This window comes from Dama dama, chromosome X, assembly GCF_033118175.1.
Source record: "Dama dama isolate Ldn47 chromosome X, ASM3311817v1, whole genome shotgun sequence".
NCBI lineage: Eukaryota > Metazoa > Chordata > Mammalia > Artiodactyla > Cervidae > Dama > Dama dama.
Window position 1 is genome coordinate 40,071,518 of NC_083714.1, and position 72,089 is coordinate 40,143,606.

At 43.5% G+C, this 72,089-nt stretch overlaps 2 protein-coding genes across 2 annotated transcripts; one reads left to right on the plus strand and one right to left on the minus strand.

The window, feature by feature from the left end:
• The first annotated feature begins 17,988 nt into the window (after window positions 1-17,988).
• On the plus strand, window positions 17,989-42,491 carry VGLL1 (vestigial like family member 1). The gene is made up of 5 exons (XM_061136783.1): window positions 17,989-19,474; window positions 23,768-23,986; window positions 34,522-34,941; window positions 36,643-36,702; window positions 41,888-42,491. Exons 2-5 carry the CDS (start codon window positions 23,785-23,787, stop codon window positions 41,929-41,931), a joined length of 726 nt encoding a protein of 241 aa, XP_060992766.1. The 5' UTR covers window positions 17,989-19,474; window positions 23,768-23,784; the 3' UTR covers window positions 41,932-42,491.
• Window positions 42,492-50,316: 7,825 nt separating this feature from the next.
• LOC133053018 (adenylosuccinate lyase-like) lies at window positions 50,317-51,773 on the minus strand. The gene is given in 2 exon segments (XM_061137791.1): window positions 50,317-51,023; window positions 51,025-51,773. Coding segments are annotated over 2 exon segments (1,377 nt in total). The 5' UTR covers window positions 51,708-51,773; the 3' UTR covers window positions 50,317-50,329.
• Window positions 51,774-72,089: the final 20,316 nt, after the last annotated feature.

The following is a 72,089-nucleotide window of genomic DNA, read 5'->3' on the forward strand; positions in this document are numbered from 1 at the left end:
CAACTTTCTGAGAATTTTTTTGTTCATGTCTGGGATCTGTTAAAAATCTTCAGCCTTTTCACCAGGGACAAATCAGTGAAAGAGGTGAAGAAAGTTAAACAAAAATTGCAAACCAAAATAGTGTTCCTTTTAAAGATAAGCCAGGAAAAAAAAAAAGATAAGCCAGAAGCATTTAAACACTTTATTGTGTTTTACTACAGTTTATAGTAATTTGGTGGAGAATTGTTTTTCTAAACAAAAAGGAAAGAATGCTTTCTTTTCTGTACACAATGGAACACATAACTACAACATACTTTAGCTCTAAGACTGTTAGAAGGAGGCCATTTTCATTCTAACTTCTTTCCCCTGCTCATTAATTTGGTTTATATCAAATACTCATACTCTTTCACATAAACATCCTGGAAGCAAAATTCACCAACAGCTGCAAAATGGTAAATAATTTATGAGGTGATACTGGTGAGCAGACATTAAGAGTCATGAAGCACCCACCTGTTTTCCAAGTAATCAGGTTTTAACAGTCCTGAAAATGGAATTTATTGTTAAGCAGCAGTACATCCTGTTATTAAAAGAAAATTAAAATGTAAGGGTGGGTGATAAGCACAGCAATGCTCAACAATTCCCTGACAATTTCTAAGGAGTAGTGCTTCTTAAAACTGTATATATAAGTATCATAATGTATTCAACTCTGAGTGCACAAACCAAAAGTTGCTTCAGGAGTGCCTTTGAAAGGCTTGAACACCATGCCCTCTGAGTCTACAAGTACTTTACATAGGAACAAACTTGAAAATTCATGTTAGAAGGTAAGAATATTACTGATCTTGCCAATATCAATGAAATCACTGAAATCATTACTACTTTTTTACTAAAGAGACCTAACAGCAAAACTGGAGTAATTTGTTCAAAGGATCTCTTCCTTCTCAAGTAACTGGGCTTTTTCTCAAGCCATAAGTGCCCAAATCTGGCCAGTTTGGAAGCCACCACCTTCTTCCTTTGTAGAATGGAATCTGTTTTCCTGATGTAAATTATTTGGAGACGCTGAGGCTTGGAGAGAAGGTGGCAGTTAGCTAATCTGAATACACCTTTCTCAAATAGTGTCCAGAAGTGCTGCTCGAAGTCCTCTGGTGGCCTAGTGGTGAGGATTTGGTGCTGTCGCTGCTGTGGCCTGGGTTGGGGAACTGAGATCCCATAAGACATGAGCTGTAGCCAGAAACGAAAAGTGCTGTTAACTACTTTGAACAGTGCCGTGGCTTGAACAACAGCAGAAGGCTTATACATGTGCCCTTTGTGAGTCTTTGTTAGTATTCTTAAATGTTACTTTTTCCTTGTTGGGCCTCAGATTTGCACACTGCATGCCTGTTTTTAGACACTTCTGGGCATTTTAATTTTTATTTGGAGCCAAGAGGATACTGGTGCTAGATATATTACACTCAAATAACGTCAGCACATTGGCTGCTGTTAGTTATCCGTGGCATATCTGTGCTGTTACCAGTGATGCACCAGTGGTCCTAGGCTAGATAAAGAAAGCTCAGACAATTTTTAGTTTAATTAAAAAATGAAAAATAATAAAAACAAAGTTTAGCAACACAAAGGTGGCTTTTCTGCTGCCAGCATTCTACTTTTTGCACCCTCTGTAACATTTCTACTAAAATAGCAATGATAATGTTAGAAGAGTAAAGCTCTAAGAATAAAACATTTTTTGATTTGCCATTTCCTGCTCTTTTATAGAAATGGCTTTAGTAATAATAATGATACACCTGCAACATCTTATTTTTTTCCTGCAACATCTTAATGTAAAATTTTGTAGGGACTTCTGTGAATAAAACATTTTTTGATTTGCCATTTCCTGATTTTTTTAATAGAAATGGATTTAATAATAATAATGATACACCTGCAACATCTTTTTTTTTTCCTGCAACATCTGAATGTAAATTTTTGTAGGGACTTCTGTGGCAGCCCAGTGGCTAAGGCTTTGAGCTCGCAATACTGGGGTTCCAGTTTCAATCCCTGGTCAGGGAGCTAGATCCCACATGCTGCAGTTAAAGAGTTCAAGTACCACAACTAAGACCCGGCACGGCCAAAGAAATATTATTTTAAAATTTGAGGGACTTGCCTGTGCCGTGTTGGTGGGACAGTGGTGAGCATAGGTGCCTTCCTGGTGCTTCACTGACTGGAGGTCCACCTGCCAGTGCAGGGAATATGGGTTTGATCCCGGGTCTAGGAGAATCCCACATGCCTCAGTGATTAAACCAAAGTGCTCTTATTGCTGAGCATACCCACTGAAAACCTGTGCTCCATTCACAACAAGAGAAGCCACTGAAATGAGAAGGCCACACACCGCAACTAGAGAGTAGCCCCACTGGCCGCAAGTAAAGAAAGCCCACGCATAGCAACAAAGACACCGTTCAGTCAAAAATAAATTCTAAAATATTTCTTTATACTCAACTATGTGTCTAAAGCTTGAAATATATCTTGAGCTCTTTTTAAATGATTTTAAAACTATATATATATATTTTTTTTTTTACAAAAAAATTTTTTTTTGTTTGGCCATGGCATACCATGTGGCTTATGGGATCTTAGTTCCCCAACCAGGGATTGAACTTGGGTCATCAACAGTGGAAGCATGGACTCCTAAGCATTGGATCGCCAGGGAACTCACAAAACTATCTTTTAAATAAACAAGATGGGAGAGGGTGGGATGAATTGGGAGCGTAACACTGACATATACATATTGGCACCTGTAAAATAGATAGCTAGTGGAAAGCTGCTATATAGCACAGGGAACTGAGCTCAATGCTCTGTGATGACCTAGAGAGGTGGGTTGGGGGTGGGGTGTGAGGGAGGTTTAAGAGAGAGAAAATATATATACGTGTAACATTCACTTTGTTGTACAGCTGAAACTAACATAATATTGTAAAACAATTATACTCCAATAAAATAAGCTTTGGTTTTCAGAAGATTCTTAAGAAATTATATAGATTAGAGTAATAAAAATGTGTATATCATTTTAATGCTTTTTACTAGGGATATATTGTTTACCATATTAAGATACAAGTAGTTTAGACTGTTGGTCTGGTGTATTTTCACTCACTGTAGCATCTATTTCATTTGATTCAGTCCATTAATAAGTATAGATTGGGCCAATGTGTATCTATTAATATACTAGATGAAGCGGGACAGAAGGGGCAATGAGAATAAAGGCAGCAGTAGGCATGAACCCTCCTCAATAGGCAGCTGTAATCTATGTTAAGATAAGACAGTAAAAGAAAATGTGACAGTCAGGACTTCCCTGGTGGCCTAGTGGTTAAGACTCAGCTCCAAATGCAGGGGACACAGGTTTGATCTCTGGTTGAGGGGACTAAGATCCCACATGCCCTGCGGTGTGGAGGAGAAAAGCAAATATGGCAGTGATCCATCAGTACCATTTCTAGAGCCTTGCACAGTTGTTTAGTCACTTAAGTGATGTCTGACTCTTTTGCTCCTCTGTCCATGGGATTTTTCCAGGCAAGAATACTGGAGTGGGTTGTCATTTCCTTCTCCAGGGGATCTTCTGACCCAGGGATCAAACCCACATCTCCTGCATTGGCAGGTGGATTCTTTTACTGCTGAGACACTAGGGAAGCCCATGCTAGCACAGTGCCTTGCCCTTAATAAGGGCTCAAATAAATATTTGTTGAATGAATGAATTTATTCTATGGATACACTTGCACACTCTCATTGATTCATTTGAAGAGGTTTGTTGGCTTTACCACTACCTCATCATCATTCTTGTTGATTTTCAATATCAAATTATCCTGTTCTCCCCCTGGTCCTCCCACCTCAGCAGCCCAACTCTCCAAATTCCACATCTAGGAATCATCTTTGCTTTCTCTCTCCACCTCCCAAATCCAAGCCATGTTGGCTCTAACTCCAAATATACCCAACATTTGAACACTTCATCCCATGTCTATTTCCACCACATTTACTGCCCACAGTGCCCTGATGGGTCTCTATTAAAGTGCTCCAGTCACAAAATAAAATAAAACGCTCCAGTAACACTTAGAATAAAGTTCAAACTGCTTACTTTGGCCTGCAAACAAAGCTCTGAGTGATCTTATCCTCTCCAGACTCATCGCATTCACACTGCCATCACCTTGGGTTCTTATTCCTATCACAGGACCTCTGCACATGCCTCAGCCTGGGATGTTCTCTCCCCAGCCAATTTGGGTCTCATCCTTCAGGCTGTCTAAGTATTGTTGTTCAGTCCCTCAGTCACGTCTAACTCTTTGTGACCCTGTGGACTGCAGCACATCAGGCTTCCCTGCCCTTCACTGTCTCCTGGAGTTTGCTCAGACTTATGTCCATTGAGTCAATGATGCCATCCAACCATCTCATCCTCTGTTGCCTCCTTCTCCTTTTGCCATTGATCTTTCCCAGCATCAGGGTCTTTCCCAGTGAGTTTGCCCTTCCCATCAGGTATCACCTGCTTAGAAATCCTGACCCTCTGTAACCCACCCTCCTGTCTCCCTTGATACTATTGTTGCTGAACCCCTTTCATAGCAACAGATTATTTTATTTGTTTATTTGCCTTCCCTATCCCCCTCCTCCCATCTACCACCCCCCCCCCCCAAACCCAGCTGCCTACACACTCAGTAACAGCCACAGCTTTCTCCCACATAATAGACAATCAAATATTCTTTCAGGGCTGGGAATCATAATCAAGAATGTTGTGTTCTGTGAGAATATCCACATTTTTAGAAAAATGTGAAGAACTTCAAGTAGGGCAACAGTTATCTGTAATGTAACACCAGTGAGATAAGATTTTGAAAACACAAGGTTCATGGTTAGAGTTAATCTCTATTGGGGAACATGAAAAATTTCATTATTACAGTTTTATCATATTGTTTTTCTTCATCTTCATACAAAACTGGATTTGAATTATAGCAAAAGGCCTTGCTAAGATAGGTTAAGCATTCTGACCTCTCACTGGGGAGCTTATGGAATCCTCATTTCTGGAAATCTTACTGGGTATAAAGTGTCTTTTGCAAATGAACAGTGGAATATTTCCATTGTAAAATCCCTTTCATGTCATTCTCTGACTTCCTGACACTTTTCTTCCCTGTCATTTTATTCTCTCTACCAGCCCTGCAGACAGCTGGAAACTTTACCAAAATGTTGTTCTTTACAGACTAGGTCTCTTCCAATCTGACTACGCCCATCATCACTAAGCAGGAGAAGTAGCTCCATCTTTAATGAAAATGAAGAAACAAGAGCCAGATTCAAATGCAAAGGCCAGTATCACTGCAAGAAAGCAGGGGTTTGGGCAAGTTGGTGGGAAGACTCTATTTCATTTCCATATATACCAATATCTCTGTTACAAACTCACTGCCTTAATACCAAGATACTGAGCTTCATTTCCACTTCAGTGTTGAAATCGCCCGGAATGATGACAGGGACAATAGTGAAGTCAAGGAACCTCTTCAAATGAATGAGTAGGAGAGTTCAAGGATATCCATGGAATACAAGAACAGGTCTGTAAAGCTTAGAACTTTTTATGTCTGAGTCACAGGTAATCAGGAGTTTGCTTATACAACTTTCAAAAGTACTAGTTAATCTGTTCATTCAGTGGATAGAGACTATGGCCCAAGCATTGTTTTAGGTCTGAGAATACAGGAGCAAACAAGGGGAATCTGGAGGGTCGATAGACAATGCATGTATTTTTAAAAGATGAATTCAGATGGTAGATACTGGGAGCAAGTAAAACCAAGATGATGTGCTAGAGTTGATTTGGTGGGGAGAAAATTCTTTAGTGTGGTAAAGAGGGAAGGTCACTGGAAAGACGACATCTAAGCCAGGACCTGAATGATAAGAAAGGGCCTGCCAGATGAAGAGTTGGAGAAGACAGTTCCAGGAAGAGGGAGTAACAAACAGAAAGACTCTAAGCGTGGTTTGAGAGCCAAGGAAAGGGAATGGGTTTTATTTGGAATATAATGGGAGGCCATTAGAGAGTTGATGTTTTCTTTTACTTTTTTTGGACTTGGTTTTGATTTAGGTATAGTGAATTTACAATACTGCGTTAGTTTCAGGTATAGAGCAAAGTGATTGGTTCTACATATATATGTATATTCTTTTCTCCTTTTCTATTATAGTTTATTACAAGATATTGAATATAGTTCCCTTGTACTATGCAGTAGGTCCTTGTTGGTTATCTATTTTATATACGATGTTGTACATCTGTTAATCCCATACTCCTAATTTATCCCCCCTCCCCCCACACAGAGAGTTGATTTTTAAACAGAGCGTTGGTGCCACCTGATTTGTGTTTTAAAGGGATCTCTTCAGAGACCTCTACTGCATAGAGAATGAATTAGAAGGAAGAGAGAAGAAAGGAGCCTATTTCAGTAGTCTGGGGAAGCAAAGATGGTGGTTTGGACTGGGTCGTAGCTGTGGAAGAGGTGAGAAGTGATTGGATTCAGGACATGTTTTGGAGGTAGATCTAACATGGGGGATGAAGATGGTAAGAAGTTTTGATTATATAAATACAGATGTTTCTATTAATGTTATAACAATGCTTCTGAAAAACTTCACATTCTGCAGAAAATGTGTGCTAAAAATAATAGGGCCGATACTTTGGCCACCAGATGGAAAGAGCTGACTCGTTAGAAAAGACCCTGATGCTGGGAAAGATTGAAGGAAGGAGGAGAAGGGGACAACAGAGGATGAGATGGTTGGTTGACATCACCAACTCAATGAATTTGAGTTTGAGCAAACTCCAGGAGATGGTGAAGGACTGGGAGGTCCAGCGTGCTGCAGTCCATGGGTCACAGAATAGGATATGACTGAGCGACTGAACAATCAACAATGGGAAATGTAATGTTAGGGCAAACCACTCAAAACCCAAGGAATATGGTAACCAGAACATTAAAAAAGCAATACCAATTCTAATGGGCTTCCCTGGTGGCTAAGATGGTAAAGAATCTGCCTACAATGCGGGAGACTGGGGTTCGATCCCAGGGTCGGGAAGAGACTCTGGAGAAGGGAATAGCAATCCATTCCAATATTCTTGCCTAGAGAATTCCATGGACAGAGGAGCCTGGTGGGCTACAGTCCATGGGATTACAAACATTCGGACATGACTGAGTGACTAACACACAAAATTCCAATTGCAGTAATAGTAGAGTTATGCCTTGATGGAATTTATGCTCTGTAGCCCAGCCAGTTAATCCTTCACAGTCTTAATCCCTGAGTCAGCTTCCTTCTACAAGACATGAGTTCTTGAGGGCATTCACTTCTAAAAAAGACCATCCTCAGGTTTCCAGGTAGCTCTAGTGGTAAAGAATCCGCCTGCAATGCAGGAGACAAAGGAGACCCGGGTTCAATCCCTGGGTCAGGAAGATTCCCTGGAGAAGGAAATGGCAATCCATTCCAGTATTCTTGCCTGGAGACTCCCATGGACAGAAGAGCCTGGCAGGCTACAGTCCATGGGGCCAGAAAGAGTCAGACATAATTAAGCACACAGACACACAGTGAAATTAAATAAAATGAATCAGAACATAGTCTTCTTTGCTGTGCGTGGACTTTCTCTAGTTGCAATGAGTGGGGGCTACTCTATTGCAGTGTGCAGGCTTCTCTTGTTGCAGAGCATGGGCTCTAGATGCACAAGCTTCAGGAGTTGCAGCTCGTGGGCTCAATAGTTGTGGCACAGAGGCTTAGTTGCTCCACGGCATATAGGATCTTCCCAGACCAGGGTTCGAACCCATGTCTCCTGCACTGGCAGGCAGATTCCTATCCACTGTACCACTAGTGAAATCCAGGGCATAGCCTTTTTATTTGTCATTTTACCATGAGACAAATGCCTTTGCAGCATCTTCATCTGTATTCATTGCTTAGACAGATAGCTTACCACAGAAAAGACCACAGCCTCTATGGAGAGCTCTAAACCAGGTGCACTAGTACTCATAGAAAGTCTGTCTGTAGATTTCCTGCTTTTTGCTTAGGGTCTTTGTACATTGGCCAGGCCTTTGTAATAGTGAGGATGTTTGCCACAGATCACTTTAAAATGTTAACGCACTAGAAAAACGGTGTGTTAACCAGCACAATTTCTGTTATCCCAACATCAGTCCCTTATTACTTATTAAGTAATTTCCAACACACAAAGACACGCTGTCAGAAACAGGCTGTACAAAAGAAAGCTTTTGGAGCTTTTAAGCAAAGGAGTGATGTGATCTGATTCTGCTTCAGAAAGATCCTGCTGACTGCTGAGAGGACAAACAATGCCCCGAGAGGCTGTTGCACTGGTCCAGGTGAGAGGTGATGGTGGCTCCGATTAGGAGAATAGCAGTAAAGATGGTGAGAAATGATTGCATTCATTCTGGACATAATTCTCTGGGAGAGGTGATAGCATTTGCTGATAGAGTAGGGATTGAGAGCAAGAGAAGAATCAAGAATGACTTATCCAAAAGTGAAAAAGAAGTGAAGACCTTCTTAGACAAACAAAGATTGAAGGAATTGTGCTTTCACTTTGGGAAGATAATTTCACAGGCTATGGAATTCCAGGTTGGTAGAATTTTATTCTCAGCACTAAATATTTCACTCCACTTTCTTCTTGTTTGCATGGTTTCTGAGAAATCAGATATCATTCTTATCTTTGCACCTCTTGCAGGTAAGGTGTTTTTTTTCCCTCTGGCTTCTTTCAGGAATTTTTCTTTATCTTAGATTTTCTGTCCTTTGAAACTAATACACCTGGATGTAGTTTTGTCGGCATTTATCCTGCTTGGTGTTGTCTCAGCTTTCTGGATGCGTAGGTTGGTGTCTGACATTAATTTGGGGACATCATCATTGTTTCAAATAATTCTTCAGTTCCTTTGTTTCTCCTGATATTCTCATTATGTGTGTATTATTACACTTTTTGTAGGTGTCCCACAGTCCTTGGATATTCTGCTGGGTTGTTTTCCCACTCTTTTTTCCTGTTTTCTTTAGAGGTTTCTACTGAGATATCCTCAAGCTCAGAGGTTCTTTCCTTAGTTGTATTCAGTCTTTGGATAAGCCCACTAAAGGCATTCTTCATTTCTGTTACAGAACTTTTGATCTCTAGCATTTCTTTATGATTCTTTCTTAGAATTCTCATCTATCTGCTTACTGAGCCCATCTGTTCTGACACAATGTCTACTTTATCCATTAGAGCTCTTATCAACTTAGTCACAGTCACTTTAAATTCCTGGTTTGATAATTCCAACATCTGGTTCTGATGGTTGCTCTGTTTCTTCAAATTTGTATTTTGATGTATTATTTATTATTATGTCAGTGTTTTACAGATGCCCTTTATCAAATTAAGGGAGTTCTTTTCCATTCTGAGTTTCCTGCAGTTATAAAAGCTTCAGAATGAATGTGTATGAAGATGTGTTGAAATCTATTAAATTTTTTTCTGTACTGAAAGGATCATTTAAAAACAAAAATGTGTTTGGTCTTTTAGTATGCCTTGGAATTTTTTCATGAAATTTAGATACGATGTATGAGATGAAAGGAACTCTGATGCACAGAACTTTAGTGATATGCAGATAAGGTGTTGGGGAAGGGGGGGGCATTCTACAGTCCGAGGATTAGGTCTCAGACTTTTAGTGAACTTTTGCCTCTGGAATATGAACTCACAAGTGTTTCTCAGCTTTTTCTCCCTCCTTAGGTGGGATAGGAAGGCTAGAGGGGGCTAGAGTTGAGTATTACCCTTCTCTCAGGTCAGTTAGGCTCCACTAAAAACCTTAGTAGGTTAGGCTCTCGTTAACTAGTCTCTCTTGTCTCTCTTGTTTAAAAAAAAAAAACCAGAGTGCTCTGGTGTTTTTCAAAATGGTTCCTTTTCCCCTCCCCCTTTTGGAAGCACAAGGGAATTTTTCTCGAATATTTACTGTGAGAACCTGGTCGAATTCCTGGAGGTAAAACTCATAAAATGTGGACACTCACTGCTGACTAGGTCCCCTGGAGTATCTTATCTCTCAGACTTGTCCATACGGATCCTCCAGCAATTTGTTGATTACAGTTCAGGTTTTCCTGCCCCAGCACCACTCTCCTAAGTGGTTTCTGCTCCAGTAAATTGTGGTTCTCTGTATTCCCCTGTCAGTCTCTTCTATTTGGGGGCAGCAGTTTGCCCTGTGACCTCACTAGTCTTATGAATCTAAGAAGAGTTGTTGATTTTTAAGTTTGTAGCTTTTTACTTATTTTTAGGATGCAGTGGTGATTTTCAAATTTCTAACAGGTCAGACCAGATCTGGAAGTCTTTTTTTTTTTTTAATGAACATACACACACATAGTGTGTGTGACACTATGCAGATGGTATGCTGCAGAGAAATGGATGTGCAAGAGAGGAGGGGGTACTTACAGGTCGAAACACTTCAGTAGGATGTTTCAGTTGGAGAGAAGCAAGCAAGTTACCTTTGGCTGGGCAATTCAACTGCTAAATGCAAGTTATGGGGCAGATAACACGTTTAGCCTTATGTTGTGACCAGCAGTTACCCACGTCTAACTCCGCCAGGCCAAAGCACAGTTGTACTTTTGCTCACTTGAGGGGCTGAACTAGCTCTTAAGTGGATTGTGTAGAACTGTCGGCTTAAAAGATGCCTGTTGAGCTTCCCTAGTGGCTCAGCGGTAGAGAATCCGCCTGCCAATGCAGGAGACATGGGTTCAGTCCCTGGTCCGGGAAGATCCCACATACCTCAGAGCGACTAAGCCCATGCATCACAACTATTGAGCCTGTGCTCTAGAACCTCAGAGCTGCAACTCCTTAGACTAGGTGCCACAACTACTGAAGCCTACGTGCCCTACAGCTGGTGCTCCACAACGAGAGAAGCCACTACAGTGAGAATCCCATGCAGCACCACGAGAGAAGCCCCTATTTGCCGCCGCAAGCCCGCACAGCAGCAAAGACCCAGCACAGCCAAAAATAGATAAATCAAATTATTTTTTCAAAAAAGCTTCCTATTGAGCAGCAGTGGAGATCAGGCACAGCGGGGGTGAGCAGCCGTCCTGATCAACTCTGGTGCATGTGTGAACACACCCTAGGGACTCCCAGAAATATTTGGGGGGGGAGAAAGGAGCAGACCTGGAAAGGATCTGAGAGTCCCGCAAATGTGGGTAGCCAAGGGAGCTAGTGTCATTTGGGCAGTGACGTCAATGTGACTTCATTTGTACCCAGAGATTGATGAGGCTCTGGTCAAGTACCCCAGGTCAGTGCTTCTTAAACTTTAGTATGCAAAACCTGAAAAACTAGTTAAAACACTGGACCCCACCCCCAGAGAGTGTGATTCCCTAGGTCTGGGGTAGAGCCTGAGATTCTGCATTTCTAACAAGCTCCCAGGTGCTGCTGGTGCAGCCAGTCTTGATAGAAGGCTGGCCTGGAAGCAGTGGGGCCACAAATAAACCCTGATCCCGTCTCTGTGGTGGGGGAGGGGGCAGGAGTCAGGAAAAGCTTTGTAAGGAAAGTATATGCGCTGCAAGGATGCGTTAAGTCAGGCACACCAAGAACAGGAGAGTGAGGGCACTTCTTCTGGTGGCGTCAGGAGAAACTAGGTCACGTGGCGATCAACATTGATTGTTAACACAGCTGTACTGAACACATCCACTGTGCTGCCAAGCATTGCAATGAAACACTGATTTTAGATAATGCAGTCTTCATGAGGTGTTAGCTTTACTAAATAAATATGGTAGGAAGCGATTTGAATAACGACCATTTCTGAACTGTGAATTTAGATTATGGGAAGCAATTCACTTATTAAAGAGGAAAAGAGGGGTGACACAAATGTGTTTCATTTCCTACCATAAACTATAATAAATTTTTAAGAAATACTTTAGATACTATCCACTGTCTCCCCTCCCCCACACCTGCAGAATACCATTGCTTATCTAATAGCTACAGGCTCTACCCATCTGATAAAAAGGGAATTTTTACTGTACCTCTCTATAGATTGACATTCTTTAGTTTGCTTTAGTTTTGTTTTGTTTTTAAATTAAGCAAAGACCAACAGTTATTATCAGTCTCTCTGGAGGTTTACACAGATGAACAGTGTTCACATTCAAACGATCACAGTTGACCTGTAGTTATCTTGTAATAAATCAGAGCATTGTGTGAAATGCCAGTTGAGTTTTAAATATCTTTTAGTATTTCTTTAAAATATATTTCATAAAGGAGGGATGCTGCATCATAAATCATGTACATATTTTAAATTTTGCCAAATTGCTCTCCAAAAATGTTGAGCTCATACCACCACTCACTACAATGGTGTGTGAAAGTGTGCAGTTTCCCCATATTTTTGTTAATTACTACGTGTTGTTCATCTTTAAAATATTTGCCAATCTGATAGTTGAAAGTGGGATCTCATTTTAATCTGTATTTCCCTAATAACTAGGGAAGTGAAACATCTGTTCTCTCTTGTTGGCTCTTGACGTTTCTTCCTCTTGTATTTGCTTCTTCATATCCTTTGTCAAGTTTTCTATTGACTTGCTTGGCTTTTCTCAAAGATTTGTAGTTCTTTTTCTATTCTAAATAGTAGCCATTTGTGATATGTGCTGCAAGAAGTTTGTCTCTGTCCTTGGTCTTGGAACTCTATGTTTGTTTTAGGTATGCAGGAGTTTTCTGTGTGTCAGTGGAAAAATCTTTCCCTTTATACCTCCTGAGCTTTGTGGCATGCTTGAAAGACCTCCCCCATCTCAAACGATACTTACTGTAATATATCCCCTATATACGCTTCCACACATTCTTTTTGTAGTTTGTTTAATTTTTATGTTTCTATCTTTAACTCTTCCAGTATTTACTTTTCATAAAACATAAGAAACAATTGGAGCACAAGGAATTCAGAGCTCAGTTTTCAACATACGATGTTTGAAGTGCATATTAGAGGAGAGGTCTGGGCTAGGGATGTAAATTTGTGTCAGTTCAGTTCAGTTCAGTCGCTTAGTCATGTCCGACTCTTTGCGACCCCATGGACTACAGCATGCCAGGCTTCCCTGTCCATCACCAATTGCCGGAGCTTGCTCAAACTCATGTCCATTGACTCAGTGATGCCATCCAACTGTCTCATCCTCTGTCGTCCCCTTCTCCTCCTGCCTTCAATCTTTCCCAGCATCAGGGTCTTTTCCAGTCAGCTCTTTACATCAGGTGGCCAAAGTATTGGAGTTTCAGCTTCAGCATCAGTCCTTCCAATGAATATTCAGGACTGATTTCCTTTAGGATGGACTGGTCTGATCTCCTTGTAGTCCAAGGGACTCTCAAGAGTCTTCTCCAACACCACAGTTCAAAAGCATCGATTCCTCAGTGCCCAGCTTTCTTTATAGTCAAACTCTCACATCCATACATGACTACTGGAAAAACCATAGCTTTGACTAGATGGACCTTTGTTGGCAAAGTAATGTAATGTCATTGTTACATAGAAGATATTTATGACTCTGGAGGTGGGATTATCAAACAAGAGATTATAGAATCAAAGGAGAGAGCCCAAAACTAAGCAATCCCTGAGGCAACCCAAAGTTTAGAAGTTGAACAAAGGAGATTGGGAAAAAAGAGGCAGTGAAGTCAGAGGAAAACAAGAAAGAGTGGTGCCATGGAAACCCAGAAGAGGATGTTTGAAGAATGCAAGTGATCAACCCTGCTAAACACCTGTAAGAGATCAAGCAGGACAAGGACGGAGAGATGTCTCTGAATTTAGTGATGTTGAGATGATTGGTGGCCTCAACAAGAGCGGATATGTTGGAGTGGTAAGAATGGACACCCCCCTGGACTGAGTTTAGAAGGGAAAGGAAAGGTAAGAAGTAGAGATAGTGACTAATCATGGACCACAAGTCTAAGAAATGTTGCTTCAAAGGAGAACAAAAGAATGGAAATGGAGATGGGTGAGGTGTTAAAAATGGGAGATACATGGGCATATCTGAATAATGATGGAAATGATCCAATAGAGATCGAGAAACTCAAGTGGGAGAGAAAGGGGATAACTGAACTTTAAGATATGCCTCTAAGTTAATTTGTTTCCACATGAATAACCCGTTGTCTTGATACCATCCACTGATTCATCCATTTGTTCCCTGCTGATTTGGAACCTTAAAAAATATGAAATACTCCTTTGTATTCCATAGTCTGTCCTACTGTTCTTCCATGATTTGGCTTCCATGCCACTAAGACCATTTTCAAGTTATGCCCATTGTGATGGACCTGTTTTATCTCAGCTGTTGTTCTTAGCAGACTAATTTTGTTCTGGCAATGCAGTATTCTCTTGGACGTCTCTCAGGATGTAAGGTAGAATTTTTAAAACATTTTCCACATGAACTATCCCCTCAGAAGTCAATTGTTTTTTTGTTCATTCTAGTGTTTCTCCACTGTGCTGTTGGTTTTCCTGAAACGTCTACTGACAGGCCATTCATGTGAAGGACTGAGATGGCTACATTTTGATAAATTGATCTGTAGTCTTATGCAGTTGTGAATCACTCTTCACCGGACACATTTTCTCTCAGATGTGACAGAGCTGTGCGGGTGAACAGTTAGGATGTGCCAACAGGAGGATTCCTGTTTATGAGGCATGGATGGGGAACAGGTGGCAATCAGAGGTGGGGAAAGTGTCTTAGTGGATGTATCAGGGTTTAGAGGATTTAACTGCTATTCCAACATGTCCTTTGTTCTCCATCACCTTATGGTGGTCTACAAATTACCTGGACAATCCCCACTGATCTCTCCAACCACGGAGTCAATGCTGGGCTCCCTTTATATGCACAAGAAGGGCTTTATTTAGAAAGCTGCTCTCACTGGCCATGGCCAGGGCTAAACACTACAGCAAGACACTGTGCACAGAGTTGGAGAATGGCCCAGCCACTTTGGCAGACCTTTACCTATCTTCTCTACTTTCTGTTTCATGACTCACTCTAGCTCCTAAGCCCTGCGAATTCTGAGCTTTTCAGGGGCTCTATTTGGAAGATTCATAATCATTTCTCCAGTATCCTTCTTCCATTCCTGTGTAAGCAGGATGTGGGTTCCAGAGTATAATTTCCAGAAATTTCCTATTGTTTCTGAAAGGTCAGATAACAGTGATTTAGTGTACAGTCCTATAGAATCGGACTGCCTGGCTCCAACAAGCTCTTAACCTCTCTGTGGCTCTGTTTACTCATTTTGAAATTGCATAATAATAGTGCCAACCTTGCAGAATTATTTAAGTGGTTTAATGCACATGAATTGTTTCGTGCAGTAGCTGGCCCCCTGGAAGCACTGAATGTATGTGTGTGTGTGCTGTGCTCAGTCGTGTCTCTTTGTGACCCCATGGACTGTCACCTGCCAGGTTCCTCTGTCCATCGGATTTCCTAGGGAAAAATACTGGAGTGGGTTGTCAGTTCCTTCTCCAAGGGATCTTCCTGACCCCCATCGTTTGTGTCTCCTGCCTCGGCAGGTGGATTCTTTACCACTGTGCTATTTGAATTTCACATTCTCTTGATTTACTTAGAGTAAGTATAGTTGTAAGAAATCCTAGAGATCTTCTAATAGAGCACTCTCCTTTTAAAAATGAGACAAGTGCTCGGGCCTGGTGCACTGGGAAAACCCAGAAGGATCGGATAGAGAGGGAGGTAGGAGAGGGGATCGGGATGGGGAATACATGTAAATCCATGGCTGATTCATGTCAATGTATGACAAAAACCACTACAATATTGTAAAGTAATTAGCCTCCAACTAATAAAAATAAATGAAAAAAAAAAACAACAACAAAAAAACAAACTAAATAAATAAATAAATAAAAATGTGCAAAGAAAAAAAAATGGGCAAAGAAATAAGAACTTCTCCAAGGCTATAAGTCTATTTAGGGGAAGAACTTATACAAAAGTCAAGATCTCTTACATCTTAGTCCAATTCCTCTCTTACTGAAAATAACTAGATAAATACTTACCTTAGGTACCAAAGTTATAAACTATGTATGTCTGGGACCATTCTTTGTCCCTTTTCTCCTCTGAAAACAGAACAGTCCTTCCTTGTATTTAAAGCCCATCTTTCCACCTGGACTTTGATCCCATTCTCTCCTCCTGCTTTCTCTAATATTTTCTTATTAACAATACCTTCTTTTTGTGGTATATTCAATCTCTTTCTCTGAACTGGATCCTTTCCACTGGTCTTTGATCATGTTGAAATCTATCCCAAGTCATTCAAGCCCTGATGCTCCCACTCCTGGATTCTGCTTTATCTTTCCACTCTCTTTCACCTCCAAACTCCTGCAAACTCCTCTTCACATTGTGGGTACTTTCTTCTTCTCGCATCCCACTGGAGCCTGCCTCTGGCCTTATCACTCCAGCAAGCATCTCTCACTAAAATCACTTATGACTTCCAAGTTACTAAATCCAATTTTCAGGCATCAGATTCTCCCACATCTCAGCAGCTGGGACCCAGGTGATGGGTTCCACCATCTTGAAACATGGTCCTCTTTGGGCTGTAGGATCCTGACACTCCTGTGATGTTTATCCTCTCTCCTTTGCCATTCTTTCTCTGTAATGTATGTTCGTTCATCACTTCCACCTGACTGGTAAAGGTTGCAGTTACATGAACAGGTCTTGCTTCTTTTATTTTCCCTTAATTTTTTAGAGTGCTTTAGTTCTTTTCTATGTTTGAGTCTCTGCTCTTCCTGGGTGAGTTAGAGTCCAAGGCTTTAATGACGGTTTATATAACATTAGCTTCCATGTTTCTATCTCCAACTCAGACCTATCTGCCTATGGACTACTGTCATCCTTTCTTAGACAGCTCAAAAATTCCTCAAAATCAACATGTTCAAACAGAAATCTTTGATTTCCTCTCCTAAAGAAGACACACTAGCAATATTTCATAGCTCTGAAAGGCACACTAATCAATGAAGTTATGCACCCTCCAAACCTAGGAGTTATCATCTTTGAGACCCCCTCATTCCCTATATCCAATCCAGTATCAAATTTGTTTTCTAAATACATCTTGAATCCATCCACTTCTCTCTGCTTTCACCTCAACTCCCAGATGCAGCTACCATCCTCTCTACCCTAGACCACAAAGTGATCTCTTCACGGCCACGTGCTCTCTCCATTCTTTCTTGATATTGCAGTCGGACCAAGGTTTTCAAAATGCATGTCTGGGGACATCCCTGGCAGTCTAGTGGTTAGGACTCTGCACTTTCACTATTGGGGATGTGGGTTTGATTCACTTCTGACTCCCTCCCCTTCCCCATTCTCGACACACATCTCCATAAAACCATTTAATAGCTTCTTCTTCTTCTTAGGAAGGAGACAGTGTTCTTCCATAGGGCTCGCAAAGACCTGCTGCCTCTGGCTCCTGCTTACTTTTCCAGCTCACCTTGCGAGGCACTCCCTGCCACTGTCTCCCTACCTTTTTCCCTGTGATTCATATGTGCCAGGCCCCTCCCACCACAGGGCTGCTGAACATACTGTTTCCTCCGCTTGGACCAGTCATCTCTCCCCTCTTTGCGTGGTTAACTCCTTCTCAGCCTCTGGGATCTCAGCTTGAGCATTATTTGCACAGGGAATACGACTTGGCCTTCACTGATGAATTCAGGCATCCTTATCACAGCCTCGCCTGGCACCAGATACTGATTCATTACCATTGCGGTCGTCTATTTATTTGTGTGAATACCTGAATAATTTCTCTCTCCCCTCACTACTCACTCATTCACTCAGCAAATATATACTGAAATCCTAGTAATACATATACCAGGCATGATTTTAGAAGGGGCGACCAACTATAAACAAAGAGCTCTGCAATATGACATCCAGAGGTGAAAAGTACCCTGAAGAAATAGGAAGTGGGAGAAGAGGACAGAGAGTATGAGAGGCTGCTGGCTTGGATAGGATGGTGAGGGAAGGCTTCTTGGAGGCAGTGATGGAGCCCAGGTTTCATTGAAGAGGAGGGCAAGTCAGGAGGTGGCCTGGGGGATAAGCATCCCAGGTCAAGGACCAGTCAGCAGTGAGTGGGGCTGGAGTGGAGCAAGGTTTGGGCAAGGTCAGGAAAAAACTACCACTAGAAGCTTTTCAACAAGGAGTGACAGTGTTTAATGCACATCCTCAAATGATCACTGTGGCTGTCGTGGGGCGAAGAATGAAGAATTAGAAGGGCGAAAGGTGGAAGTACTGAGTTCTGAAGCTGTGGTCCTGCAGAGAAATGATGGGGGTTTTCAGGAGAGTGAGCAGGGCCGAGGTGGTGACAAAGGATGGAGGTGACCAAGAAAAGGACGGGATTGGAATGTGTTTTGATGCTCTATGTGTCAAGATTTGTTGATGGTTTCCTCCAACCTCTCCAACGGGTTTCCTTCTCACTTACAGGAAGAGTCCACAGCCTAAGCATGGCCGAGGAGGCTTTCTGTGCCATGGCCCCGTCTCTCCTCTCCCCTCCTCTCTGGCCATGCTGGCCTCCTCACCCTTCTGTGAACAGGTTGGCTGTGATCCCACCTTTTGTGTTAGATGTTCCCCCAGATATCAGGCAAGCAGGTATTGACATGCTTCCCCCACCCCGACCCGGGGTTCTGATCAAATGTCACCTCATCAGAACATTTTTTCATGAACATCCTAGATAAATGAGACACTTTCTATTCCCTGGCTGATTAATTTCTCTTTATAGTACTTACTGACACCTGACAAGTCCATATACCATAGGCAAATATAAAACATGTTACGTATTTATTATTCCCCGAAGGCAGGGATTTGGTCTGTTTTGTTCACTATGGAACAAAACTCCCGGAATGGTGCCTGGCATATAGTAAGTGTTTAATAAATATCTGTTAAATTAATATGGTTGAAACAGAGAATGGGAGAAGCAAAGAACGGCTCCCAGGCTTTGGGGTCTGAATGATGGTGCTATTGAAGATTTTTCAGAATGTGGATTGGGCCTCCTTTGCTATGAGCCTGAAGCTGGAGTCCTGAACTGCTTCACCTATTGCAGGCTTGGAGAAGTCCTCAATCCCTCTGGGCCCATGGAAGCCTGAGAAAGTCCAGAATCCTAGAGGGCTGGGCTCCCTTTCTCTTCCCACAGGAAAAGAGGAAGAAACTAGTGACCAGTCAAACTTTCTCTCCGTTCCGGAGACTGAAAGTCCCATCAGTTGGATTCCAGCCCCAGCACTGATGCTGAAGACGCTACTACTCTGGGTTTGGTTTCCAGGCAAACAATTGGCTGCCCACTTTAAGAGACAATATCACTAAGCGCTTTTTTTTTTTAATGCAAAAAGAAAGAAATAAAAAAAGAACTACCTATTTTCCTCATTCCTGCAGGTGCCCAACCCGATTGACTTGTTGGAGTACATTTTCTGCATTCTTAATAGATAGCTAGCAGGAAATGCTTCGTATAGGCTCAGCTAGAGGGGTAGAAAGTTAGCGAGGGGAGGGCACAAGATCGCCAGGCCCTGCTCGGACCAGAGCTGAGCTGCTCTAAAGCAGGCCAGGCAGCGCCGGCCAGCAAAACACACCTTCGCCCGGCCATAGCGTCTTGCTGTGTCTCCGCCGCCGATGGTTGAGAATTAAGGTGAGAGAAGGTGGGAACTCTGGGGGAGGCAGGAGGGATGGGAATTCAACTGAGAAGGAACTGGGGCTGGGGGGAGGTGGTGGTGGTAGGGGGCATCACATGCTTTGCTTAAGGAGATGCCTTCCGGTGCCTTTGGGGCTTTGTTCCAAGTGATCACTGTGACAACTCAACCTCTCAGACTCCCCATCCCAACCCCAGGGGTGCTGGGTACCATTTCCCAGAAGGGTGGTAAGCGTGTGCAGGTAGGCATCCTGGTAGAATGGAGGCCAGACTGTTGCTCTTGCATTCCTCTTGGCCCAAAATATTTGGGCCGAAGACCAGGCAGTATTTCGATGCCTACTTGGTGTCTTAAATTTCTGAGCACTGGGGAATATTGTAATTACACTATTTGAACTGCACAGCTGGCAAAGCTTGGCCAAGGCCAAGGGTTTTGTCTGCAAGAGGCTTTCACTACAAAGCCAGGTGCCAATACAGCAGCATCTTGGCTAGGAAAGTCCTACCCTCGGTTCCAGCTTTGCGGCACCTCCTTCTAAGCCAGACCCACCCCACCAATTCACTTCCCCAGGAAAGAGAGCCTTCAAGGAGGGTTCGTGTGGGGATGAAACCACCCAAGTCACTCCAGAGGTTCAGTGAGATGCGATTGTGTAAAGGATTAAACCGGGTAACAACTCAGAGATTTGAATAGCCCTCGAATACAGACCCTCATCCCCTGAGGTCTGAGTACAGCCGGGGAACTGCTCATGAGCTGTGATCCAGAGATGTACTCCAGGGCTTTCCTTTAGAGTATGTGTCCATGTGTTTGGCAAGGAAAAGAGGGGCATGCATAGGACTTGAGATTTGTTCAGGATCTGCAGTTGTGTGAGGTCTGAGCTCCCCAGGTGAGGGGGACCAAGACAGCCTTCTCTGATCTGCTCTGTTTCCATGGAACTAGCCTGTGGTCTTTGCCCAGGGAGGTTAGGAGCGTGCTTCACGGCATTGATGTCTCAGGGGTCCGGCCAGCTGCTTCTCATGGCTTCAGGGAGACTTAGCAAAGAGAGGTGGCAGGCTGGGTCATACCTGAGGGCCACTGGCAAGAGGGTAAGAGGGCAAGACCCACAAAGGTGCTAAGCTGCCCTTGCAGGTGATGGCTTCCAGGAGACGCCCATGAGAATGTGCGGACAGACCTTCTGCCGGTCTGACTGGGAGCCAGAGGACTGGATCAGGATGAGAGTCCCATGGAGGGGAAGGGACTGTTTGCCCCGACAGGTAGAAAGGGATGGTGAGAAAAGGCCAGACACCGAAGTCATGGAGACTTGGGTTCAAACCTCAGTTCTGCCACCACCTAGCTGCATGGCCTGGGCCCTTGATTTCCTCTTTCTCTAAGCCCAGATTTGCTCATCTTTTAAATGGAGATAATAGCAGCTAGTCTGAGGGTTGTAAAGATTGGAGAAAATATATTTGGAGCTTCTGGGACAGAATAGGTCTTCTGTGAACTGCAGCTTTAGCAAAAAAGTCACGTCCATGCTTATCATTACTTGGTCATTCATAATACCATCGCTTTATTATTCATTTGATTTGCTATTTTTTGGAAATATATTTGATAGATGACATTGTGTAGATTTAACATGCACAACATGTTAATGTGATAAATTTATATATTGTCATACAATTACCATCGTGGCGGCCATAATTAACGCCTCTATCATGATGCATCATTACCCTTTCTTTTTATTGGTTCAAATAATTAAATTCTAGTCTTTTAGCAAGTTTGATGATTAGAATGCAGTATTGTCTAGATTCACTGCACTGTGTGGTAGATTTCTAGGGCTTGTTCACTGCACATTTATTCCCTTAAACAGCATTGGTTCTGTCCCCCCAGCCCTGGGAACAACCATTTTATTCTGTAGTTTGGCTCTTGAAAATTCCACAGATAAGTGAGATTATACTTTGGCTTATGTCATAACGTGCTCAAGGATTACACCTTTGCTTTATTGCTCCAAGTCCCAAGTATCTGAAGATATCATGTGCTTTTTCACTGAGGAATAATTTGCCTTCAGTGAAACTTGCAGATCTGAGCTGCACAATTTGATGAGTTTTGACACGTCTGCATCCATATGTAACCCTCACCCTCTTCAGGATGTAAGACATTTCCAGCACCCCTGTGAGTCCACTCTCACCCTTTTCCAAGCTCTACCTCAAGGCAACTGCTGTCCTGATTTTTATCACCATAGATTATTTGTGCCTGTTTCATGTAAGTGGAGTCATACAATATGCAGTCTTTCGTGTCTGGCTTTTGTCACTCAGGTTAATGTTTTTGTGATTCATCTATGCTGTTGGGTGGATGTAGTTTGTGCCTCTTTATGGCTGAAGAACATTCCATTGTATGAAAATGTCACAGTTCGTTTATTTGTTCTCCTGGTGATGGACATTTGGGCTGTTTTCACTTTTATAAACAAAGCCACTACGAACACTCATGTAGAAGTCTTTGTGCACACATCTGTTTTTGTTTCTCTTGGTTATATGTGGCCTAGAAGTGGGATTGCTGGGTCTTATGGTAAGCGTACGTTTAACTTTAGAAGACACCGCTGGATGGTTTTTCAAAGTGGTGGTTCCTATGTTTTTTGAAATAAGAATACAGTGGATTCATTTTTTTTTTAGGGTGGTGCCTGGTGATGCTTAACATGTCTATCACCCAGGGGGAAACAGATTGACATGCTGAATCAAAGGCTTCTAGAGACAACAGAATCCAGCTGTGACTGGGGCTAAGATTCTGAAAGGAGAACTTTTAAATAAGGGTCCTCTGCTTACTCCCAGATTCCCTCCTAATGGTCCCATGATAATCGACTGACACTTCTGGCAGAAAAATAAAATAGGCTGCAGAATTCCTATACCCCAACCTCTTCATTTTACCCTAGAGGAATCTGAAGGCCAGAGAGGCCCAGTTATTTCCCCAAAGGCACACACCCAATCAAGGGCAAGACCAGGTCCTCTGAGCCCTAATTGGTGTGATTTCCTTGCATTGTGCCTTCTCTGCACGAAATGGCATTTCATCACTCAGCCATTGTTTACTGAGTGTTAGGTGCTAGAGATAAAGAAATGAATAAGAAATGGCCCCCATCCTCCTGGATCTCAGAGACTAGACCAGGAGATGGGCTATTCAACTCTAGTCATTTGCATTATATGCATCAGAATGACTAGATTCAAAATTTCTTTAGCCAGAACTCTGGGCAAGTTGGATTGGATGGCCAGAGGTGACGAAGCCCCCAGACCTTTTATTTCCCTGGTAAAGGGAGGCCACGGCCTCTCTGCGGTGCCGTCTGCATGCCTGGTCCCTGCCTGGGTGCAAAAAAGGACAGCCTCTGCCCTCAAGGAGCTCACAGGTAGGACCCATTGAGGCCAAGTTGAAGGCAATTCAGCAAATGATTGTTGGATCATTTGCTCAATATTGAGCTAGGTGGCAGGCACTGCTCTGGGCGCACAGGAAGCCTGGTGAACAGAGTGCTCTTTCCCAACAGAGTATCGGTGTGAAAAATGTTAGCTGCATTGGGTGCCGAGTGTATCCATCTGGGGATTCCCTGGTGGCCTAGTAATTAGGACTCTGGGCTTTCACTGCCGTGGTCCGGGTTCAGTCCCTCATTGGGGAACTGAGGTCCTGCAAGCCACGCGGTGCAGCCGAAAGAGAAATAAAACAGAATATGGACCTGGATTTAAAGCTCTGACATTTTCTAAGTGATTCTGGGCAGAGTATGTCTGTCTGGAGGCCTTAGGACTGGTTGATTGTAATTGCTAATTCTACGATGGGGTGGGGGTGGGTGTAGGACCCCATCCCGCATGAATCACCATGTCAGGGAGAGCAGGAGAATTTGGTGGGTTTGGTGCTCCTGCATGGAAGTGGGCAAGGTAGAAATCAAGGCTTGCTAGGGCAACAAATTGTCAGTATCCACTGATTGCTTAGTCAAGGTCTACTGGAGTACTTGTGCATTTGTTCAGGGGAATCTAGTGGGAGGCAGGCACTTCCCCAGCTGGCAAATTACTGCAGTCTTTGGCTTCAGTGTCCTTTTTCTTTCCTTTTTTTTCATTTGCTGATGCTCTTCTAATCACGTTCCCAGACACTCTTTCACATTTATAAGAGAGGACCCCTTCAGCACTTTATCTTATTTCCTAAAGACTGCTCAGCAACTGCGCAGCTCCTGGGAATCCCAGTGAGAGAACCTGAACCTTAGGCGCAAATTGTCCTCAAGGAAGCCACTTATGCCAACTTAGCCAAACCGCTTGGAAAAAGAGTGCCAGTAACATTTTGCGTTTGCTCCGCAGCACTCCCCTGAGTCACCATGGAAGACGTGACGAAGACCACCGTCCTCACACAGAGCCCTATCAAAACTGAATGGAATTCCCGCTGTGTCCTTTTCACCTATTTCCAAGGGGACATTAGCAGTGTGGTGGATGAACACTTCTCCAGAGCTCTGGGCAATGTCAAGAGCCCCCAGGGACAGAACCCTTCCAGCCCTAGCGGAGATGTGCTGCTGAGGAATGGTGAGCATGTCGGGAGGGAGGGGCTGGAATTCCCTATCAGGCTATCATCAAAGGACAGTTCTGATGTTCTGAGATGTGTGTATATTTGCTAAAGGCACATCACGCTGTTTAGTGAGAAGCCACACCTCTTTCTCAGAAGTTTCGCTTGAAAATGGACACTATTTATGGAATTCCCTAGTGGGCTAGTGGTTAAGACACCACGCTTCTACAGCAGGGGGCACGGGTTCCATTCCTGGTTGGGGAACTAAGATTCCACAAGCCACATGGCATGGGCAAAAAAAAAGAAAAAAAAAAGGACACTTTAATCAAATTAATATACCGATTTCATTGTGTCCTCAATTATGTTAAATGCTGGGTTCACACTCAGTATGCGATGAGAGTTCCATTATTATTACTACCTTGGTCTGACAGGGCAAGAACACCAAAGGACTTGGGCATATGTGTCCCCTGTAGAAACACCCAGCCTTCTCTCCATTAATAGTGGGTGCTGTGGGGAGCTGGGGTCGGGCCAGAGGGAGGCGGATAAAATGAATGTCTCTCCGCATCCCTCTCCCCACCCTTAACAGCACTGGGGTGTCTATTGCACACACTATGGGGTGATTTTTTTTTTTTAAACAGCATTGTCTCATCTCAAAACACTTACTTCAAGACAGCTATGCCAAAAGGTGCCGAGCTTATGCGTTGAATACCCTGCTCCCGTTGGAGGATGGACATGCCTCCCAGGAGGGGGCCTCTGCCTGTGGGGGAAGAGCTCACTGGTTTTCAGAAGCCATCACTCTGACTGGTCAGACTCTGGGTCTGGATAGGGAGTTCGTGTTTAACCTCTTTAGCCTTTCAGAATTTGCTTCTCTCCTAGAAATAACTTTTCCAATCAGGTGACGTGTTTTTCTCAGAGACTCTTTGGAGTTCAGGAAACGTGGAAGGGGAGCATAGTAGAAGCAGGTACTAAAGCTAACTCTGGGGACCAGGGGCTGGGTGGAGAGCATGGAGGTGCTGTCTAAGGGTGTGCTGAGTACTTCAGAGCAGCTGCAGGAATGGCTGCTCTTGAGTCGTTTGGGGAATTGATGCATGGGTAAAAACCCACCCATGTGGTCAATGGGATTCAGAAGCTTTATCTGACTCCTAGGAAGGGTCAAAATCCTAGGCTCTTCAGCATAGCTAAGTCTGTCTACTTTGGCTATTTGACTCTGAGTTAATTCTAAACACATTGCCTTGAATATATGACAATCATTTCTTTGTCAGCACCAGCAATTTGTCTTCCCTCATTTTCTCTCTCCTGCTTGCCTGGTAAACAAACCTGAGATATAACCAATTCTTGGTTGCTTATTGTCCCATTTCTTGGTTTCATTTCGCAGCCAGACTCCTAAGAGGTGTCCACGCATGCTCTTTCCTCTTTCTCTCCTGCTCTCTCAGATCTGCTCCACTGAGGCTGTCATCCTCATCACTCTTTGAAACCACTCTTATCCAGGCTCGTGGGAGACTTTCACTTTCCAAAGCAAGTGGTCTGTCTCTGTCCTCATCTTAGCTGACCCATCAGCAGCATTTGCTGCACTTGATTGCTCCCTTCTCTTGGAAGTAACCTCCTTTACTTGGATTCCATAATATCATACTCATGGTTTTCCACCTGTCTCCCTGGTTACCCCTCCTTCTCAGTCTCCTTTGCTGAATGTCCTCTTCTCTTCAAGGCTTCATCTCTTAAACATTTGAGGGCCCTAGGACTTTGATCTTAATTTCTCTCTCTACATTCACGCCCTGGGGGATCTATTCTAGTCTCTTTGTCTTAAATACCATCTACATAAACACCCCCTATGTGCTGATGAAATATCGTATCTTTACCCAGACTGGATTTCAGACTTATCTACACAGCTGCCTAGTTGATAGCTTCACTTCACATAGCTAATAGGAATCTAAACCAAATAGGTCCCAAGCTGAATTTTTTTAAAGATTTTTTTTTAATGTGGACCATTTTTAAAGTCTATTGAATTTGTTACAGTATTGCTTCTGTTTTATGTTTTGGTTTTCGGACTGAGAAGCATGTGGGATCTGAGCTCTCCTTCCAGGGATTGAACCCGCACTCCCTGCATTGGAAGGACCACCAGGGACGTCCCCCAAGCTGAACCCTTGATCTTCCCCTCACAGTCTCAATAAATGGCAGCTGCATCCTTCCAATTAATTGCAGTCATCTTTAACTCCTTTCTTTATCTCATACCCCACATCCAACCCTTTGAACAATTCTGTAAGTTCTACCTTCAAAGTTTATCTGAGCTCTGAACATGTCTCTCCACCTCCACTGCTGTCCCCTTAGTCTGAAAAGCCATCCTCTCCCCACTGGATTTTTGCCTCCTCATCAGTCTGCTTCTACCGTTGCTCCCCTTCAGTCTGTTCTCAAAGTAGCGGTCAGAATAATACTATTAAAACGAAAGTTGTACCATATCACTTCTCTATTCGAAATCCTCCAGTAACTTCTCATCTTACTTGGAATCAAATCCAAGGTCTTTCAGGGGGCCCTCACTTGCCTGAGCCCCTGTCATCTTTCTGATCTCATTATCCTCCCACCTCCCTCACTCCAGCATAGCCTCCTTGTTCTTTGTAGCATGTGACAAGTACAGTCACAAAAGGCCTCAGGCCTTTTGCATTTCCTCTCTCCCCTCTTCCTGAAATGTTCTTTCCCAGGTAACTGCAAGACTTCCCCTTCATTGAAATCTATGTTAGAATGTCATCTTTCAGACAGGCCTTCCTGAACAATCTATTTAAAACATAGAAGTCCCCACCCTGTCACTGTCTTACTCTGTTTTATTTCTCTTAGCGTGCGTCACCCTGGGGCATATTGTGTATTTTATGGGTTTCTTATCTCCTCCTACCCCCTAGACGCTGTCGGTCTGTTAAGGGCTGTTTTCCAAGTACCAACCCTAATGTCCGACACATGGAAGGTACTCAATAAATATTTAGTGAATGAATGAAATTGTGTTTTGGATCACAGGGTGCTGATGTCTGTCGTTGATGGGGGTTACTGGAGAGAGACAGTATCATTTGGTATATGGCTTTAGACCCAGGCACCCTAAGGCAGAGTCAGCTTTACTGTTGTTTAACCATGTGACCTCAGGGCTCATCACTTCATCTCTCTGGGCCTCTGTTTCCTCATCTGTAAAACTGAGTATCATTGAACTAAAGGAGGAATCAGTGAGATTACGCATGTCAAGAGGCACATAGTATGTGCCATGCAGGTGGTAGTTAATTTTTGTGGTGTGTGAAGGCTCAAGGCATGTTTTTTGAATGTCTACAGTGGATGTGAGGGCCCACCTTCAAACCTTCAGGATTGCAAGGCAGCAGGACCCTCCCCTCAGCCTCCAAGTTGTCCACTGGCTTCTTCTGGGTGGCCACTGCCCTGTTTCTTAATTCTCCTGACTTCGCTTTGTATTCTATGAAGCCCCTTCCCACCAAGGGAGCTTGGACGCGGTCTTGTATCTGGCCCAAGATAGCCTTCTCTGGCCAAACAGAGGCGGTGTTCTTCTCTACCTGCCTCCTGTGTTGTCACATTTTCCGTGTGATAGTCTCACAGGTCCCCTGACTGTGAAGAGATCTCCCTTGCAGCATGTGTTGTGGGTTAGGCTGGTGTTTGTCCAGCTGACTGAACAAATGAAGGAGAAATCCTCTTTTCTTCAAGGCCTCTCTTATCACAGTTAGGAGTCAAATTTCTCTCATAAGCTCTGCTGCCTCCGGGGAGGGTCCCCCTGAAAGAAGATGTGTCCCCAGTGGTTCTCAACTGGAGGTGTTCTATGAACTGCACGCAGCTTCGAAAATGGTGGGAAGTCCATAAAGCGGCTCTTCATCACCAACACTTAGCATCCTCTCAGCCCCTGCAGGCCTGCCCCAGGCTGCCTGGCCTCAGCGAGGCCCCAGCTAAGCTGAGAACAGGCTCCCATTCATGGGCTCCCATGGCGGGCTCACCCACATTTTAAGGGTGCTCTGACAGGCCCATGTGGCTAGGAAATGCCATTGAATTTCCTGGCTGCTTTTTTCAAATCCAAGTTATTTTTTTTTATTTACTTGGGTATAATTTATACTGGCCCTACTTGTAGAAAAGAAAACACATGCTGAAAGTGAATTATTTCCCTTTTAAAAGGACAATGGTGACTTCAGAGTAGGTAACTTGGAGAAGCTTCATAAATTATCATTTCTGGGGGCTTGTCTTGGTGCACAACCCACCCTGTATTCTTCCTGTCCCAGCCACGAGCCCAGCCCCAGGGCTGGCTCCCTTCACTCAGGGGCTGCTGAGAGAAGGTATTTGTACAACCTGAGCCCTCTTAGGTCTTTTATAGCTAGTCTCCTCCTCTCCTCCAGAATCCAGGGAAGAAATGCTGGGTTTCTTTCTCTCTTTTTTATTTATTTTTTCAATTTTAAAAATTGAAGTATAGTTGATTTACAGTGTTGAGTTAGTTTTGGTGTACAGCAAAATGATTCAGTTATACATACATGAGTATATAATATGTATCTATTCTTTTTCAGATTCTTTTCCCTTCCAGGTTCTTCCAAGATACTGAATATAGTTCCCTGTGAGAGTCTATCTGTTAATCCCAAACTCACAATTTATATTTCCTCTTTCCCCTTCAGTAACCATAAGTTTATTTTCTGTGTCTGTGAGTCTGTGTTTTATAAATAAGTTCTTTTTGGGTTCCACATATAAGCAATATTATAATCATATTTGTCTTTCTCTGTCTGGCTTATTTCACTCAGTAGGACAATCTCTAGGTCACCCACACTGTTGCCCATTAGCACTCTCACTAATAATGTTTCTAATGGCCAACACTTACTGAGTGCTTCCTGTGTTCCAGGCCCTTTCCCAGGGGCTGGCACATGAATTATCTTAGTGAATCTTCACAGTAACCTTTTGGTTAACTCTCACCATGCTCATTTCCTGATAAGGAAACTGAAGCTCAGCGAATCAAGTAACTTGTTCAAGATCCCACAGCTCATAAGGGGCAGCTGTTCACAACCAGATCATTCAATTCTAGATACTGAGCTCTTACTGGGCTTTCCAGGTGGCTCAGTGGGAAGGAATCCACCTGCCAATGCAGGAGATCCAGGTTCGGTCCCTGGGTCAGGAAGATCCCTTGGAGGGGGAAATGTCAACCCACTCCAGTATTCTTACCTGGAAAATCCCATGAACAGGGGAGCCTGGCGAGCTACATACAGCCCATGGGGTGGCAAAAATGTTGGACATAATTGAACACGCATGTACAGAGCTCTTAGCCATTTTCAAAATACAAGCACATGTTCTGTATTTCATCTCCATTTTCAGTTGGGAAAGGAAACCTGGCTAATCAGCAAAGGACCTAGACAGGTGGCTGTGAAGGAGGGGGTGAGACTGAGTAGGAAACTCTCCCCCCCAACACACACTGGGTGCCCTGAAACAGAGCTGTCCCCCACAAGCTGTCTGTCTCTAGTGTTATTGTAACCTCAGCTAATACAAATAATATTTTCTTTGTTTCTGGAGTGAATAAATCAGAGACAAGTGCCACCAGCCAAAATGGCAGAGGGGAGTGTTAATGTGTGCACATCGGTCAGGCCAAAGTTGGGAACTTCATGGGGCAAGATGTGTGTGTGTGTGTGTTCAGAGGTTTCTCGGCTTCAACTTCATCATAAAGCAGCATTTATATTAAAGGTGGAGACAGAGGGGAAAAGGAAGGAAGGAAGGAAAGATAGATGGAAGGCAACCAGGCAATTATGCAGTGGCCTTTCACAGCTATGACTCAGGTTCACTCAAGTGGGTTCTTAAGTTTTTACTTTAAAACTAATTTTTTCGGGGGAAAAAAAAGCAAAACTAACTTTTTCTAATCACAATGATAATGTGTTAAGTTTTGAAACTTTACAAAACACAGAGAACCACTCAGGACACAAAACCACATGCACGTCTAGGCACCCATACTAAGTTTTACAACCTAACGTCACTTGGCTTTTTAACGGGTAATAAACCATATATATCTTTACTGCCATTTCATGTTCTACTAAGACATCATTTTATGCCTCAAGAGTATCCTTTTTTTATAGGTGTCTCAAATCTGTTAAAATTTTTGGACATTTAGATTGTTGCCAATCTTTCACTATATGTAAATATCACATTGAATATCCTTGCAGCTCAACTTTTGCATGCATCATTGATTATATTCTTAAAATATATTGTGGGTAGAATGACTACATCAAAAAGTCCACTCAGATTTTAGGGTTTTGATATCTGCAGATAAATTGCTGCCACAAATGTTATGCCCGTTATGCTCATCTGCCACCTTTCCAGCTGTGGGAGTGGGTGAAAGCGCCTGCTCACTGCATTCTCAAGATAATAGGAGGCAGAGCCGGCCAAGCGTGAAGCTGAAACTCAGCCAGCTCTCCACCTGCTAGTTCTGTGGCCTTAGGCGAGTTACATTAACCACTTTGATTCTCTCTTTTCTCATCTGGATGGCCGTGAAGCTCACCTGAGGTGCATCCAGAATGCTAGATAAAGAGCCTGACCCCGTAGTAAGTGCTTAGTAAACAAAAGCTCCTCTAGATTTACAATCTTTCCTGCCCACCTTTGATGGATTATTTCTGGGAATTGACACACACAGCAAAGGCTTCTGAAATCTCCCTTAATTTTTATTTTATTTATTTGGCTGCACCGGGTCTTAGGTGACACACAGATCTTTGATCTTTGTTGCAGCAGGCAAGATCTTTAGTTGTGGCATGTGGGATCTAGTTCCCTGACCAGGGATGGAACCCTGGACCCCTGCACTGGGAATGCGGGGCTTAGCCACTGGACCACCAGGGAAGTCCCGGAAAGCTCTCTTTTATAGCCAGTATCTACTCCATCCTCCATATCAGCCCTGAAGCACCACCGTTGCTTCCCAGGCTCCTTGGCTCTGGCCTTTCCTCCCCTCCCTTCTGTGATGGCTGAGGGCAGAGAGACTCCTCAGGCCCCCTGCGTTACCATTTGGCTTTTTCCTGGTTGATCCTGTAGAGTGTTGCAAGCCAGGAGAGAAACCCGTGAATGTGAGCCTGTGCTGTGTTTCTAAACCAAAATAATAATTAATAATATTAACCACAGCAGCAGCTCTCACTTCTTGAGTGCCTATAAGGTCCTGGGCGCCATGCTAAACCTTTTACACGGATTGTCCCCTTCCATCCATGGGAGGGGACGTGCTCGGTGTCATTGGCTGTTATGGGGGAGCCTCTTTGAGGGGTTGACATTGAAGTTGGTATGTCCAGAAGCCAGCCTGGAACAGGGTGTCAGGGCCACCATGCAAGGATAGAGTATAGGGAGGATCCTCTGGGGTAGAAGCAAACTCCTTGATGCCTAGAGGTGCTTTCTAGAAGGTTCTGGGGTTCTCAGAAGCATCTATGCATGGGCATGGGTGATGTCTCTGGGTTTGCTTAAAAGGTGGGAGAGTAGCTTGACGTTTTCATCCTAAAGGGATAGGGAGGAAATGGGGACTTGTGCTCTCTGAACAGGACCTGGTCTTAGAACCAGGGGCTTCATGAATATTAGAGGCATGGATGGAACTAAGAGGCAGGGGCTATATGCTCAGATTAGGAGTCCAAGGGTTGGAAGCCTTTTGTATTCCTACTGAAAGAAAGATCCAACCTGGAGGGGAGGAGAGGAGCAAAATACGGGAAGGGGATTAAGAAGTACAACCTACTATGGACAGAAGTTACAAGGATGTAATGTATAGCTCAGGGACTATAGTTAATATTTTAGAATAACTATAGATGGAGTATAATCTCTACAAATATTGAGTTACTCTGTTATATACCTGAAACTAAAATAATATTGTAAGCCAATTATATTTTGATTTAAAAAAAGGCTAAAGCTGCATCCACTTTAAGACATCATAAGATATGGGGTGGTTAATATTTCATAAACACTGCCTAGTATGGACTGACATCTGAAGGAAAAAAATAGAATATGAAAAACCTAGCCTTCCCTAAATGTCTCCAGAGTGTTCTTTGCTTGCTCTCCATTCATTAGTGTAGGCTGGAGCTTGAGAAGGCCGTGGAGTCTTGCCTGGGGCTCTAAGAGGGGGAACTCGGGTAAGGAAGTATCACCAGGGCCACTTCTTTGCACCGGCCACCGTGAGCCAGTCCAGTGGTTCCCCGACTAGATGGGTGTGGTGACTGGAGCAGTTTGCCCAAGAAGCCTGAGAAAGCGGCCACCAAAATCCAGGGTGTCCACTCCATGGGACACCACACCCAAGCCTGCCCTTGAAAGGTGGCTTTTCTGGGCCTCCCAAGGCCTACAATTGGGTTACTGTGAATTCAGGATTGGGACTCTCTATGTCTTCCCACATACTCCCATCCAAACTGTGCTCTGGTGCACTCAGTGGCCAAGTGGGACCTTGGAGAGGCACATCCACCCACTCCCCTTAACCTTTCAGTCAGACGATTCTGAAAGTGAAGCAGTTAAAGAAAATATTCAAAACGTGCTGGGACCCTGCCTTCCACATTTCAAGCCTTCCAAACCTTGGTCCTATGTATGAGATCTGGAAGGCCAGTTCAGATGGAAACTGCCCAGTTGTCAGAGGCTAAACATTGTTTCTCATTTGTGCTTAGGACATGCAGTACACTCATTCAATATGAAGCAGGAACAGTGATTAGCCTAAGTCAGCTTAATCACTCTATTTGTGCTACACAGTGGGCCCTGAATCGCTACTACCCCACAGATAACTGCCTCGAATTGCTACTACCCGGCAGATATCAGTTTTCAAAAGTAGCAGTCATCCTCAGGAACAAATCTTGCTAATTGTTTCACTGCCCTTGGCCTCATTAAAAGAAGCCAACCTTTGCCTATTGCTCATGAACAATGTGAAAAGTTGAGCAGAATATCTGTGCTGTGTAGGTGAGGGCTTGTTTTGCCCTTACCATCTATATTACGTGAAAAGCTGTGCTGGTGGGTGAGACACTCCAGCATCACTGGGCAGACCTATCAGAAAAGATCCAGGCAAACTGAACATTCAGGAGCGCTGGGTGAGATGCACAAGGAAGGGCAGGGGGCCAGACAGCCTCTCCAGCCCTCCAGCCCTTCAGTCTCCATTTGTCTCCACACCCACGCCCCCTTCATTATCTTGGATAGATGAGAACCTCCAGGCTTTAAGCACCATCTGCCAGGGCTCTCTCCCGCCTCCCCTCTTGCCTGAGTGGGTGTCGAGAATGGGGAAAACATCCGTCCATGTCAAGCTGCCCAAGACTCTGAGAACTCCAATTCAGCTGCTATTAGAGGCACAATTTGAATAGTGTCTCTGAGACCAAAGGAGACTCCATCCCCATTAGCTAGTCCACAAGAATTTTACAAGAAGAACCTGAATCACCACTTCACCTTGAACATTTTGCTTCTATAGGAGGAAGTCCAAGAAACTGGGCTTCCCTGGTGGCTTATATGGTAAAGAATCAGGCTGCAATGTGGGCAACCTGGGTTTGATTCCTGGGTTGGGAAGATCCCCTGGAGGAGGGCATGGCAAACCACTCTAGTATTCTTGCCTGAATCCCCATGGATAGAGGAGCCTGGTGGGCTATAGTCCACAGGGTCACAAAGAGTCAGACACGACTGAGCACACGAAGCAACCATTTTCCTACCCATCACTGACCCCTCTAGCTCCGATCTCTACTTGGCTAATCTGCTTTGCTAACTTGGTCCAGTCTCTTAACATCCCCATGGCCCAGACTGTTCTTGAAAATGAAATTTCAACCCCAGACTTGTATGATACCGGCAACTGGTGTTTGGAATCCACTGAAGAGGTTCTTCTCTTCAGTGTATTCAAAACACCAGCTATAAAATAAAAGTCAAACAATGGCAACAAACAACACAAATCACCTTTAATCAAGTAATTCTACTTCTAGAAGTTTCCTTGAGGGGTTAGTCAGACAAGTATATAGAGAAGTATATATGAAGATGCTTATTCCAATGCTGTCAATTGAAAAAATGGAATAACTGAGCTGCCCAAGTATTGTGTGTGTTAGTCATGTTACTGCCTTCTGATGGCATACCATGCAGTGATTTGAAAAGCTGGTGTTGGTTCTGTTCGTTGCTATAGCAGGATGTTTGATATTTTAATAACATGAGAGCAACTGGAAAAACAATGTGTACATATATAGAAACATCCTAGAAAGAAGTACACCTAAAGATAGACACTGATAGTCTCTGGATATTATGCTTAGAGTGATTTTTTTAACCTTCTCTACATTTTTCACATTAAAAATACATTATATTAACCATACATAGTAGGTGTGTGCATGTTCAGTCGCTCAGTTCTGTCTGACTCTGCAACCCTTTGGACTGTAAGTCCATGGGATTTTTCAGGCAAGAATACTGGAGTGGGTTGCCATTTCCTCCTTCAGGGGACTTCCTGACTCAGAGATCTTATCGAACTGGCATCTCCTGAGTCTCCTGCATTGGCAGATGGATTCTTTACAACTGAGCCATCTGGGAAGCCCCTATGTTAACCATAAAAAAAGCTAATTCCATTTTGAAAACAATAAACAAACCTGTCTTCTAAATCTTTCCTTCCCAGACAGTGACATGCCTCCAAATCAGTGGCGTTTCTCTGCTCCTTGGACAAAGCCACAGCCGGAAGTATCTTTTGCAAATGGCGCCACCAGCTGCAGCTTGAATGGATCTGGTCTCATGCCTATGGATCAGTACCCACTGTCCCTGACTGGGGGCCCCTCCATTCAGCCTGGCGAGCTGTGGCATTTCTCCTCCCTCGCCAGCCCCAGCTTCCCAGAGCCTGGCTACCCTCATGCTTTTTCCACTGGGCACTTGGTTCCAGAGCCCCAGCCTGAGGGGAAGTATGAGCCCCTCCTAAGTCTCCTCCAGCCAGAGAGATGCCTAACCCATCCTCAGGAATCTGCCTCGTGGGAGGATGGCAACTCTGCCCAGATGGCCGGAAGCACAGGATTTCTCTTCAACCTGCCTCCCAGCTCAGCCCACTGTAAGGAAATGCCTCCAAGTATGGTTGGAGGGTTGCTTCTGATTGGTTGTGGTTGAGAGTGAGTTGGCATGAGATGGGATGGAAAGACTAATTGCTGCCTCTCCAGCTGTGGGGCTTCTGAGGGACAAAACATCTATCTTCACTAGGCTGTATCTATAGTCACTATTTAATAACTAAAGGGTTGCATAGATAGCCAGCCAGATGCACTTGGCTCAGAATATTCACCCTGGTCTGCTGACTCGAACTTACCCTAGAAAAATGATGGGCTGCTGCCTAAAATCTTAGGGTCTTGCATTCACTTTACTGTGAACTGCCAGATAACCCATGTGTAAAACAGAGCTCAGTGATACACCTACAGGCTCAAAACTATCTCCCAAACAGGTTGGCAACTTGCAATAATGCCAGACTCCTGGGTAGAAACAAGGGCCGTCTATACCAACCATCTGCTCCACACATTAAAATTCAAAGCGACAGTGGAGGCCGCCCCCTTGCTGCCTGGAGACCGTTCATGGTGCCTGGCTGTCTGGTGCTTTTGCTCCCTGACCCCTACTCCTCCCCCAGGCGAAAACCTCCTTAACGTTCATTCACTGTTTTATTCCATTTACTCACTCACCCGACATATTTAATTAGCACCTACTAGTTGCAAAATACCCATCGAGAAACAAGACTCCCTTCTTTGTAAAAGGATGGGAAAGAATTGGCCTGAAGTGTACTTTGACCAAAAAAACAAGTGACTCTCCTACAAGATTTGCCCTTCACATGAAATATTGGTAATAATAGATGTTTCATAGTTTCTTGGGGCTGAGTCTTCATCTTCTGGCTTTTTGCACCTTGGATGAGTTTTCTTTTACAGCTCCCTGGTCTGTGCCTAAAAGAAATTGCCAGAAGCTGCTTTTACTTCCAAACTAAGTATATTTATGTTACACCGAGGCCTATTCAGCCTAGCTTACCTAAGTCAGACGGCGTGTTCCATCCTAATGTCAAAAAGAAATTTCCCATTAAAATACCATCCCATCATTTGCAGAGTTTGATTAGCAATATACTTAAAAAGAGTAAATCAAAAAAAAGTCAAGCTTGGGAAACCTATGAGAATTCCTACCCTTGAACTCTTTTTCAAAAATCTGTTCCTGCTGGATTCAGAGGGGAAAATGAGGCCAACTGTGTGTATATGCTTGTGCACACACACAGTGGAACCCTGTCTCGATGGATGGTTAGAACACAGCTCAAATCATCACGTCCCAAACAAAACAAGCCCATGCAGTTCAAATCAAATTTAGCAAAGATTTAGCAAGCATCTAGTATATGCCAGGCACATCATGGTAAAGCCACAATGCAGGCATTATCATAGTCCCGAAAGTTCTAGATGCATTCTCAAATATTCATCACCAAAGTCTCAACTGTCGCCAACTCTTTACACTCTCCAACTAATGCTGATATCCACTGGATGAATCAGTGGCTGACAGTCCAGGATCTGTTGAGGAAGTCGGCAACCCTTGGTCAAAAACACTGCCCATAATATGGGAACAAAATCCCAAGGGCATACAAAACAGAAGTGTCTCTGTTTTTGTAGCATCTGATAAAAGAAAACATGTCAGATGTCAAAATTGAGGAGCACATGATTTGGGATTCCTTGGGGGGCTACTGTGCACTTTCTAACCCAGTCCCTGATTTCATTCCCAATCATATTTTCTTTTTTCCTAGTTAAGAAAATCTATTTCCCCCCTGATGGTGGACCTGCCGGTGCCAGCTTTGCAGTTGAAAGTGAGTATCTGCTTCTGTCTTTGATATCTTGTCTCCGCATCCTGAGAACAAACTTGTACCAGAAAAACCAGGATCTCCAGCAACTGAAATGACCCTCATTTCTGTTATTTAGTGTTTTTACCCTTAGAATTGGTTACGTTTAAGTCTCAAAGAGCCCATGCACTTAGTATCTAGTAAAATGTTTTGCCCATTTTCTAATTTGGCTGTAAAAGCAATTCTATTAAGTTCTTTTATCTGAGCTGGATTTAGTGAGGTAACCAAGGTGATGCAGGAAAATGAACAAATTCATGAAGGTTAGCCTGCTCTTTCCTGGATGTTCAGTTTTCAGCCTAGAACACAGGGCCACCCCAGGACTCTGCAGTCAGAAAATGCCACCTGATACCAAAGGCTAGGACTCTGGGCTCCATATTCAATTTGAAAGTGGTGTCAGTAAGAACCGCCCAGTGAGGACAATCTCTGGTTTGACATGAGGACCTTAATGGCTCAGGTTTGAATCCACCTTCATTAGTTACTAGCTTCAGGAACTTTAACCACATTTCTTCACCTCGCCATACCTCAGTAGCTTTATTTATAAACGGAGGATTAAAATAATGTCCACCTCATCAGATTTCTGATGAGGATTAATTTACATATATGTATTGACATGTAAATTCTAATGGAAATGAGCTCTAGTAAGTCAGCACACGGTAAGGCAGCAAAAAGTGCCTTTAAGGGAGGGCATCCGTGTGCCTTCAGCTGTTCTCTGAGAGGCATCAAGGGAAGAGCTGCCACCACAGCCTCGAATCTCTGGCACTTTACAGTGTGGTGTGGAGTGGGGGTGAGCAAAATATATAGACCTCCCTAAAATGTCCACTCGTTGAGGGCCAAGACTTTGAAGGGTGTGCTAACCCATCCTGGCACCTGTGGCAGTGCCTGGTATGGAGGTCAGAACATATGTGTCTAATGAATGAGTGAGCAGAAGCCAGAAACAATAAAAGAACATCAAAAAAGGAAATAGTAAAAATCTATCTGCCAATAGAGTATAAATTAAATTTTTTTGATGCCGTTGTGTGAAACAAGCAAGTCACAAATCACCCTCCGTGAGGAAGTGGTTGTGCCCAAGTGACGAGATAGATTTAGGACTGATCCAAGAGCCTTAGTACAGTTTCATCAGGCTTCATGGAAGTCTTCCTGAACGGATGACAGGATTATCAAGTCTCCTAAGTACTTGTTAAGAGCTTATACATTAAAAAAAAATTGTAAGCCTTAGAATTACCAAAAGCCTGATGCTTTCAATTGCTCACAGGCCCAAATTAACAGCAACGCCATGTGTCGGTGGTGGCTATGAGCTCAGTCCCCACAATGACCTTGTCATTCATGTATGAGGACATCTTAGGTGCCTTACATGAGGCATGCAGTAAATAGAGGTTGAATGAGTGAGGAAATGAATATACCCATTTTATAGATGAGTAAACTGAGTCTCAAACAGGTGAACGGACTTGGCTTAAGATTATCCAGCAAGTGGCAGGGGTACAATTATTTCTCTGCTCTCACAGTGTCATAATCATCAACATCACAAATTACATTAAACATAAATCATCAAAAACAATTCCAACTTAAATCAAGTGTACAGCAGTGAAGACTAGCAACCGGTATGATTGCTTCACTGTATATGGGCTCACTGTCCATCTGTGGGCCAGGACAGTATCCTGAGTAAGATGAGGGGGTGCAGAAACTTGGAAAGCATGCAAAGGAGCAGTATTACCCTGAGAAAGGGCCATATGGAGAATAGGAAGTGTGGAATGGGCACCTAGCTATGCCAACAGCCCCCTGTTGGCTATTCTGCCATTGTGGCTCTGGGCAGAGGGAGGCAGCAGGACATGGAGAGTGGGAAGGGGGTGACTTCTTAGGTGAAAAGAGGACCAGGAACACCCCTCAAAGCCCACACTCTTAAGAGAGCACAGCGCCCATTTCCCCATCTTGCCTGATGCTGAAAACGAGAGGGGACCTTGTGAAACGCCCAGATTCTGTGCCATCACTTCCTGGTTGAGTAGTTTTGGCATGGAACTCAGTAGCCTCTTTATATGTTTGAGTCTTGATCTATTTTGTATTAATCTGATTTGGGATTTTTGTTTTGTTTTGGCCATGCCAAACAGTTTGCAGGATCTTAGTTCCCCAACCAGGGATTGAACCTGGGCCCTTGCAGTGAAAATGCTGAGTCCTAACCATGGAGCCGCCAGGGAGTTCCCATATATCGACCTGATTTTGAAGTGAGCTAGATGAAACTGTCAGGAAGGATTTTGGTAGTCTAAAAGATTTCCTTTGTTAGGCCCCAGATAAATATTTGTTGAAGGAAGGCAGACCCCCTCCTGCCCCTCCAATATGGTCTAGTCCTCTCGAGTGGGTACCACACACCCACATGAGGCAGAGACGATGTGGAAAGAAGAGCAATCTACTGGAAGCATAGTTGGAGGGAACTTTCTGGAGGGACTCCCCAAAACTGGTGCCAAAATATTTAGTGAATTTGATTTTTTTTAATCTGCAGAAATAGTGATTCATTGTACATTCCTTTAATGTCTACAGAAAATATTACCAGACATGGTGCACTTATATATATATATACACATATATACAATAGTGTATAAAACTCTCTTGGTCCCTGCTCTCACAGAGTTATTAGTCTAGTGGGGAAGGTAGACGCCACCAAAAAAAAAAAAAAAGGACAAAATAAAGTGTTTGCAAGTTATGGTAAGTCTGAAGGAAACATACCAAGTGTTGAAACAGCAAGACAGAGGTCAGCTTTGGATAAAGGGGATCAAGGGTGGCTTCTGTGATGAAGTGATGTGTGAACAGGGACCCAAATGGACTGAGGGATGCCGGGAGCTTTAGAAAGAGCTGGGATGAAGGTGGGGAGGCTGCCCTGCCCAGACCAGAAGTGAGTGAGGAATGGGAGAAACATGAGTGTGGGCCGAGTGAGCCCTGGAAAGGTCAACTGGGGCCAGGTGACACAGCACCTTCTGGATCATGGTGGGAGGTTGATTTTCTCGTCTAAGTGACTCAATGAGACATGGCAGGGTTTGAAGTGTGACCCAATTTGCATTTAATAAGGCCACAGAGCTACTGTGCAGAGGATGCATTGGAGAACTAGTTAGGAGGCCAGAAGCACAAGATGGTGGCCCGAATCAGATGGCAATCGTGGACGCTGGATGAAGTGAATGTGTTTGAGATCTATTAATATGTGGGGTGTTTAGGTTTTCATTTGCCTGCATGAGCAACTCTGGATACTGGTACATGTGTGGAAATGAGGCAGATTGTAGGAGAACACAACTCTGCCTTGGCCACATTCACTCTAGGTGGTGATGATAAGACATGCAAGCAGATGGCTCTCTCCAACGGTTGTATGTAAGTAAGTGTGGAGTTCAGAAGTGGCGAAGAGCCTGAGTAAAGTTTTGAGACTGTTCAGTATGAAAACAACACTGCAAGCCACTGAATGATCACTCAGGCAGAGAAAAGGGCAGAGGACAGAGTCCTGGAGTGTGCCAATATTTAGAAGTTGGGAGATATGAGAACTGAGCGGCCAATACAGAGAAGGAGCAGTCCCTGGGTGGGAGAAGAGCCAAAGAGTGTGTATGGTGTTACAGGAACTCAAAGAGGAGAAAGTTTCCAAACACAGAGAGTGATCACCTATGTCAAAGGCTTCCGAGAGATCAAATGAGAGAAGGCCAGAGAAATTTCTATTGGATGTGGCATCAGAGATTTTGGCAACGTAGTTAAGAGCAGTTTTCATTAATAGCATGTGGATGAAAGCTGGATGGGGTGGGTTGAAGAGGGAATGGCAACTGAGAAAGTGGAGATAGTAAATGGCAGTAGCTTCTTGGAGAAGCTTGGCATTGAGGGAGGTGAATAAAAGCAAGGTAGTAGCTACAGAGATTAGTGGGGTGGAGAGGGTCTTTCATTTATTTATTTTTTAAAGAAGGCAAATATTAGAGCCTATACAGAAAAGTAATTAGCCTCCAAAAAAAAAAAAAAAAAAAAAAACCCCTCAGGTGACCAGAAAGAAAAAAAAATAGAGCCTATATAGAGATGAAGAGATGGATTTCAAGAGGATGACAATAACTTCATGGCTGGAGACAATTGCAAGGATGTGGGGAAGCATTGGCATTTGCTCGGAGGAGGGGACATTCTACCACTGAAAGCAGACAAAAGATGGGGAATAAGGACACAGATGCCACTAGATTTGCAGGCTTGTTTGTGGGGAGTCGGAAACATACTAATCAAATGATTTTGAGTCAGCTATAAAGGCTGACATCATGAGTTTAAGTGGGAACAGTTGGCTGACTTGTGTGATTTTTTTTTTTTTTTTCCCACCAGGGCTGTTGGGTTAATGTAATGCACAGAGAAGCCAAACTCTGGCTTATCCAGGGTTGAGATTTTGACAAGTGAGCATGATGAATGAGGGACCATAACACGGGATCATGGTATCTAAGCTGCTCAAAGAAGGAAATGGAGGCAGATGGAAGGTGCCAGGAAGTAGAGGTTGATGGATTGGAGGATGAGATTCTGTAAAAATCTGGTGATAAGACTGCTTAAGCCAATGACATCGGGAGATGGTGGTTTGAAATTGAGATGGTAGGGGTGCCACCTGTGTATGTGATGACAAGGTCTAGTGTGTGACCATGGCGAATGGCTGACGGAGGCGCCATGAACCAAAGGTCATTAGAAGGTGCAGAGAATGGCAAGAACCACATAAATGAGGTAAAATAAGAACCCATAGCTCACTACACCACGGGTGCTGTTTTTATCCTCATTCACAGATGGGAACATGGAGTTTTAGGGAGGTTGAGTAACTTGCCCAGAGCCAAGGTAAGTACCAGGGTCAGTTTTCTGTTCTTGGTCTTACCCAGTAAGCTAGCTGCAGTGTGACCACATGATAATTTTACTCTACTCCACATAAGGACACTACCTCTTTAACAAATATTTCTGAGTCTATCTGTGCCAGGCACTGTTCTAAGGGCCTCACACGTGTTTAACTCATGTAGGTGATAGGTATCATTAGTATTCCCATTTACCAGATGAGGAAAGGGGAGCTCAGGCTAGGTAACTTGCCTGAGGTCACACAGCTAGGAGCAGTGAGGTCAAGACTCAAACCTGGGTTCCTTGGGCACCAAGCCAGCTGCTACCTCATCAAGTTTATTCTATTTTTCAGGAAGCCCATCTCCAGAGAGAAGAAGAGATCTGTTCTTTTACTGAACATGGGTTTAAAGAAGAGAATTCTTTTTCCGAACCTGCTTCTGGGTTTCTACTGTGAATCCAGAGAGTCTGGAGACATCACCGTCCTTTTCTCTTGTTGCCACCAAAGAGCACTGGGTTCAAAGCAAGTTTCTATTCTCCCTGAAATTCTATACTTTTTCTTGGCACCTATGCCCCGCAGCACATTTATTTGTTTTTGTTTTTTAAACTTGTTAAGTGAATCTTGAGCATATAAGATGGTAAAAGAGCTGTTTAGTGGTGGGGAGCAAACCTGTAGATTGTTTCCCCAAAATGACAAATTTCACCCTCTGTGTTCACTGCCCTCCTACTTAGCAATTGGCCAACTTACCCTCCCTCAGCACGGTTGCCCACATCAACACTGACCACGTGGTACCCAATGGGGTTGTCCCACTCTTCCAACTGAATAGAGAGATTCCAGAAACAGCCTGATGCTTTCTAGCCTTAACCAGATGATGCCCAGCTTCCCTGTTAATGGCATTGGCAAGACCCACAGAGAATGGCTGGGAGGTAGGATGGTTCCTGCATCCTTGAAATTTGAAGGGAAGCTGAAGAGGTCTCTGTTCTTTTTTAGGTGATGGTTGGGAAAATTCTGGGTGGAGGCTGACTCTAGCACTTGTGATGCATCATTATACAAGGGTGTTATCTTGGCTCACTGTAGAAAGATTCATCTGTGTTAGAAGGTAATATGTACCATCAGAGTTGAACTCTTAATTACACTATTTAGGGGAAAAAAAATGATTCCAAGAGGGCTGGCATTTGGTGTAACCTGGGTAATCTGATGTTATTTCCCCGAAAATCCCTCAGCCTGGATATAAAGCTGAAAGCAGTCGTCAATTTTCCCACATTAACAAAGAGGAAAGAAAAGGCCTCCTGTCTCTGAAAGACCCCAGTGCCTCTGATACAAGTAAATCCCTGCCCAGGTCATCTGTCTAGAACCATCCTTTCTTACTTTCCCCCCTCACTTCCAAAAAGCTAACTTGAAAAGCATTTCTTTGACTACCATTGGTATTTTACTCTTGCTGACTGCACACATACACAAGCCGGCCCCATATATTATCTGTGGGGCTTAATCTACACTCCCAGTTGATAATCTCATGAGATGCTAGCTAGCTGGGGAAGGGGTGGAATCAGGTGGATCAAGGTTTGAAACTGGAAAGTCGGGCCCAATAGGGCTAGAGCCCATAAACACATTTTTCTCTCAAGTTTTGAGAAACTGACAAAGGGCTTGATCCACTCAGACTCACTGGCTGCGACCCCTTCCCCCTAAACACACCCATTCCTGAACTTTATGATCTGAAAGAATGGGAATTGTTTCCAATGGGCTGGAAACTCACTTGAATACCTGGGTTAAAAAAGTAATAAAAAGTAACAATTTCCTTTTTTCAGGAAGCAAAAACTATCAAGAATTCAAAATAAGGATGTTTGCAAAGCCAGTTGAGACTTGCGTAGAAGCAGTTTTCCATTCTAAAAATCAATATCAAGTGTAATAAAACAAAGGAACCCCTCCAGAGATAAAACGAAGTAGCTATCTTTATGTCACATCTTTCTCCCATATAAACAATCTCTGCCCTTTCCATAACTATTTCTCTAGCTTGACATAATTGAAAAGGATTTTGTAACCCATTTGTTTTTTCCAAATGTGAAGATTCCCTGGAGTAGGAAATGGCAACCCATTCCAGTATTCTTGCCTGGAGAATTCCATGGACAAGAGGAACCTGGTGGGCTACAGTCCATGGGGTCGCAAAGAATCAGACACAACTGAACACACGTACAGGTTGCTTAACAGAAACTTAGCTGGGAAGTCCAAGATCAGGTAGATTTGGTGTCTGGTGGGAACCTGTTTCCTGGTTCATGAACAGTCATCTTTTTGGTGTGTCCTCAGGTAAGGGAAGGAGTGAGGGTGTTTTCTGGGGTCTCTTACATAAGGGCACTGATCTCATTCATGAGGGCTCCACCCTCATGGCCTCCTAATCTCTCAAAGGCCTCACCTCCTAATACCACATTGGGGATTAGGTCAAAACATAAATTTGGGGGTACACATTCAGTCTGTAGTAGTCACACAGCCTGAAATTCTTCAGAGCCAGAATTCCAAACTAGCTCTCCCCTTTCTAAGGAAAATGTTCTATTAGCCCAAGGGGATTTCGTTGCAACTTTTTCCTTGGTTATTGCTTAGTGGCTAAGTTATATCCAACTCTTGTGACCCCATGGACTGTAACGCACCAGGCTCCTCTGTCCATGGGATTTCCCAGGCAAGAATAGTGGGGTGGGTTGCCATTTCAATTTTTTTTTAATTTTAACTTTTTATTTTTACAAAAACCCTGCATTTCATGTCTCAAAACTTCTGCTCCTAACCCTTGTGGGCCATGATGGTGGGAAACAGAACTAAGCTCTGAGATCTGCGTTAATAAAAGAGAAAACATCACTACTTCAGAATCTTTCTTTTGTTCCCAAGTAGTGGGTAGGGAGAGGGATGGAACTGTTTCTGCAACAGTTATTCCCTTTAGTGAGAACACTGACCCATAAAGGATTGGTGGCGATCCCTTGATAGAACCTGTTAGAGATGGGAGGAGGAACGGGGAGTTGTTTAATGGGTACAATTTCAGTTTCGCAAGATAGAAAGTTCTGGAGATATGCAATACAACATTGTGACTATACTGAGCACTGCTGAACTGTACACTTAGAAACAGGATGATAAATTTCATATGACATGCTTTCTATAACATTTTAAAGTCTAAATAATCTTTTTCTTAGTCATGGGAACTTTTAAACAATGTCCCAGAAAGAAGAAAGAGCTGATGCTCTAATGGCACACTTGTTGCTGCCTCCCCAACCCCATAGTCGATGCAGATCTGGAATCTTCAGATTGCAGATCTGAGTCTATAATTCTCCAGAAAAGGTGAAAATCAAGCCATAGAGCTCATAATATCAGAACGCAGGAGCTGACCATTTCCTTGCACCTAAAATATCTCTATGAAACAATCTACAATGACCTGTGCCCACAGAGATTTTCTTAAAGAATCGTTCACTTAGAATATATTTATAGGGCATTCCCTGGTGGTCCAGTGGTTAGGACTCAGGCTTTCATTTCTGGGGCCCCATGTTTGATCCCTGGTCAGGGAAGTAAGATCCTGCAAGATGGTACAAAAACCTAGTTTTCTGGTAATGATTTGGGCATGTTGAGAAGGCACCAGCAGAGGATTTCATTGGAAATACTCTGAATATATTCTTTGTGAAGTTGAAAAGTGAAATACATTGAAATAACATAGGCCAAAATAGCATGACATTCTCATTTTCTGTCAGTTTGCACTCAACTTACTAATGACAGAAAAGGGACTTTGAGGAAGATAATTGGGATACATTTTTCAGAATTTCCCAACCCTTTTGCTAAGACTTTGTATCCCCAAACCTAACTGCAATTGTAATCTGTCCACTCTAACTGGCTTAACGTCAGTAACTTCTAGAATTATTGAAATTGGAAGCATTTCCAACTCTAGTCAGAAGAGTTTGGTACCCTGAGAGTATATTGCCTTTTTTACTGAAAAGAGAAATACTTTGGAATTCCAAAAGAAGTCGCAAGATTCCATTTATATATGGTTTAAAAATTTATATACTTAGGTAGAACAAAGCCATGGTGCAAAATGTCACGGTTCTAAATGGAATAAAACTAGAATTAAAAAATGGAAGCCAAAACCAAAAGACAAACCTCAGTGCTAACATGTCTGCTTAATATCACTGATGTTGAGTTTGATTTCATCCTCAAAAGGCAAAGCTCAGTGTTCAAGACTCCACGAGTTAATATCACAACCTATAACCGTGCAGGAAGTTTCAGAAATTCAGGTGCACTTTCCTGCTCACAAAATAACACATTTTGTGATGCAAAAAGAACAAATAATCAACAGATGTTTTAACCAGGCAGAAATCCAACCAATGAATTTTTCAGACTTATTGTTCCCTGTTTCCTGAAGGTGAGGGAGTTGATAATTCTGAATAAACTGAAAAGCACCATGCCTCCTACTTCCTAAAGGAAAATGCCAATTTTCAGAAGGGCAATACCCAGGGCTGAGTAATTGCTGTATCTTATCGTGCCTAGCACAGTGCCTGGCACAGGGACCTCATTCAGTAAATGTTTGGTCAAAAAATGAATGCAAATAGCACTGTGTCACTGGCCAATTGATGTTACTCTTGGCCAACAAAAAGAACAGATCCTTCCTGGGCCCACACCCTCACCTCCACCAATGTCTGGATTAGCTGTCGTCTGAGCTCCCGTGGCTCCCTGGGAGCCATCACAGCCCTGGCCACCCCGTGTTTATCCCAGTTGACTATCCCCTTGTCTGTCCTCCCCACTAGACAGTGAACTGGGTCTGTCCTGATCATCACTGTATCCCCAGTGCCATATGTATGAATGACTGGATGCCTTGAATATTAATTATACTCTATGTTCCAGAACTACAGGGTCAAGTCTAAGGAACAATGGATTTCCTACTCTTTGCCCAGGTCTCCTTGCTCAGCCAATTGTGTGACTTTAGACAAATAATTCGGCTTCCTGGGAATCAGCCTCAATTAGAGCCATGGTCTCTAGGATGGATGTCCATGGGGATGCAGGGCAGCCCCTTACAGCAGGGCTCTGAGACATCTCAGACTGGAGGGAAGAGTTGATTGCCCTTCCAGAAGAAAGTTGACATGAAAAACTTAGTTCTAGCCTCAGACAGACAGGACTTAAGGTCCATCTCTAGCAGTTTCCGACCAACTTTGGGGCATTACCTCATCCCTCTGAACCTCATTACTTTATGAGGGTTTGATTTGAGCATTTTATCATGGTCACTGACTATCCTCAATGTGAGTTCATAATTGCGCATGCATGTGTTTTAGCATTCTTACAATATTTGAGTAATATCAAGGGCTATGATTTACTGAGCACTCATCGGTCCTGCTCTGGGCTAAGTGTTTTAGATGCATCATCTCATTGAATCTTTACAATAACCCTTCGAGGCAGGAATTAGTGTTGCCATTTTACAGATAAGGAAATTAAAGCTCAGAGCGGTTGCATAAGTGGCCCAGCCGAGGCAGCTGTTAGAGCCAGGATTCAAGCCCGGTTTTGTCTGACTCCAAAGCCCATTACTCTTAACCCCTTCACTCAACTGCTATAGAGTAATTAAGGGGTATTAAAATGGGACCCTGTAAAAGCCAGAGAATAAGGTAAATAAATAGAAAGCTTTTGCCTTCTCTTGAAAGGCCATTAGTCCCAGCAGCCTTTTGGTGTCAAATGGAAAAAATAATAAGGCTGGCCCATCAATCAGTAGAAGCAGGCCACTTTACTAGTATGCTGGGCTCTTCTTTCCATTGCTAGCTAAAATAATTACCATCCATTCAACCACTTTAAGTGACTCCCAATGCGGACTTATGAGCCTTTCTATTAACTATAGAACATCAAAATAATATGTAGATGGCAGCTCTCTCTAAGGGGCTTTGAATACACTATTAAAAAATAAAGAAGTTTCCAGTTCTCAATCTTCTAAAGCCAGGAACTCTTTCCAAATTTGATAATACCTTTTGTCAAACGCATGGAGCTCTGTGGCAAGGAAGCGGGCTTGCTGTCCCTTCGCGGAGAGTTTCAGAGCTCATGGATGCGGTGGCTTAGCGAACGTTGGGGATGGCCTTGGTGACCAAAACGACTCCTGCTGCCCTAGTTTCAGGCCGAAATTCTCAAACTGCTAAAGGGTTGGGAAACATTTTAGTCAAACGGAGCGCAATTTTCACCCCTTGGTTCAGTTCAGTTCAGTCACTCAGTCGCGTCCGACTCTTTGCGACCCCATAGACTGCAGCACACCAGGCCTCCCTAGAGAGAGGCTAAATCTCAAGCATGGTCCGAGATGCAAGGATTCCTTGGCGGGGTACCAGGGCTTGCGCTGAGACGGTCTGGGCTTCGGAAGGATCTCTGCTGCCCTCTGCTGGCCACAGGTTGGTGCTGTAGCCGCCCAGAAAGTGTCTCCTTCAAAGTGCTGTTGTTAAGGCCTCTCCTCCTCTTGCCGCTGCCACTGTTACCCCCACAAACTAGTACCATGTCCTAGGCTTCTCTCAGGGCCAGGGACTGAGCCAGGTGCTGTGGAGACAGAATTGACAAGTCCCGAACAAGTCTCGGACAGATTCCTAAGCGGAGAGTAACAACAAAGTGCAGATCGTGTCGCCTGAGCATGGACCGGGATCGCTGAGACCCCCCTCATCAGCGGTGCTGGGCTCCTACTCTGCCGAGTGAGGTTCTGCGAAAATAATAGTGTCACCTACTCGCGTTTGCACAGAGCTATGTCGTTTTAAGCCTTCGTTTAGAATACATCGCATTTGATCATCCCAACAAACGGGTGAGGTGCGCAGAGCGAGTAGTCATATCCTCCCGGTATAGATTAGAAAACCGAGGCTCAGAGAGGGTGCGTAAGTTGCCAAATGTAGCACAGCCAGCTGTTAGGATACAGAGCTTGGACTTGATTAGCTGACTTCAAACTCACCGCGCTGCTTCGTGCTCCTGCTTCCTGAGAGGCGGGATGTGTGTGTGCGCGCGTGTGTTCGCGCATGCACACTCAGTTGTGTCACTCTTTGTGATCCTGTGGGCTATAACCCGCCAGACTCCTCTGTCCATGGGATTTCCCAGGCAAGAGTACTGGAGTGGGTTGCTATTTCCTACTCCAGAGGTCTTCCCAACCCAGGGATCAAACCTGCATCTCCTGCACTGACACAGATTCTTTACCACTGAGCCTCCAGGGAAGCCCCTCCTGAGAGGCGGTAGATCACAGTTCAGGCCAAGTGCTGCCAGTCTTACTAGGCTCTAGCTAGACAGCAGCGGGCAGGTCACTTTACTTCTCTTTGCCTTGTTTCCCCTATCTTTGAAATGGGAAGGATAACCGTATTTATAAGGTTATTTTTGAACACTAAATGGTTAAAGGCTTATGCCAGCCATAGTTAGCACTTAATAAATGTCAGTGTTCAATATCACTGTCAAAATGTGAGGCAGGCAACTTAGGGCATGTGTGCCGAGTCCACACTGACAGCTCACTTTTCAGTTTTCTGGGGACCACACCTCTTCTATTTCCAAGATGATCTACAAGAATAACAGGGCTGCTGAGTGTGGAGGAACTAATTCTGCCCTAGAGAGTTGATCTCTGCCTTTCTAGGGGCAGGGGCAGCAGGGAAACTGGCCCAGGGACGAGGACTTGTAAAAGAGAAACTTACAATGTTCTTGTTAAAAACAGTCTCATCCGCAAGTGATGTGTTGATAAGCCTCTGGAGTCACGCCACTCATATCAGTGACCAGACATATGGCTTATACATTAGCAGTTTAATTAAATCATGTTTTGAGAGACTAAGATACTTATTTGATGTGTATTTTTAAATAATTGTTACTGAGGTTTGGTTAAGTTACAATATAATGTTAGTTTCAGGTGTACAACATAGTGATTCAAAATTTTTATACATTTTACTCCACTTAAAGTTATTATATTCTAGACCACCAAAACTACCATTTATAGAAAAATCTGTAATCACTTTTTCAAATCCAGATGTGTATCAGAATTATCTTGGAATATAAGATAAAATATAAATGCCCAAGTATGGCTTTTTTTCTTCAAAGCTCCACATATGTTTCTAATCAGCAGCCATGTTTAAAAACAACTGGACTATATGAGGATCTTTTACTTTTATCTAGTTTGTTTCACTGTTTCTATTTCATATTCGGTGCTCCCATTTCATTTACTTATGTTTTCCAGTTTCATTTTTTTTGATGTTCTTTCTGAGCGTAGTAGAAAAGCTTTTGTATACACATATATAAAAAGTTTGTATAATGTATATTTTAGAAAACTTATGAATTTTTACCTAGCTAAAACATTTATGATGTTTTGATTCCAGTTGTTTGACTTGGTATGAAAAGAATGCTAGATTTCTAATTTAAAAAATAGATATGGAACAAGCAACAAAGTTTACTGTATAGCACAGGGAACTATAGTCAATATCTTGTTAATAACCTATACTGGAAAATAATCTGAAAAATAATGTATGTATATATGTATAACTGAATCACCTTGCTGTGCACCTGAAACATTGTAAGTATACTTCAATAAAATATATATATTAAGAAAAACAAAGTTATTATAAATATTGGCTGTATTTCCTGTGCTGCACAATATATCTTTATGGCTTATTAATTGGTATACATTTTAATAATTAGAAATGTCTCTTATTAGTAGGACATTTATCCAAAAAGGACTTTATAATATGTACCATATATGCAATAGGAGAATACAGGCGGAACTCTATTCATTGGGCTTCACTTTATTTTTTTTTTTTAAGTTAACAGAGCCAACAATGGTTTTTGTTTAATTATCTTCCAACTCTACAGACATAAATCTGCCTTCACCTTCATCACACTTTCATATGGTTTTAACAGGGGACACACCTCCTCTTCTAAGAATCTCTGTACCTGCTGGGATGCACGGCTGGTGAAAGAAGAAGGATCCAGCAAATGGTCCAACTGGGAGTGGATTGGACTGAAGTAGGCATCAGCCTGGATGCGCTCGATGAGGTCGTTGTCACCCCCTTCCTGCTTGACCATGGCAGCTGCCTGCTGCGAGAGCACTCTGATTTTCTCATGGCAATCCTGGCGGTTACCCCCGGCTTTCACCATGGCCATAATGATGTTCTCTGTGGCCATGAAAGGCAGCTCCTGCCGAATGCGCCGCTCAATTACTTTGGGGTATACCACCAATCCTTCAGAAATGTTCTGCAACGTATTCAGTACAGTATCTGCAGTGAGAAACGCCTCCGCCAAACAGATTCGCCGGTTGGCACTGTCATCGAGCGTGCGCTCAAACCACTGCTCAGAGGCCGTCTGCAGGGGGTCCATGACAAGGGCCATCAGGTGCCGGGCCAGGCTGCAGCACCGCTCTGAGCGCATAGGGTTCCGCTTGTATGGCATTGCACTTGAGTCAATCTGCTGTTGTTCAAAGGGCTCCTCCATCTCCTTGAGGTTTGCCAGGAGTCGTATGTCGGTACAAATCTTGTGCACCGATGCCCCCAAGCTAGCCAGCAGAGAGCACCTCAATATCTACTTTTCGGGTATGGGTCTGCCCTGTGAAGATGAAAGCCCTCTTGAATCCTGCCTTTTCTGTCACCATCTTGTCAAGCTGTTCTACCTTTTGGTCATCTCCCTCGAAGAGCTGCAGGAAGCTGGCCTGGGTGCCAGTGGTACCCTTCACGCCTCGGAAGCGCAGTTCATCCCGGACACGCTTCAGGTTTTGGAGATCCATGCACAGATCCTGAATCCAGAGACAGCAACGTTTCCCAACTGTGGTCAGCTGAGCAGGCTGGAAATGTGTGAAACCTAAGGTGGGGAGATCGGCTCCTTCCTTGGCAAAGTTGGCAAGCCAAGAGATCACCCTGGCAAGCTTTGGCAAAAGCAGGTCAAATGCATTTCTGAGAATAATCAGGTCTGTATTGTCTCCCACATAGCAGGAGGTGGCGCCAAGATGGATAATGCCAGCAGCTTTGGGGCAGCAGTGGGCAAACGTGTGCACGTGGGCCATCACATCATGTCGTAACTGCTTCTCCTCCTCAGCTGCCATCTTGAAGTCGATGTTGTCCAGGTTTGATTTCATCTCCTGGATTTGTTCATCTGTGATAGGCAAAGCCAGTGCCTGCTCGGCCTCCGCCAGCCACAGCCAGAGCTGCCGCCAGGTCCGGAATTTGTACTTGTCGCTAAACAGGAAGCACATCTCCGGGCTGGCATAACAGGAGGCAAGCGGCAAGCAGTAGCTGTCGTGCCCGCAGGCCGCCTCCCGCCCGCCATGCCGGACTCTGGACCCCGCCGGAGCCCTGGGCTTCACTTTATTGTGCTTTGCAGATACTGGGTTTTTTTTTTTTTTTTTTTTTTTTTTACAAATTGAAGGTTTGTGACCAGCCTGCATCGAACAAGTCTATCGGCACCATTTTCCCAACAGCATTTGCTCACATTGTGTCTCAGTGTCACTTTTGTTAATTCTTGAAATATTCCAAACTTTTTAATTGTTATTCTATTTGTTATGGTGAACTGTGATCAGTGGTCTCTGATGTTAACACTCTGACTTGCTGAAGGCTCAGATGATGGTTAGCAATTTTTAGCAATAAGGTACTTTAAAATTAAGGCATGTACATTGTTTTTTCAGACATACAGTTATTGAACACTTAATAGACTATGGTAGAGTATAAATATAAATTTTATATCTGCCAGGAAACCAAAAAATTCACATGACCCATTTTATTTTGAGATTTGATTTATTATCATGGTCTGCAGTCAAACCCACAGTATATCCGAGGTCTGCCTGTAAATGCATTTTGTAGCAAAGGGTTGGAGGGGGCCAATTAAAAAATGTTCCTGTTGGAAAAAATTCTCTTGTTAAAGGGAACTTTTTAATTACAGAGAATTGATCATTGCATTAAATTCATCTTACTCATACATGCAAAGTAGGGTCGGTATAGACTGGTACTAGGAATGTGGGCAAAGACTTAATTATATCAGTTCAGTTCAGTTCAGTTGCTCAGTCGTGTCCGACTCTTTGTGAGCCCATGAATCGCAGCACGCTAGGCCTCCCTGTCCATCACCAACTCCCGGAGTTTACCCAAATTCATGTCCATCGAGTCGGTGATGCCATCCAGCCATCTCATCCTCTGTCATCCCCTTCTCCTCCTGCCCCCAATCCCTCCCAGCATCAGGGTCTTTTCCAATGAGTCAACTCTTCACATCATGTGGCCAAAGTATTGGAGCTTCAGCTTCAGCATCAGTCCTTCCAATGAACACCCAGGACTTATCTCCTTTAGGATGGACTGGTTGCATCTCCTTGCAGTCCAAGGGACTCTCAAGAGTCTTCTCCAACACCACAGTTCAAAAGCATCAATTCTTCGGTGCTCAGCTTTCTTCACAGTCCAACTCTCACATCCATACATGACCACTGGAAAAACCATAGCCTGACCAGACGGACCTTTGTTGGAAAAGTAATGTCTCTGCTTTTTAATATGCTGTCTAGGTTGGTCATCACTTTCCTTCCAAGGAGTAAGTGTCTTTTAATTTCATGGCTGCAGTCACCATCTGCAGTGATTTTGGAGCCCCAAAATATAAAGTCTGACACTGTTTCCACTGTTTCTCCATCTGTTTCCCATGAAGTGATGGGACCGGATGCCATGATCTTAGTTTTCTGAATGTTGAGCTTTAAGCCAACTTTTTTACTCTCCTCTTTCACTTTCATCAAGAGGCTCTTTAGTTCCTCTTCACTTTCTGCCATAAGGGTGGTGTCAACTGCATATCTGAGGTTATTGATATTTCTCCCGGCAATCTTGATTCCAGCTTGTGCTTCCTCCAGCCCAGCGTTTCTCATGATGTACTCTGCATATAAGTTAAATAAGCAGGGTGACAATATACAGCCTTGATGTACTCCTTTTCCTATTTGAAACCAGTCTTTTGTTCCATGTCCAGTTCTAACTGTTGCTTCCTGACCTGCATACAGGTTTCTCAAGAGGCAGGTCAGGTGGTCTGGTATTCCCATCTCTTGAAGAATTTTCCACAGTTTATTTTGATCCACACAGTCAAAGGCTTTGACATAGTCAATAAAGCAGAAATAGATGTTTTTCTGGAACTCTCTTGCTTTTTCGATGATCCAGCAGATGTTGGCAATTTTATCTCTGGTTCATCTGCCTTTTCTAAAACCAGCTTGAACATCTGGAAGTTCACGGTTCACATATTGCTGAAGTTTGGCTTGGAGAATTTTGAGTATTACTTTACCAGTGTGTGAGGTGAGTGCAATTGTGCAGTAGTTTGAGCATTCTTTGGGATTGCCTTTCTTTGGGATTGGAATAAAAACTGACATTTTCCAGTCCTGTGGTCACTGCTGAGTTTTCCAAATTTGCTGGCATATTGAGTGCAGCACCTTCACAGAATCATCTTTCAGGATTTGAAACAGCTCAACTGCAATTCCATCACCTCCACTAGCTTTGTTCGTGGTGATGCTTTCTAAGGCCCACTTGACTTCACATTCCAGGATGTCTGGCTCTAGGTGAGTGATCACACCATTGTGATTATCTGGGTCGTGAAGATCTTTTTTGTACAGTTCTTCTGTGTATTCTTGCCACCTCTTCTTAATATCTTCTGCTTCTGTTAGGTCCATACCATTTCTGTCCTTTATTGAGCCCATCTTTGCATGAAATGTTCCCTTGGTCTCTCTAATTTTATTGAAGAGATCTCTATTCTTTCCCATTCTGTTGTTTTCCTCTATTTCTTTGCATTGATCGCTGAGGAAGGCTTTCTTATCTCTCCTGGCTATTCTTTGGAACTCTGCATTCAAATGGGAATACCTTTTCTTTTCTCCTTTGCTTTTGGCTTCTCTTCTTTTCACAGCTATTTGTAAGGCCTCCTGAGACAGCCATTTTGCTTTTTTCCATTTCTTTTCCATGAGGATGGTCTTAATCCCTGTCTCCTGTACAATGTCACGAATCTCCATCCCTAGTTCATCAGGCGCTCTGTCTATCAGATCTAGTCCCTTAAATCTGTTTCTCACTTCCACTGTATATTCATGAGGGATTTGATTTAGGTCATACCTGAATGGTGTAGTGGTTTTCCCTACTTTCTTCAATTTAAGTCTGAATTTGGCAATAAAGAGTTCATGATCTGAGCCACAGTCAGCTCCTGGTTTTGTTTTTGCTGACTGTATAGAGCGTCTCCAATTTTGGCTGCAAAGAACATAATCAGTCTGATTTCGGTGTTGACCATCTGGTGATGTCGATGTGTAGAGTCTTCTCTTGTGTTATTGGAAGAGGGTGTTTGCTATGACAAGTGCATTCTCTTGGCAAAACTCTATTAGCTTTTGCCCTGCTTCATTCCGTAGTCCAAGGCCAAATTTGCCTGTTACTCCAGGTGTTTCTTGACTTCCTACTTTTGCATTCCAGTCTCCTATAATGAAAAGGACATCTTTTTTGGGTGTTAGTTCTAAAAGGTCTTGTAGGTCTTCATCGAACCGTTCAACTTCAGCTTCTTCAGCGTTACTGGTTGAGGCATAGACTTGGATTACTGTGATATTGAATGGTTTGCCTTGGCAATGAACAGGGATCATTCTGTCATTTTTGAGATTGCATCCAAGTACTGCATTTCGGACTCTTTTGTTGACCATGATGGCTACTCCATTTCTTCGAAGGGATTCCTGCCCACAGTAGTAGATATAATGGTCATCTGAGTTAAATTCACCCATTCCAGTCCATTTTAGTTAGCTGATTCCTAGAATGTCGACATTCACTCTTGCCATCTCCTGTTTGACCACTTCCAATTTGCCTTGATTCATGGACCTGACATTCCAGGTTCCTATGTAATAATACTCTTTACAGCATCAGACCTTGCTTCTATCACTAGTCACATCCACAACTGGGTGCTGTTTTTGCTTTGGCTCCATCCCTTCATTCTTTCAGGAGTTATTTCTCCACTGATCTCCAGTAGCATTTTGGGCACCTACTGACCTGGGGAGTTCTTCTTTCAGTATGCTATCAACTTGCCTTTTCCTACTGTTCATGGGGTTCTCAAGGCAAGAATTCTGAAGTGGTTTGCCATTCCCTTCTCCAGTGGACCACATTCTGTCAGACCTCTCCACCATGACCCGACCGTCTTGGGTGGCCCCACACAACACGGCTTAGTTTCACTCAGTTAGAAAAGGCTGTGGTCCCTGTGATCAGATTGGCTAGTTTTCTGTGATTGTGGTTTCAGTGTGTTTGCCCTTTGATGCCCTCTTGCAACACCTACCGTCTTACTTGGGTTTCTCTTACATTGGACATGGGGTATCTCTTCACAGCTGCTCCAGCAAAGTGCAGCCGCTGCTCCTTACCTTGGAGGAGGGGTATCTCCTCATGGCCGCCCCTCCTGACCGTGAACGTAAAGTAGCTCCTCTTGGCCCTCCTGCACCCATGCAGCCGCCGCTCCTTGGACGTGGGGTAGCTCCTCTCGGTTGCCACCCCTGACCTTGGGCGAGGGGTAGCTCCTCACGGCCATGCTTCTGCACGGTCCGTCGCGTATTTAAATTGGATCTTTTATCTCTATGCCCTGGGATCTCATGACAATCCCTCCTCCCACTTGGCTGCTTCTCCTCAAATCTTCCTGAGGCTCCTCTTTTGGCTCCTGCATGAACTCTTCTTTCTCTACCATCCCCTAAATGTCAGTATTCTCCAGGGATTTTTCCTTGGCCCACAGCCCTCACACACTACACTTTCTTCCTAAGTGATGGCATCCTTTCCCATAACATCAATGACCATTGATGATCAAGTTGATGACTCCAAAGTCGCCATCTCCTACCAAGATTTCTCCTAGGAGCCTGAGACTCACCACCTTCCTGGCTACTGGGCATAAGTACCTGGAGGTCCCATAGGCACCAGTCCCTCTTAAATGTGTTCTGCCACCTGTTTTCTCTGCATCATTTAATGATGCTCATATTCATTAGTAGTCACTCTCCATGCCCTCTGCCATTTTACTACCCCACCAGCAATGTGTGATGGTCAATTTCTTTGGGGGTCATTCTTTTTTTTTTCCTTAAGAAAAAGCATTTGTTTATTTGGCACACATGATCTTTGATCTTTGGTGTGGCATGTGGGATCTTTTTTTAGTTGGGGTGTGTGCCATCTAGACCACCAGGGAAGTCCCTCTTTGGGAGTCATTCTTGGTCCCTCCCTCTCCTTCAGTTCACACATCTAAACACTTAACACCCCAGCCATACTGATCTGCGCATGGTCTCCGATAGAAACATGCTTTTCCTCCTCTGTCCTTTCTGCCTAGAATGTCTTTCCCAGCTCTTTTCATCTAGGGAGCACTTAGTCATTCTTTAAGATTCAGTACCTCTAGGAACTCTTTCTGTATTATGCCCCTCCTGTTCTGTGAGCTTTCTGTGCCCTGTTGGAGTTGTCTTCCCCTAAAAGGCTGGGACACACCCCATTCCCAACTCCTGCTTAGCTCACTAAGTCCTCTCTTGAAATTTATCAGGCACTCTGTCAAGAGTTGTTAGATTAGTGAAAGTGAAAGTCACTCAGTTTTGTCCAACTCTTTGCGACCCCATGGGCTATATAGTCCATGGAGTTCTCCAGGCCAGAATACTGGAGTGGGTAGCCTTTCCCTTCTCCAGGGGATCTTCCCAACCCAGGGATTGAACCCAGGTCTCCTGCATTGCAGGCAGGTTCTTTACCAGCTGAGCCACAAGGGAAGCCAGAGAATACTGGAGTGGGTAGCCTATCCCTTCACCAGTGGATCTTCCTGACCCAGGAATCAAACCAGGATCTCCTGCATTGTAGGTGGATTCTTTACCAACTGAGCTATGAGGGAAGCCCTTGAATGTCCTCAAATGAGCTGCAATACAATATTTATTGGGTGCCATCTTCACAAGCAGACACCGAAGGCTACAAGGACTTCAGCCATGGAGGAATGGCCGGGTGTACCAGTCCCATCACAGCAGCACACAGTCTCCTTACCAGGAAAGTCTTAGGCAGCTCGAAAGTTTGTCCTCTATCTGACAGGTGGCTCTTGACTCGAACATGCTGAACATGAAACTAACTCAGACCTACCAGGAAGTAGATGCCTTAGCAGATCCCCTTTAAACTCCAAAACCTCCGCCAAAGAGGAGGGTGGCTACTGCCTGCGCCTAAATCAAGAGCTCTATAGCGTGGGGGCAGAATGAAGCTCCTTCCCTCTGATTCTGTTCCAAAGTACTATCCCATTTTGGGGGGCCTCCATAGATTTTTGTTTCTCTTTTGTTTTTGGACACACCACACAGCATGTGGTATCTTAGTTCCCCAACCAGGGATGGAACCTGTGCCCCCTGCATTGTAAGTGCAGAGTCTTAACCACTGGACCCCCAGGGAAGCTGGGGGCTTCCATATTTAATGCCCCTCCATGCTGTTTCCTCAGAATCCCAGATCTACCTGCATGCCTGGTTCTCGGATCTCTGTCTGCTCCACCTTGATCACTTGGTAGCAACTGATTGGCCAACTACACCAAGTGCCAAGCCCATGAGTTCACAGGAGCCCATCTCTCTGAGGAGGGCATCAGCTTTGCCAGCCTACTGTCTGCTCAAAGTCAGTCCGCATACTTGGCCCCTTGGTTAGGTATTCAGTTTACATGTATCTCAATGCTAATATGAGGCAACAATGCTAATCACACATATTGCATGCCAAATGTAAGAGAAAACACAGACTATGAACATATTAGAATACTTGATTATTTTAGCTATGCTTTATTGCTATTTAATTCTTGATTCTCAATCTTGACTGCACCTTGAAATCACCTGTCTTCTGCATTGGCAGGTGGATTCTTTACCACTGAGCCAGCAGGAAAGCCAACCTAGGGAGGTTTTTGTTGTTGTTAAAAATACCAATACCTATAAATAAGTGAAACAATCAACCAACGGTAACTTAATATTAATTAATTAATTAACTTAAAAAAACTGATTCCTGAGTCTCCCTCCCAGAGATTCTGATTTAATTCATTCACAGTGCAGCCTGGACACCAAGAGTTCTTAAAGCTCTCCAAGCAATTCTAACACAAAAGCAGCGATGAGATCACTTTACTTCCATTTACTTCCTAGACCACAAATCCCCTCCCTTTGACTTGGTTCTGGGCAGTGGACATCAGCAACGTGATAACTTGGTCTTACAATGACTTTAGTTCCCCCACCCCGTGGTATCCAAACTGAAAGCCCAGAGTGAGAGAAACCCACGCTACAGAGTGACTCGCTGGGGTTTGGTGCCAAATCTTACAACGCCCACTCTCCAATCCAGGGTGACTAAATTATGAAGTAGCACCGCCCCAGCCCCCGCCTTTTCAGTCCCTCACAGCGCCTGCTCTCACCTATTTTATAATTAGTAGCTGATTAACATGAAAAAGATCTTCCTTCCTGAATGAGGCCTCACAATTGTGTTTTTCAACTTCTGACCCAAATTGCTGTACCACTTGGGGTTTTTGTTTGTTTGTTTGCTTGCCTCTTCTATTCACTCACTGAACTCTTTTTTTTTTTTTTTTTGTATTTCACAATGATGTATTTTGCACATAAGAAACACTTGAGAACTGGGACACTCACTGAACTCTTGAAACTCCTTTTTTTGTTTTGTTTTTTTAATTTTTATTGGAGTAGAGTTGATTTACAAAGTTGTGTTAGGTTCAGATATACAGCAAGGTGAATCAGTTATATGTATACATATATTTACTTAAGAGTCTATTCCCATATAGGACATTACAGAGTATTGAGTAGAGTTCCCTGTGCTATACAGTGGGTCTTTATTAGTTATTTATTTTTATATATAGTCATGTGTGTACGTTAATCTCAGTCTCCCAAGTTATCCCCCTCCCCTTACACCCTGGAAGGATAGGTTAGTTTTCTCCATCTGCAACTCTATTTCTGTTTTGTAAATAAATCTGTTTGTACCATTTTTTTAGATTTCACATATAAGTGATATCATGTGATATTTGTCTTTCTCTGTCTGAGTTACTTCACTCAGTGTGATAATCTTTAGGTCCATCCATATTGCTGCAAATGACATTTATCTTGTTCTTTTTTGTGGCTGAGTAATATTCCATTGTATAGATGTACCCCATCTCCTTCATCCTTCCTGTCTATGGACATTTAGATTACTTCCACTGAAACTCCTTTTGAACAAAGCAGCTGGGAAGTTGATTTAGGCTGTTTCTGCACACCAACAGTAAGTAAAAAAACCCTACTTTTTATTTTTGCAGGAAAAGATAAAGATCAACAACCATAGGGGACCAAGACTCAAGTTTCATTTAGAGGAAACCAGATTCAATTTTCCATGTGACACAGAGAGTTTGTATTCCGAGATTAGGATTTACCTAATCAAGACTCTCTTGTTTCCAGGGAGAATGTAGATTCTACATGTTGGGTTTTAGGGTGCACATAATGGGTGTTTTTGAGACATTTCCCCAGCAGTTTATTACTGGGGTACAAGACAGAGGTACCACTGCAGCCTTCTCCCTGAGAAGGTTCCTCCCACAAAGCTTCTCACTTCCTTTTCAAAATTTACTTATTTCACTCATCAGTAAGAACATGAAATGTCTTTTTCTCTTCTCTATGATCATCTCCCCAACTCAGCAACTTCATGCACCTCCGTCACTTTGATTTATGCAAATGATGCAAAATGTCAACCTATTGAAGATCTGTAAGGACCGTGGGTAGTGTCACCCACTGCCCTGAAAAGCCAACGGATTTCAGCTCTCTGAACGGATGTCAGAGAGGGGCAAAGCTGAGCCCACGGGATGTCTTCCTGCCGTGCTTCTCAAAGGAGTGAGTCAAGGTGACTTGGGCACCTTGTTGGGGAAGCCACGTCTCCTACAACCCTGAATGGCACCATTTTGGCAAAAAAGGAATAGTCCCTGAGAGACTTTTCCCCCCAACTGTGAATTCTTAGAGAGCCACGACATCATTCTGACACATAATGAAGCAGAAACTTTTGATCCCAACCACAGTCTGATCTCACTGGATTGGCAACAGCCCCAGCACGCTGATAATTTAGATGAGGGTGCCCCCAGTTGAGGTCTTTACATGAGGCCTTATGAATTAGTCTGTGAGGATGGGCTTATACTGTGCTTGGCACATAGGTAGGAAGCATCCATTGTGTGTGAGGTATTGCTTTGATTATTTAAAGTTCTTTTCCAGAACATTCCACTAGTGCCTGAAAAGTAGGCCTACTGTGACTGGGATTTGGTCTCAAACACATCATGACTATCTTGTTGGCGGGGGCTTCCCAGGTAGTGCTAGAGGTAAAGAACCTGCCTGCCAATGCAGGGGACATGGGTTTGATCCCTGGATTGGGAAGATCCTCTGGAGAAGGAGATGCCAATCCACTCCAGTATTCTTGCCTAGGAAATCCCATGGACAGAGGAGCCTGGAAGGCTACAGTCCATGGAATCAAAAGAGGTGGACACAACTGAGCACGCACACACACACACACACACACACACCCTGGAAAGCTACAGTCCATGGAGTCCAAAGAGTTGGACACAACTGAGCAAGTACGCGCGCGCGCGCACACACACACACACACACACACATCCTGTTGGTAGCTGGTCTGGTGCTCTAGAATAGTCAAAACCATTCCAAGAAACCTCAGAGAAAGGTCTAAATTCTTCGATTGGGTTGGAATTCAGTGAATTCTAATTGGTCTTGAAATAATTGGATCAGTGTCTGAGGCTTGGAAAGGCAAGTGTTTTCTTTTGCTGTAAGGGATTTGGTGTGACTTTGGCATTAATATCAAACTTGCACTATTTTGCTTGCTTCCTTAGGAAGAAAGTGGGTGCTTGCCCCTCAAGTCCAAGGTAAGGTGCTTAGCAGAACTTCATTCAGTTTCTCAGCAGGGAGTGACGCATGAGCTTAGTGGGTAGGAAGTTGACTGTGAGTTGTTATGTGGCTGTGAGGTGTCAGGGGTTTGAGCTGAAAATAATCAAGGCCCAAAATACTCAAGACCTTCTCTCTAAGTGCCTAAAAGAATTTACTCAGAGACCTGGTTCCAGAATAGAGCTATCAGCAGAGACATCTGCAGAGAATATGGGCTGGGTGTGGAAGGCAGAACAGAGCCTAGAGATCAGAGTCCACTCTGTGTCCCCTTGCATCTACAGGGCCCAGCCAACATTTCTTTACCAAACATTTGCTTGACCATCTCTAGGTCAGTTGCCTTCCCACCCCTTTTGAAGTCCCAAACCACTACCCCCAACATCCTCTTTTGTCTTTAACTGAAGATGGTATTTAAGGTGAGGGTTTCATCCATTTGGGGAGTTACCGATTTTGCCTGGGTCTCTCCCATGTATATGTCTTATTAAACTTTTGTGTAATTTTCTGATATTCATCAGTTTCATATCAGTTGAATTCTTAGACCAGCCAGAAGAACCAAGAAGGGTAGAGGAAAATCTTCCTCTCCAACACCTTTGTGGTAAAACAGCACAACCGAGCTCAGAGGAGACACTCACCCATGTTCACTGGAGACAGCCCAGCAAATCCATCCTTTTGTCCCTCCTAGAAAAGAAGTAAGAGGGAGCTTGGTTGTGCTGGTATGAGCTCCTGCTGGCTCGGGAGAGTGGATAAATGTTGAGAAATTTAGAAAACTGATTACTAAACACACTGCTATTAAAAATTAAATTATATAGGGACTTCCCTCGTGATCCAGTGGCTAAGACTCTGAAGGGGGTCAGGGTTCAACCCCTGGTCAGGAAAGTAGATCCCACATGCCACAACTGAGAATTCACATGCTACAACTAAAGATCCTGCATGCCGCAACTAAGACCTAGGACAGCCAAATAAACAAATAAAAGTTAAAATTAAAAATTAAATTATATAAACTTACAATTAAATCAAATATACTTAAAGACAGGCAATAAGTACTCAAAGTATATTACTTCCTCATCATTTTTTTTTTGATTGTGCTTTTTCCCAAGTCAATGTTGAGTGACCTCACACTGATGGCTTGAAATTGACCATGGTAGAAGTATTTATACCATGGAAATCAGCGATCACTATAACTAGGAATTTTTTTTTTCAGAAAACCAGTTATTAAACATTGACCAGCATAACCACTGGAGCTAGACTAGCAAATCTGTGGTTTCAGTAACTCTAGGAAGTCACATGGCTACAGGATTTCAGTCTAGGGTGGGGAGTATGAGGAGAAGACCTTAAACAAAAGCCTTGAAGGAAAATTAGGAGTGAAGACCCAGAAGCAAGAGAGGGCAGACTTGTTTTTCCTTTGGCCATGCTGCGAGGTTTGTGGGATCTTAGTTCCCTGACCGGGAATTGAACCCAGGCCCTCAGCAGTAAGAGCTTGACATCCTAACCACTGGACAGCTAGGGAATTCCCAGGGCAGAATTGATTGACCGGAAAAGATATGTTCTTTGCCTTCAGGGGATCTCAGTCCAGTGGGAGAGACAGGAAGAAACAGGCAGAAAGGAGTACACAGTTAAGTGCTCAGCTCGGACCCACCAGGACAGCTTTCGAAGCACAGAGGAAGACACCTTCTTGGTGGGGGTGAAGGAAGGCTTCCTAGAGGAGGTGATGTGGCATCTTAAGCTGAGATCAAAAGATCATTAGGAGCAGCCATGTCTCTCGGAAACTGAGGCAGAAAAGTAATGTCTTCTTATATATTAAAATATGTTGCCAAGATATTCTGCAAAAGAGTGGAGAATAATAATTATTTTTAAAAGGAGTTCTCAAGAAGTGTCTCAGACTTTTTTGAACTTATGTAATTCTTAATAAGTTGCCTTGTGGGTGTGAGGGGGCCTCATTTTCTAGGACAGCCTTCCACCCAGTACAGAGCTTTGCTTGACTATAGGCCAGCCTGAGGTCTTCCAATTTTTGCTTGAATGTTATAGGGGTTTAGCCGGGTGGAGAAGGAAATTGGATGCATTTATTAAATTCTGAACTAAATGGGAGCAAATGTCTCATTTGGGGGAGTAATTCCTAAGTCATATATTCAGAAGTCTGGCATTTGCTAAGTCCTTGGGTTTCCTGAGCAAAGCTTAAACCACACCATTCTTTTCTCAATAATCTACATTCATATAAACATCACAGCCTAACTTTTCCAAGAAAAAATGGCTTTGGGATAAGGATGGATCACATTCTGGCATGTGTGTGGGGAGCAGGAACCTTGAACAGCAAACGGGTCTCTAACGACAGAGACTCTAAGAAATAGATGTGGTCTCACTTTGGTAATAACACCGGGGGAAAATACCTACTCTTTGTGTTCGGTGCGTTTAAAAAAAAAAAAAAAAACAACTAAAGGTCAGATTAGCAAGCTAAAAATGAAACTAGAATGGAGGTGAGGAAAGAAGGAGTAGTTTAACACTTTACTCCACCCCTGAGAAGAGGAAATAGATCTAGTTCATCCAAGCCCCTGGGAAAGAAATGTGGGCCCTTCATGTTACAAATGGAAGGAATCCCTTTGCAAATAAACTGTCTGCAAGAAACCTGGGCTAAGCTTTTGGTTTTCATTGATCCCTTTGTATTCTATTCAAATTTCTTGTTGGCAAGGCACAGAAGTTCATCAAGCTATTTCAGATCAAGGATGATGCGGCAACTGGATTAACTCAGAAATGTTTACTGAGCATCCACTATGTGCCAGGTTGTGAGCTAGGAGTCCCAGAAGCAGTGGCCAAACTGGACACAGGCTCTGTCCTCACGGAGTGCCCAGTCTAGCAGGAAAAAACCCACACTACACTCACAAGTACATGATTTGTTATTTAATTCTAAGTGTGATGAGCACTCTGAAAGAAAGGAACAAGACACTGTGAGATCTACTGGGGAGGAAGAAATTTTCCTCTATCCTTCTAGGTTCTTTTGGCTGGTTTAAGAATTAAATTGACATTAAGCAGATTAACAGGAGAAAATCAAGCCAAGTTTAAGAACATATATACCTGGTAGAGAACCAGGAAAACTAACTCCCCAAATGATTGAAACTCTCACCTTAAATACTAACTTCAGCTAAAGACAAAAGAGGATATTCAGGGTAGCGGTTTGGGGCTTCAAAGGGGAGAAAGGCAATTCATACGGAGCTGGAAAAGCAAATATTTGGTAAACAAATGTTTGTTGCTTTGTGTGGAGATAATAGGATACAAAGAGGAATTATAAGAGACTTTGCTGGGTTCTGCCCTGTGTGCACACTTAGCTCTCACTATAGTTACCAATGATGGTAGCTCCCAGCCTGGAACTGGCCCTCAAGCTACACTCTTTAGGCAGTTAGGGGGAGCTTCTTCCTGAGTCATTTTGGGCCTTGATTGTTTTCAGCTTGAAATAATCTCCATTACAGATATCTTGGGGTGGCAAATTTTGCTCTCCTACAGATTCCATAGGGCCCCAACGTAATGGAGCTGGAGAAAAGGTCAGAGAAAATTTCCTAAAGAAATGGTATCGAAAACACTCAGGAGCATGCCATTAGCTGGGATGAGGGAGGCATATCTGGTAACTTTGCTTCCTAATTCTCTTATCAAGCAATGCATCCCAAAATCTGCAAGGAAATTGAAAAAGTGAAACTCATAAACAAGGCAGAAGAATAATCCTCCAAATTTATTTTATGTTGGCAGGATCCTTCAACTAGATGTTCCTGGATCTTCCATTCACCCAGGGGTTTATTTCTTGACTGCACCAGACAAAATGCTCTCTAGTTTGACATGTAAAATGTGTGTCTCTATAGTGCTATACCCAGAAGGCACCCAAGAAAGGAATTTTCATTGGTAAAAGCATTGCCTTAGTCATGGGAATGGTGTGACTAACAAGTAGTGGGAGTGCTGAGTGAATTAAAGCTTTAATTGTTGTCTGGCCTGAGAAAGTAACTGACCTCAGATTTGTGCAACACTCAGCACTTTCCATTTTGTAGAAACTTTTTTTTCAGTTATAATTGCATAAAAGAGCCTTTCCTCTTTAGATTTCACTTTGAACTCTACCTCTGGCTGAACCTAAATATCAGAATGAAACTCAGTCAAAACCACAGTGTAGACCCCAAATAAGTACAGGTTTACTTGGAGCCTGAAGACATTCTCAAAAGTTTTTGAGAGGGTGCAGAATGAAAGAGCCAGCCTCACTCGGAATTACAATAACGAGTGACACCTAAAACCATGGGTTCTAGGCCTTGGCCACCACAAGAGGTGGGTGGTGAAATAATAATCATGATGATGATAACACTTACTACAACTACTCCTGTGTATTGGGCTTCCCTGGTGGTTCAGATAGTAAAGAATCTGCCTGCAATGCAGAGACCTGGGTTCAATCCCTGGGTCGGGAACATCCCCTGGAGAAGGGAATGGCTACCTACTCCAGTATTCTCTTCTGGAGAATTCCGTGGACAGAGGAGCCTGGCAGGCTACAGTCCATAGCGTCGCAAAGAGTCGGACACGACTGAGTGACTAACACTTTCACTTTCACTTTATATGCCAGGAGGTGTCATGATGACCAATTTTTCAAAATCTCATTGGCTCACGCCAGCAATCGTCTGGGTTAGTTGTGTTTAAGACCTCATTTTATAGATGAGGAAACGAGGCTTATAGGATTCAACACAAATGGTTCACATTCTCACAACCTGTAAGTGTCAGAGCTGGGTCATAAACATACATTTATTTACCTTGTGTCAGTGTTCATGTTCTTAGCGGAGGCCAGGTAAAGTGGGAAATATTTGAATTAATAATAAGCTGATTTCCAAAGCAAGGGAGCAGAGTGTCTATTATGTCTAAATTCCTATAAATTAATGACAAACCACACTTGTTATATTTAATACATATACAATTATATAAAGCTGAAGATTCTGGTGCTCTTGATAACTCTTATTCTTACTAGACACCCTTATTGAAGTGCTTCTTACTGTGTTAATAAAAATAAGTTTTATTGTCCAATCAGAAATCTTGCTGTCTTGAATCAAGGAAGAACTAGAAGGAGGCAGAGTGATAGAGGACTGTATACCTTAGCCAGGTTAACAAAAAGATTTTGATTTTCCCTGGAGTGACCACAATGGGCAAAGCTGCTTACTTCGGCAATACTCTTTGGGGCTGTTGTGCATGTGTGTTAAGTCACTTTGGTTGTGTCTGACTCTTTTTTGTGTGTGTGTCTGACTCTTTTCGACCCTATGGACCATAGCTCACCAGGCTCCTCCATCCATGGGATTCTCCAGGCAAGAATACTGGAGTGGGTTGTCATGCCCTCCTGGGGATCTTCCCGACCCAGGGGTTGAATTCGTGTATCCTATGTCTCCTGCATTGGCAGGTGGGTTCTTTACCACTAGCGCCACCTGAGAAACCCCCTTTGAGGCTGTTATACATGGAGAAAATTTGGGACCAGGAAGGTAGATGAGTAATAACAGCAGTAATAATCGACACGCATGCTCAGAAGGTAAAGAATCTGCCTGCGATGCAGGAGACATGGATTCAGTCCCCTGGTTGGGAAGATCCCCTGGAGCACGGCAACCCAAGAGTCGGACACGACTGAGCCACTAAGTAAGCACAGTGCAGCACATGCAGCCTTTCCCAGTTGACTAAGTATTTCATATTTGGAGTCTTTCACTTGGTCTGCAAGTGTTTTCTTAAATAATGCTTTATGTTGAAATAACTAAAATGGGTCAAGTGATGCAGTGGTAAGGAATCCGCTTGCCAATGCAGGAGATGTAAGAGAGTTGGGTTCTATCTCTGGGTCAGGAAGATCTCCTGGAGTAGGAAATGGCACCTCACTCCAGTATTCTTACCTGGAAAATGCCATGGACAGAGGAGCCTGGTGGGCTACAGTGCAGGGAGTCACAAAGAATCGACACGACTGAGTACTCACGGTCAATTATAAATTCATAGGAGGTTGTAAAGAAATACACAGGGAAGATATGAGCAGCCTTTCCCTCAGTTCAGTTAAGTTCAGTCACTCAGTCATGTCTGGCTCTTTGTGACCCCATGAACCACAGAACGCCAGGCCTCCCTGTCCATCACCAACTGCCGGAGTCTACCCAAACCTATGTCCATTGAGTCGGTGATGCCATCCAACCATCTTGTCCTCTGTCGTACCCTTCTCCTCCTGCCCTCAATCTTTCCCAGCATCAGGGTCTTTTCCAATGAGTCAGCTCTTCGCATCAGGTGGACAGAGTATTGGAGTTTCAGCTTCAACATCAGTCCTTCCAATGAACATTCAGGACTGATTTCCTTTAGGATGGAGTGGTTGGATCGCCTTGCAGTCCAAGGGACTCTCAAGAGTCGTCTCCAACACCACAGTTCAAAAGCATCAGTTCTTCTGTGCTCAGCTTTCTTTTCTTTTTTTTTTTTTTTACATTTCAGTGGGTTTTGTCATACATTGATATGAATCAGCCATAGATTTACACGTATTCCCCATCCCGATCCCCCCTCCCACCTCCCTCTCCACCCGATTCCTGTGGGTCTTCCCAGTGCACCAGGCCCGAGCACTTGTCTCATGCATCCCACCTGGGCTGGCGATCTGTTTCACCATAGATAGTATACATGCTGTTCTTTTGAAACATCCCACCCTCACCTTCTCCCACAAAGTTCAAAAGTCTGTTCTGTATTTCTGTGTCTCTTTTTCTATTTTGCATATAGGGTTATCGTTACCATCTTTCTAAATTCCATATATATGTGTTAGTATGCTGTAATGTTCTTTATCTTTCTGGCTTACTTCACTCTGTATAATGGGCTCCAGTTTCATCCATCTCATTAGGACTGATACAAATGAATTCTTTTTAACGGCTGTGCTCAGCTTTCTTTATAGCCCAACTCTCACATCCATACATGACCACTGGAAAAACCATAGCCTTGACTAGATGGACCTTTGTTGGCAAAGTAATGTCTCTGCTTTTTAATATACTATCTAGGTTGGTCATAACTTTCCTTCCAAGGAGTAAGCGTCTTTTAATTTCATGGTTGCAATCACCATCTGCAGTGATTTTGGAGCTCCCCAAAATAAAGTCAGCCACTATTTCCACTGTTTCCCTATCTATTTGCCATGAAGTGATGGGACCAGATGCCATGATCTTAGTTTTCTGAATGTTGAGTTTTAAGCCAAATTTTTCACTCTCTTCTTTCACTTTCATCAAGAGGCTTCTTCACTTCTTTCACTTCTTCACTTCTTTCATCAAGTTCTTCTTCACTTTCTGCCATAAGGGTGGTGTCATCTGCATATCTGAGGTTATTGATATTTCTCCCACAATCTTGATTCCAGCTTGTGCTTCCTCCAGCCCAGCGTTTCTCATGATGTACTCTGCATATAAGTTAAATAAGCAGGGTGACAATATACAGCCTTGATGTATTCTTTTTCCTATTTGGAACCAGTCTGTTGTTCCATGTCCAGTTCTAACTGTTGCTTCCTGACCTGCATACAAGTTTTTCAAGAGGCAGGTCAGATGGTCTGGTATTCCCATCTCCTTCAGAATTTTCCACAGTTTATTTTGATCCACACAGTCAAAGGCTTTGGCATAGTCAATAGAGCAGAAATGGATGTTTTTCTGAAACTCTCTTGCTTTTTCGATGATCCAGCAGATGTTGGCAATTTGATCTCTGGTTCCTCTGTCTTTTCTAAGACCAGCTTGAACATCTGGAAGTTCACGGTTCACGCATTGCTAAAGCCAGGCTTGGAAAATTTTGAGCATCACTTTACTAGTGTGTGAGATGAGTGCAATTGTTCGGTAGCATTATACAACTATAGCACAATAGGGAAGTCAAGAAATTGCTACCAGTAAAATCTAGGGGTCATATTCAAGTTCTATCAGTTATATACATACACTTGTGTATGTGTGTGTGTATAACTTCATGAAATTTTTTTTTCTTATTTTTTTTTCTTTTTTTTGGGGGGGGGGGTTTGTCATACATTGATATGAATCAGCCATAGATTTACACGTATTCCCCATCCCGATTCCCCCTCCCACCTCCCTCGCCACCCAATGAAATTTTATCACATGTGAAGATTTGTATAACCACCACCACAATCAAAATGCTTGACCATGAAGTCACCACAACACTCTTGTGTTATGCCTTTATAGCCACACCCATCCTCTCCCCTCCTCTCTCCTCATCCCTGGGAACCACAAATCTACTCTCTTATCATTACAGTTTTGCCATTCTGAGAATGTTATATAATACTTATACAGTATTTATTCTTTGGGGATCAGCTTTCGCCTCCTCAGCACAATTCCCTCAAGACTCATCCAAGTTGTCACCATGTGTCAGTGGTACACTCCTCTGTTTTGCTGAGCTATATTCCACAGTATGGATGTACTACAATTTGTTTAACCAGTCACCTACTGAAAGACATTTGGGTAGTTTTCAGTTTGGGGCTATTATAAATAGCCACTATGAATATTTGTGTGCAAGTTCCTGCAAATTTAGGACCATAGAGAGGTTTGTAGTATTCCCTTATTATCCTTTATGGGCTTTCCAGGTGGCTCAGTGGTAAAGAATGTCCCTGCCAATGCAGGAGACACAAGTTAGATTCCTAGGTCAGGAAGGTCCCCTGGAGGAGGAAATGGCAACCCACTCCAGTATTCTTGCCTGGGAAATCCCATGGACAGAGGAGCCCGGAGGGCTGCAGTCCATGGGGTTGCAAAGAGTCGGACACAACTGAGCGACTGAACTGAACTGATAGTTGCTTTACAATGTTGTGTTAGTTTCTTACTGTACAGCAAAGTGAATCAGTCATACGTATACATATATCCTCTCTTTTTTGGATTTCCTTCTCATTTAGGTTACTACAGAACACCAAGTAGAGTTCCCTGTGCCACACATAAAGTTTTCATTACTGTTATCTGTTTTACACATAGTAGTGTATATATGTCAATCCCAGACTCCTGATTCACCCCACCCCCTTCCTCCTTTTGGTAACCATAAGTTTGTTCTCTACATCTGTGTCTCTACTTCTGCCTTGCATCATCTCCACCATTTTTCTAGATTCCACATATAAGTGATATTATATGATATATTTTTTTTCTCTTTCTGACTTCTTTCACTCTGTATGGCAATCTCTAGGACCATCCACATCTCTCTGAATCAACCTGGCCTCTTAAACCTCAAATATCACTTCTCCAGTCACACTGAACTACCTGTGGTTCTCTCCATTAGTCATTCTCTTTTTCTCCTCTGAGCTTTTGCATACACTGGTCTCACCTCTGCCTCATCCAGAATCCATCCCTGCTCCTCTGGCAGATTCCTATCATCTTTTCAAAAATCAGCTATGGGGCTAGCTCTTCCAGGAGGGCTTCCTCTCTGGACAGAGGTCAGCATGTGTGATTCTGGGTTCCCATGTTCAGACCTTCACTAAACCATAGACAACATATCCCTATCCTGGAGGACAGGGACCAATGCTTACTCACTCCGTAGCCCTACACTTAGCTGTGTGTCAGTCACAGAACATGCCTTCAAGAATGGATTAAAAAAAAATCACTGCCCTGGGAAAGATGGATTCCAATGTAAAGAATAAACTTCCCATTTCAGGAATAAAATGTGTTGCTTAGTGAACAGGGTTCAACCTCTAGATGGCTGATGATCTAGAAAAAAGATATGCAGAGATGGGAAATTAGCTGGCCTCCGAGTACTCTTCCATATCTGAGAATCTCAGGTTCCATGAAAGCATGACCTTTTTCTTTTCTTTATTTTGACTGGAATAGTGCTTTTGAACTGGAGGGCATCTCCCCTCTGAACTGACTGAGTAGGCCAGGGTTAGAAAAGGTACTTTCCAGAAGTTTACCATCCCAGGCAGACTCACAGTGCCTGGCTTCGCCTTCTCAGCACCTCTGACTTCCCATCTGAAAACTGACTAATACTTGCTAATTGTATGTTCTGAGATCCTTTGAAGAAAATGCCATAGTGTGTAAGTATCAAGTATTGTTATGAATAATAAAAATGGATGAAGTTTCTGTTGCTTACCCCTTGAGAGACATTATAGAAAATGGATGTCTCTTAGCAAATTGCAAGTCTGCATTGTAGAAAAGAGACTGGTAGAACACATTCAAACCCTCAGTCCTTTGCATTCAACGTAGCAATGTGTTTGTTTCTCCATGACTCTCCCTAATCTGTTCTGGATGCTATAAAAAAATTAGTGTAGACTGGGTGGCTTACAAACAACAGAAATTTATTTCTTACACTTCTGGAGGCTGGAAGCCCAAGATCAAGGCAACAGCAAATTTGATGTCTGGTGAGAGCCCACTTCCTGATTTATAGATGGCATCTTCTTGCTGTGTCCTCATGTGGTTGAAGGGGGCAAGGCATCTCTCTGAGATCGCTTTATAAGGGCACTAGTCCCATTCATGAGGCCTTCACATTCTTGACCTCATCACCTCCCAAAGGTCCTACCTCCTAATGCCATCACATTGAGCATCAGGATTTCAACATATGAATTTTGATGGGGACACATTCAGTCTACAGCATCCCCTGAGTACAAAAATGTCATAGAGTCTTTTGGTGTTATTGTGGATTGTACTCATCAGTCTCCCATCAAAGACAATGAAGCTTCACTCAGTGGCTGTTTAGTGTTTTGTCTAGAGCAGCACTCCCCTTCTGGAAAAATGCTCTTTTCTCCACTCCCACCATGTGATGGAAGGAACACTGCTATGTTCTTGCCAAACTCTGTTGCCTGGATGCAGTGATTAG

Bases quoted from the DNA above. Each gene is read 5' to 3' on its own strand.
- VGLL1 (XM_061136783.1), top strand. From the start codon at position 23,785: ATGGAAGACGTGACGAAGACCACCGTCCTCACACAGAGCCCTATCAAA. The intron at 23,987-34,521 runs GTGAGCATGTCG...TTTCCTTCCCAG, and splicing joins AGATGTGCTGCTGAGGAATG to ACAGTGACATGCCTCCAAAT. The intron at 36,703-41,887 runs GTGAGTATCTGC...TCTATTTTTCAG, and splicing joins TGCCAGCTTTGCAGTTGAAA to GAAGCCCATCTCCAGAGAGA.